This window comes from Electrona antarctica, assembly GCF_951216825.1.
Source record: "Electrona antarctica genome assembly, chromosome: 20".
Classification (NCBI taxonomy): domain Eukaryota; kingdom Metazoa; phylum Chordata; class Actinopteri; order Myctophiformes; family Myctophidae; genus Electrona; species Electrona antarctica.
The window spans coordinates 1,676,989-1,749,077 of NC_136801.1; the positions used below are offsets into that span (position 1 = coordinate 1,676,989).

Below are 72,089 nucleotides of genomic sequence, written 5' to 3' on the forward strand. Positions count from 1 at the left end.
CAGACCCCCTGACTGCCCAACACCCCCCCCCCCCCCGCCGCCGCCCCAACAACTAACCCTCTTCCTTCCCCAGCACACCCTACACATGTATAACCTGTCACAATGTTCCCCATGCCATGTCACCAACAAACACAGCCACCTGCATTTACCTGTCTTTTGCAATAAAACTGCTCCAACGAGACTCTTGGTTGTTGGTGTGATCCCTACTAGTGAAATGAAGTTGGAACAACGCAGGTTCAGGAGGGGAGACCACACCAAAAACAATCTCCCTCCGCCACGTCACTACCAATCCGACCAACGCCAACTCCTAATCGCACCTGCTTGATTCTCCTGATAACAACTCCTCCCTTATCTCCACCTCTCTAGTTAATCAAGCACGGTATTTAAACCCAGCCGGGCGCTCCAGCATTCATGCACAGTTTTTCACATCCCACCCCCACCCCTTCTCCCCCTCATGCACTAACCACCTTGTTCTCCTCAGGCACGCACCCGGCTAACCCTCTCATGTAATCCATTCTCACACAGGTCCTCCAGTGGGGCCTCGGTCGCTTCCGATCCAAGAGAGATCATGGGCCCCATAGCCAAAACCCTCAGGGCCCCCACCTCGCCCCCGTTGCCCCCCCTCCCTCTCCCCATCATCCGTCCACTCATCCCCTCCCTCCTCTCTCTCGTCCTCCCCCCGCGGCACCAGCCCGCGCCCCGCCTCGCTCGGATCCCCAGCCTCGTCCTGATCCCCCGCCTCGCCCCAGTCCCCCTACTGTCGATCCGCACCTGGCCCCCCCTCCCATCCGGCCCCCCGCACACCAACCCCGGGCCCCCCGCCGAGACACGCTCGGCCCCCCAGCCCGACAAGCCCCCCACGGCCCCAACAGCCCAACAGACCCCCTGACAGCCCAACACCCCCCCCCCCCGCCGCCGCCCCAACAACTAACCCTCTTCCTTCCCCAGCACACCCTACACATGTATAACCTGTCACAATGTTCCCCATGCCATGTCACCAACAAACACAGCCACCTGCATTTACCTGTCTTTTGCAATAAAACTGCTCCAACGAGACTCTTGGTTGTTGGTGTGATCCCTACTAGTGAATTGTAAAATAAATGTTAATTTTGGTTCCATTTGTACACTCTCAGAGTTACAGGCCCATAATGAGGGTCAATTTGGTTCCAAACTTTCACGCGGGAGACCCGAGTTCCAAATCCTGGGCGTGGCACATAGAGCTCATACTTGGCACTTAAAGGGATATTTAGTTCGCCCCCAAAATGATTTTATGTTCTATTGATTACTCACCTCATGGACACTTGAGTTCATGGAGATGTTCTTGTTCCATTTCCAAGCCAATATTTGATGACCAGCAGTGGTTCCCTATGGAGACGCATCGTCTCCTTTGTGTCTCCATAGGGAACCACTGCTGATGATCAAATAACCAACTGCTGGTCATCACCTTGAAGCTGATCATCCCCACTGCCCACAGTGTGATTGCAGTCTTGGTTCTCTATAGTTTACAAGCTTTGGGGTCAGAGCTATCGACACATATTGGATGGCTTTAACTTCATTAGCTGTATTAAAACTGTGAATGTCTTGTGTGCCAAACCGTGTCCAACAGGATGCTGTTTCACACTCCCGGCCACCAGCGAGATGAGTCCCCCCCCCCACGGCCCCCTGGTGGCCAACGTGAGTGACGACAGCAGCCTGAGTGGAAGATCCAACATGAGCAGCAACAGCACCTTCATGAACGACGTCATGAGTGGCAGCAGACCCAACGGGAATCACACAGGCGGCACAAGGTCCTTTTCGGACCGGTGGTTTTGGGGGGGGTATCACCCTTTTTTAATTTTCCCCTTTTTTGAATTCTCAAAACCCAAAAGGTTTTGAGAATTAAGCACTGAAACGGTAATCTGACTCCGCCAGATGGAAGAAGCTTGCTTCTCTCTTGTCTCACAGTGAACATTATGTGAACCCCAATCTGGTGGAGTCAGGTTACTGAAATGGGGCATTCAATTATGAAAAAAAATAAACGAAAACAAAATACATAAAACACACATTAAAAGATGAAGCTACAAGTGTTGTGCCCGACGGTGACGACCTCATGCCCAGTAGACCAGAAAGGAGAGGAAAGGTGACATTATGGCAGGCCAGAGCAGGAGTGGACCAAGGGGCCAGTGAGGCTATTCAACGTTGAAGCTCTCCTCCCTAGTGGTAGGAGGAGGGACTACAGGCGGACCCGTGGATTCATGACCGGGAAACCCCGTGCAGCTGGGCTTTAACATTGAGCGCTGGGTTGCACTTCCGCATTTGACCACCAAAATTTGGTGGTCAAATGCGGAAGTAGACGTTCTGAGACGGTACTTCCGGCAGTCTTCCGGGTGCTTCAAAACGCCACTGAGCAACTTCCACTGACATGAATAGCTGGGGGGGCGGAGCTTCGCGCCAGTTCAGTCTCTATTCTTTTATATACTCTATGGAGTGGACCCACAATCTGCACCCGAGTCAGAAAAGAGACACATGCCAAAGAGTGTCACTGACAACTTCTCAAAACGTGTATCCACTTAAAATGGCATTAATACAAATTTACTTTTGTCCAATTGTGTGGTAGAGTATATGTTTATACAATATAACCATTATTGGGGTGGTTGTAGTTTTATCTCCCTGCTCTTTATTGAGACATTTAGATCTTGATAGACCTTCAAAGGAAGGTCATCATGGCTCCTATATCCCATTTTGGGCGGGAACCCCTTTTGGTGTTAGCATTATGTTATGCTTTAGCTAGCTAGCTAGCTAGATAGCAGATCTACAAGCTCATAGCGCGCCACCGAGTGGCGCGCTACGAGCTTGTAGGTCTGCTATTTTTGAAAAATCGAAGAACGACTGACATAGAAACATAGCTTTTTCAGAAAACTGTCAGGATGTAGAAGACATTTTTAGAATCTGATCTCAGGTCATAATGGCATATGCCACTAAAATGTGGAACGCACTACCAACAGTCATTAAGACATCCCTTGACCAATCCATTGACTCCTTCAAAACCGCTCTCAAAGAGCACCTACGGACGGCTGCAATTCAAAACTGGCCCACGTATATAAAGTCTGAGTCCCTCACCCCTGCATACTGTACTGCATACATGTTTTTCCCTTTTTAAGTTCCTGTTTTTACTTTATTTGTTTATTACAATGTACATTAATGAACATTACATTAAAAATGCAGTGTAAATATACCAGATTTAGCAAAACAATAAAACATGCTAATTTCCATCTGCAGTCCCCAGACATCGAACATCAAACAGTACAAATACCTAGTAGGCTACATTTCAAACGTATTAAGACTATAGTAAGAATACAAAATAAGAAAAGATTAAACTATTATTAGGGTAGGTTTACTCTAATAAGCTCTCTGATACAGCATAAAAAGAGATACACCTAAAATAATTATAAATGGTTGCAGCTTTGATTTTCAAGCAACCATTTTTTCAAATTGTATTTAAAGGCGGAAAATGTAGCACATTCCCTTATATGCAGAGGAAGTCCATTTCATTTTATACAGCCCTGTACTGAGAGGACATTTTGGCCGAATGTTGTTTGCCGGTGCGGCACTTCGCAGTCTCCTCGAGTTGTTGCTCTGGTACTGATTCCCCTATCCGGCTTTCGTTTGATGAATTCACTTAGGGGAGGCGGGCACAGACCATGTAGGGTCTTGTCAACCTGTTTGAAAAAAGTAAAGTTATCAAAGCTAAAAAAAATTGAGCCTCCGGAGGATGTAACAATGATGATATGAGTGGGGCTTCCTGTAAAACACCTTGAGCGCACTCTTGTAGAGCTGCTCTATGGGTTTGAGAGTAGTCACACCTGTGCAAGACCAGTTTGTGAAACAGTATTCAATGTGAGATAGGATCATACAGTGAAGATACGATCTGGCCGCTCCAGCTGTCAGGAATGGTCTAATTTGTTTAACATTTTGAAGGTTGAATTTAATTGTATTAGTGACTTTCTTCACATGTTTTTTAAATGTTAGGGTTGAGTCTAAAATGACTCCGAGGTACTTGAACTCTGTGACAAGGTCAAGTTCCTCTCCACCCAGAAACACAGACCAAGGCGCAGTTGGAGGAAATACATCGACTCATGGCCTTGGAACGTCTCGGGATCCCCCAGGAGGAAGTCACTAATGTTGCTCTGGAGAGGGAAGTCTGGAGCACTCTGGTGGAGCTGTTGCCCCCGCGACCCGACTGCGGATAAGCGGTTGAAGATGGATGGGAACATTTACGTCTCATTACGTCATATTGTCTCTATTGTTAATGGCGTTTAATGTTTGTGTTTGCACAGTTTGTTTTACATCACCACCATTACATCACCTAATCAACATGAGTTAGACTTTAATATATTAGCGCCCCTCACTTCACACGGGTGTACGTCTCTACATTTTCTGATGAATTGACAATGGTGGACCCTGTTGTAAACAAGTGTAATGCTTAATCATATGACGTCGTCCACAGTAACAGTTTGATTCAATTTCTCCCCTGAGCGAGCAGGCAGGCTCCGTTGGCTCAATGGTAAAATGTGTCAGCACTTGCGTAGGAAACCGGGTTCAAATCTGAAGAGGAACGTTACATGGTGCTGCTTTAAACCCTGTCTACTTCATTGACCGGAGTCCCCCAGGGCTGTATATCAGAACCTCTCCTTTTTCCCCCTCTAAAATCTCTTCACAAAAATACACAATTTGTCAAATATGTCAGATATCCTTTGGTGACGCATGACCTTTGACATGATCTACTTGAGGAAAAGTATCGGTGTCAAAATATATTTTAAAGTACCAAAAGTAAAAGTACTCCTTAGTCGTTATGCGGAATATCCCATTTCAAGCTTTCAAGATGTATAACGATCTTTTGAAAATAACCGATCTACAAGCTCACAACGCGCCGTGACGCAACAATGATGATGTGAGCTTGTAGATCACGTTGAAGGGGAATACCACTCATTTGCAACATTGAACTATTATGTCATTAATATAACTTGTAAAAATCACACTTGTGTGAAGTGAGGGGCGCTCTTATCAACATACATCATCACATTCCTTCTGTGACAGTATTGCACTGAGGTCACTTTCAATTAATGTTATCTTTATTTTTGAGGGGCGCTATAGCCCCTCCTATATATGTCCAGCTGTGACTGTGAGGGTCTGCGTAAACACAAACATTGACGACAAAAGTGAGGACGCAAATTGAGATTTGACAGAATAATGACATGATGAAGTATGATGATAAGAGCGCCCCTCACTTCACACAGGTGTGATTTTTTCCCCCATCATCATCATTTATGGCCTGACCTCGAAATAAATAAAAAATCTTCTAAATCCTCCAGTGTTCTGAAATAAATCTTTTCACGATTTTTCAAAAATAGCAGACCTACAAGCTCGTAGCGCGCCACTCGGTGGCACGCTATGAGCTTGTAGATCTGCTATTTTTCAATAGCTAAATTATAACAAAAAGGGGTTCCCGCCCAAAATGGGTTATTTAACTCACGACCATGATCACATGGTATGGAGCACAGATTCATAAAATACATTACACAATATACATACAGACATATGGAAAAGGCTTTCACTATTTGAACAGTGGAAGAACATTTTTTCAGAAAAGCACCCAATTTATAGATTACTTTTTGTTTTTCAGATTTTAGTATTACATGCAATTGGTTTAAACAGAATGGTGGGTAAATAAAATAAATTGGCAGGTATTTTTGCCTGAAATTCACAATGCTAGTATTCTTACATTCCAACAAAACATGTTACTCAAATAGCCTATATGGCTTTTCACATAATGTAATTAATTACACCATAATTACACCACTTATTCTATTAAATTGTAACAGAGGCAGTAATACTATGATTTTGCTTCTAATCCAGCTGTTTTCTACTACTACTACTACTATGACAGCGTCATCATTTGCTAACAATTGTGGGAAGTGTAGTCCTATCGAACACCCCTCCGCCATTCACTCACGCGGCATTCTCCCCTCGCGGAAAACTACAAGTCCCACCAAACCCTTGTTGTAGTCCCTCCCAATGCGGAAGAAGGACGGAAAGAAGTAAGCGGCCGAGCCGGCAGCAGCAGCAGCACAGCAGCAACAACAACATAACAAACACCACATGATATTTTTTTCTGTTCTTCTCAGAAAAGGAAGGATTTATATTTAATAAAATATAAACGTATAGCTTTGGTATTTATCGTTATAAAATAAAGAGATGTCTCTCCACGTGGTGAAGAAGAGGAAGCAGACCTCGGCGGCGGAGCGGAGGAGCGTGCAGGACTCGCTGTACTTCGACAGCTACCAGGTATAGGACACATGTCCCTCTTTGCAGTGGGACAGATGTCCCTCTCTGCGTGGGACAGATGTCCCTCTTTGCGTGGGACACATGTCCCTCTTTGCGTGGGACACATGTCCCTCTCTGCGTGGGACAGATGCCCCTCTTTGCGTGGGACACATGTCCCTCTTTGCGTGGGACACATGTCCCTCTTTGCAGTGGGACAGATGTCCCTCTTTGCAGTGGGACACATGTCCCTCTTTGCAGTGGGACAGATGTCCCAGTCTTTGTAGTGGGACACATGTCCCTCTTTGCAGTGGGACAGATGTCCCTCTTTGCAGTGGGACACATGTCCCTCTCTGCGTGGGACAGATGTCCCTCTTTGCGTGGGACAGATGTCCCTCTTTGCGTGGGACACATGTCCCTCTTTGTGTGGGACACATGTCCCTCTTTGCGTGGGACAGATGTCCCTCTTTGCAGTGGGACACATGTCCCTCTTTGCAGTGGGACACATGTCCCTCTCTGCGTGGGACAGATGTCCCTCTTTGCGTGGGACACATGTCCCTCTTTGCGTGGGACACATGTCCCTCTTTGCGTGGGACACATGTCCCTCTTTGCGTGGGACACATGTCCCTCTTTGCGTGGGACACATGTCCCTCTTTGCGTGGGACACATGTCCCTCTTTGCGTGGGACACATGTCCCTCTTTGCGTGGGACACATGTCCCTCTTTGCGTGGGACACATGTCCCTCTTTGCGTGGGACACATGTCCCTCTTTGCGTGGGACACATGTCCCTCTTTGCGTGGGACAGATGTCCCTCTTTGTGTGGGACACATGTCCCTCTGCGTGGGACAGATGTCCCTCTGCGTGGGACACATGTCCCTCTTTGCGTGGGACACATGTCCCTCTTTGCGTGGGACACATGTCCCTCTTTGCGTGGGACACATGTCCCTCTTTGCGTGGGACACATGTCCCTCTTTGCAGTGGGACAGATTGCAGTGGGACAGATGTCCCAATCTTTGCAGTGGGACAGTCCCTCATTTCCAAGACTTTTCAGGCGTCCCTCATATTGAGACCCTGTCTGTCTGTCCCACTCACACATTGTGACTGCATGGCATGGCAAAATTGCATCAGTGTTCAAATGCCCTAATAGTTAGTCCCCTAATAGTTGGCCTTCTGTTGTAAAGCTCTCTCATTGTCTCTTCCTGCAAGATGTGTTTTTAAGCCTGTTAAAATAGCATGACAATAAAAAGAAAGCATGATTTTAAAAACAAAATGTGAGACACCAGAGGAGTTTATGAATGATAGGCCCAATAGGCCTATGGTCAAATATGGCATCAAGGCATTTCCCCCTGACTGTATATGTTTCCTTTCCCTTTTTACCTCCTTTATGATGAATTCCTGTTCTGTTCTTTGTCTATATAGAAGTGTCTATTTGTACGTCTCTAAATGTTTTGATGAATTGAACAAGGTGGACCCTCTTGTAAACAAGTGTAATGCTTAATTGGGTCGTCCACTCACAGTTAACAGTCTTTGTATTGAGTTTGTTAATAAATATTTCAATCAATCAATCAATCAAAAAAATAGTAACTCAAGTAGTAAGTTGCTAACCGGGTACTCGCTTGTGTGGGACAAGTTGGATGGGTTGGGGGGGGGGACCCCGTCCCCCGTCCCCCCCATCCCACTTGTCCCGGACAAGCGATACTTCTGTCCCTCAACTGAATGGTTTGGATCTGGTCACCCAACTCTACCAGGACGTGACCATCCACGAGGAGATGATCGCGGACCACGCGCGGACCAGCACCTACCGCACGGCCATCCTGCGGAACGAGGCGTCCATCCGGGGGAAGGTGGTCCTGGACGTAGGGGCCGGGACGGGGGTCCTCAGCGTGTTCTGCGTCCAGGCGGGGGCCAGGAAGGTGTACGCGGTGGAGGCGTGCTCCATAGCAGAGCAGGTATGTTACTGTATGTATGTATGTATGTATGTATGTATGTATGTATGTATGTATGTATGTATGTATGTGACTGACAGGCATCAGTGTTCAAACAGAGACCCTGTCCCACATTGTGACGGACAGGCATCAGTGTTCAAAATTCAAATTGAGACCCTGTCCCACATTGTGACTGGCAGGCATCAGTGTTCAAATTGAGACCCTGTCTGTCCCACATTGTGACTGGCAGGCATCAGTGTTCAAATTGAGACCCTGTCTGTCCCACATTGTGACTGGCAGGCATCAGTGTTCAAATTGAGACCCTGTCTGTCCCACATTGTGACTGGCAGGCATCAGTGTTCAAATTGAGACCCTGTCTGTCCCACATTGTGACTGGCAGGCATCAGTGTTCAAATTGAGACCCTGTCTGTCCCACATTGTGACTGGCAGGCATCAGTGTTCAAATTGAGACCCTGTCTGTCCCACATTGTGACTGGCAGGCATCAGTGTTCAAATTGAGACCCTGTCTGTCCCACATTGTGACTGGCAGGCATCAGTGTTCAAATTGAGACCCTGTCTGTCCCACATTGTGACTGTCAGCCATCAGTGTTCAAATTGAGACCCTGTCTGTCCCACATTGTGACTGGCAGGCATCAGTGTTCAAATTGAGACCCTGTCTGTCCCACATTGTGACTGTCAGCCATCAGTGTTCAAATTGAGACCCTGTCTGTCCCACATTGTGACTGGCAGGCATCAGTGTTCAAATTGAGACCCTGTCCCACATTGGCCCCTTTTCCACCGGTTGGTTCCCAATGGGAACCGGTTCAGTTCTTTTTGGTTCTTAGTCCATGAGCCAGAGCTCCAAAATTGGTAGGCAAACTACACCCTATATTAAATTGTTTATAGGATCAATACAAGTAAATTAATACATGATAACCCTTCCACAGTAGTAGCTTTTTCATATTTTCGATTATTTTGCATATTTTCCTACATAATGCCTCATTTGCATATTTAAAAATGTAAAATTTGTAATACAATAAATCATTGTCTTCGTGTAAGTACTCAATTGGGGAAGTTTCATGGTGATAACAATCTAATATAGGTATGGTTTTTCCCACTCAATTCATAATTAACGTTTCAATTTTGGAGCTCTGGCTCATGGACTAAAAAACAAAAGTAACTGAACCGGTTCCCACTGGGAACCAACCGGTGGAACTGAACCGGTTCCCACTGGGAACCAACCGGTGGAACTGAACCGGTTCCCACTGGGAACCAACCGGTGGAAAAGGGGCCATTGTGACTGACAGTCATCAGTGTTCAAATGCCTTAATAGTTAGTACTATTTAAATACTTTTGAGGAAAAATGCTGCTATTTGTCCCAAAATGACTTCAAAAGATTGCTGCTATTCCTTTCAAAAAGCCTTATACCCTACGTATATACAGTATATCACTGCGATGTGACATAGCTCTGTTTACACAATGCTGTACCCCCTCCAACTGTATATACTATTTTTCTTTGACACTTTGGCAATGTAAACAAATGTTTTCTCATGCCAGTAAAGCTCCTTTGAATTGGAATTTGAATAGTCCCCTAATTCAGGGGTTCTCAACGTTGTTGGCTGGGGACCCCCGGAAATGCTTTGGCCATGTCTTGCGACCCCCGCCCTGCCCCCCTCCCCCACCCCCAATAGAGCGTCGCAGTCCCGCCCCCTACCCTGGACCAGGAAATGATTATCCGTTCATTTTCCTCATAGACATTTCAGAAAGTATTTATTTAAAGACGTTTACGCCGCGGACAAAGCCAACTTGAGTCGTGACAAATCATGACAACAAACACAATTTTTTGGGCCGAACAAATAATTGAACGGCAGGTTACAACACTTTTTTTGTTGTTTTTCTTCTTTGTAATTATTTGTTTGGTCCAAAATATTGTTTGTGTTGTCATGAGTTGTCACGACTCGAGTTGGCTTTGTCCGCGGCGTAACCGTCTTTAAATAAATACTTTTTGAAATGTCTATGGGAAAAATGCATTGGGATTCATTTCCTGGTCCATGGTAGGGGGTGGGACTGCGACGCTCTATACAAACGGACTGCAAAAATAACCTTAATATTAGAGAAAATATATCATACATGAATACTGAAACCAGATCTAATCATTAAGGAAAGTTTATGCATGTACTACGTGTACTATGTAAACTCTTAATTTCCATTTCTCAGCCATTCAGTTGCAAAAATAAATAAATAATTTGGGGACCCCCCCAAAATAATTTTGCGACCCCTCAGGGGTCGCGACCCACGGGTTGAGAACCCCTGCCCTAATTTGTAAAGCTCTCTCTCTCATTGTCTCTTTTCCTGCAAGATGTGTTTTTAAGCCTGTTGAAATAACATGAGAAATATAGGCTGCAGTGAGCACCAAATCGGCTGTAGGAGCCAAAATATACATTTTGTTTGTTGATTTTATTTTTTGTTTCGTTTTTTTCCCACGCTTGGTTTTGACGTCCCACTTCCTACCTAATTGAGCAGTTGAGACGAATAACCACCTAAGTCCATAATTTATTCGGACCCCTCTCCGAAGAGGCCTAGCTGTCCTGACCCCTTCCATCATTTATACATTATGGATAATTAGTATGGACTTAAACTGTTATGGTGATTTATTGACAGAATGACAAGTCCAAAAATGCACTGAAAAGGTTGATAAAATAAACGTTAAGTATAAGTAAACAGTCAACAGAAAACATTGAGCCTAAAGCTCAGCCCCATTCTCTCACTGAATGCCCAGTACTGCCCAGACACACAGCTGACTTAACTAAAGGTAATTAGCAGAAACACACCAGGAGCTTATCAATATTGAGCAGTTGAGACGAATAACTCATTGAAGGCCATGTACTGATTTGACTTCTTTTTCACATAGTGCCTCCAGTCCAAAGACGTTTCTTTACTTATTTTTAAAGGGGCTTAAATTGATAACATTGTAATCATGATTTAAGACACATCTTACAACTATCGTTCAAAAACAAATAGAACAAATCTATGGTGGCCTGTGCTGAACTAGAACAAATCTATGGTGGCCTGTGCTGAACTAGAACAAATCTATGGTGGCCTGTGCTGAACTAGAACAAATCTATGGTGGCCTGTGCTGAACTAGAACAAATCTATGGTGGCCTGTGCTGAACTAGAACAAATCTATGGTGGCCTGTGCTGAACTAGAACAAATCTATGGTGGCCTGTGCTGAACTAGAACAAATCTATGGTGGCCTGTGCTGAACTAGAACAAATCTATGGTGGCCTGTGCTGAACTGTTGCTACTGGGATTAGTTTGGAAACGCGCCCAACAGCTCAGCCTCATAACGCTACTTTAATTTGGTTTGATGGTGAAGAAGTAGTCGCTACAACATCGGCCGTGTCCATGTCCATGTCCATGTCCATGTCCATGTCCATACAACATCGGCCATGTCCATGTCCATGTCCATGTCCATGTCCATACAACATCGGCCATGTCCATGTCCATGTCCATGTCCATGTCCATACAACATCGTCCATGTCCATGTCCATGTCCATACAACATCGGCCATGTCCATGTCCATGTCCATGTCCATACAACATCGGCCATGTCCATGTCCATGTCCATGTCCATACAACATCGGCCATGTCCATGTCCATGTCCATGTCCATGTCCATGTCCATGTCCATGTCCATGTCCATGTCCATGTCCATACAACATCGGCCATGTCCATGTCCATGTCCATACAACATCGGCCATGTCCATGTCCATGTCCATGTCCATGTCCATACAACATCGTCCATGTCCATGTCCATGTCCATGTCCATGTCCATGTCCATGTCCATGTCCGTGTCCGTGTCCATGTCCATGTCCATGTCCATGTCCGTGTCCATGTCCATGTCCATGTCCATGTCCATACAACATCGGCCATGTCCATGTCCGTGTCCATGTCCATGTCCATGTCCGTGTCCGTGTCCGTGTCCATGTCCGTGTCCGTGTCCATGTCCATGTCCATGTCCATGTCCATACAACATCGGCCATGTCCATGTCCATGTCCATGTCCGTGTCCGTGTCCGTGTCCGTGTCCGTGTCCGTGTCCGTGTCCGTGTCCATGTCCATGTCCGTGTCCGTGTCCATGTCCATGTCCATGTCCGTGTCCATGTCCGTGTCCATGTCCATGTCCATGTCCATGTCCATACAACATCGGCCATGTCCATGTCCATGTCCATGTCCATGTCCGTGTCCGTGTCCGTGTCCGTGTCCATGTCCATGTCCATGTCCATGTCCGTGTCCATGTCCATGTCCATACAACATCGGCCATGTCCATGTCCATGTCCATGTCCATACAACATCGGCCATGTCCATGTCCATGTCCATGTCCATGTCCATACAACATCGTCCATGTCCATGTCCATGTCCATACAACATCGGCCATGTCCATGTCCATGTCCATGTCCATGTCCATACAACATCGGCCATGTCCATGTCCATGTCCATGTCCATACAACATCGTCCATGTCCATGTCCATGTCCATGTCCATGTCCATGTCCATGTCCATGTCCATGTCCATGTCCATGTCCATACAACATCGGCCATGTCCATGTCCATACAACATCGGCCATGTCCATGTCCATGTCCATGTCCATGTCCATACAACATCGTCCATGTCCATGTCCATGTCCATGTCCATGTCCATGTCCATGTCCATGTCCGTGTCCGTGTCCGTGTCCATGTCCATGTCCATGTCCATGTCCATGTCCGTGTCCATGTCCATGTCCATGTCCATGTCCATACAACATCGGCCATGTCCATGTCCGTGTCCATGTCCATGTCCATGTCCGTGTCCGTGTCCATGTCCGTGTCCGTGTCCATGTCCATGTCCATGTCCATACAACATCGGCCATGTCCATGTCCATGTCCGTGTCCGTGTCCGTGTCCGTGTCCGTGTCCGTGTCCGTGTCCATGTCCATGTCCATGTCCGTGTCCGTGTCCATGTCCATGTCCATGTCCGTGTCCATGTCCGTGTCCATGTCCATGTCCATGTCCATACAACATCGGCCATGTCCATGTCCATGTCCATGTCCATGTCCATGTCCGTGTCCGTGTCCGTGTCCGTGTCCATGTCCATGTCCATGTCCATGTCCATGTCCGTGTCCATGTCCATGTCCATACAACATCGGCCATGTCCATGTCCGTGTCCATGTCCATGTCCATGTCCGTGTCCATGTCCGTGTCCATGTCCGTGTCCATGTCCGTGTCCGTGTCCGTGTCCGTGTCCGTGTCCGTGTCCGTGTCCGTGTCCGTGTCCATGTCCATGTCCGTGTCCGTGTCCGTGTCCGTGTCCATGTCCATACAACATCGGCCATGTCCATGTCCGTGTCCATGTCCATGTCCATGTCCGTGTCCGTGTCCATGTCCATGTCCATGTCCGTGTCCGTGTCCATGTCCGTGTCCATGTCCGTGTCCGTGTCCATGTCCGTGTCCGTGTCCGTGTCCATGTCCGTGTCCGTGTCCGTGTCCATGTCCATGTCCATGTCCATGTCCATACAACATCGGCCATGTCCATGTCCGTGTCCATGTCCATGTCCATGTCCATACAACATCGGCCATGTCCATGTCCGTGTCCATGTCCATGTCCGTGTCCGTGTCCATGTCCATGTCCGTGTCCGTGTCCGTGTCCGTGTCCATGTCCATGTCCATGTCCATGTCCGTGTCCGTGTCCATGTCCATGTCCATGTCCATGTCCGTGTCCATGTCCGTGTCCGTGTCCATGTCCGTGTCCATGTCCGTGTCCATGTCCGTGTCCATGTCCATGTCCGTGTCCATGTCCATGTCCGTGTCCGTGTCCGTGTCCGTGTCCGTGTCCGTGTCCATGTCCATGTCCGTGTCCATGTCCATGTCCGTGTCCATGTCCATGTCCGTGTCCATGTCCGTGTCCGTGTCCATGTCCGTGTCCATGTCCGTGTCCGTGTCCGTGTCCGTGTCCATGTCCATGTCCATGTCCATGTCCATACAACATCGGCCATGTCCATGTCCGTGTCCGTGTCCATGTCCATGTCCATGTCCATGTCCATGTCCATGTCCATGTCCGTGTCCGTGTCCGTGTCCATGTCCATGTCCATGCCACCGATGACCAAAACGGCTGCTATCTTTTATAGTATAAGATCAATGAATATATCTGTATATGTCTTTGTATTGTTCAGTTATTTTGTCATATCTGCCCTGTGCATTTTCGATGACAAGTTCCAACGTTCAACGCCAAGAACACAACGTAGTCGTTAATAAATACCATTACTCCTCAAGTCACAATCGATGGCCTGACAACCCTCTACTCTGAACAGGCGGTGAAGATCGTCCGTCAGAACGGGATGGAGGACCGCATCGAGGTGATCCGCGGCACGCTGGAGAGCATCGAGCTGCCGGAGATGGTGGACGTGATCGTGAGCGAGTGGATGGGCTACGCGCTGCTGCACGAGAGCATGCTGAACTCTGTGCTACACGGACGAGACAGGTGAGTGGATGGGCTACGCTATGCTACGCTATGCTACGCTATGCTAGGCTACACGCTGCTGCACGAGAGCATGCTGAACTCTGTGCTACACGGACGAGACAGGTGGGTGGATGGGCTATGCTAGGCTAGGCTAGGCTAGGCTACGCTATGCTAGGCTACGCTAGGCTAGGCTACGCTACGCTAGGCTACGCTACGCACTGCTGCACGGGAGCATGCTGAACTCTGTGCTGCACGGACGAGACAGGTGAGTTGATGGGCTACGCTATGCTAGGCTACGCTACGCTATGCTACGCTACGCTACGCACTGCTGCACGGGAGCATGCTGAACTCTGTGCTACACGGACGAGACAGGTGAGTGGATGAGCACGCGAGCAACACATTCACGGGACCGCACTCACGTAAATACGCTTGCGTTGTCGCACCGCGACTTCTCCGAGCAAAAACCTAGGTCTCATTGAAAATGAACTATAGACGCGTTTTATCGCTCCCCGTTTGCAAGGCCCTTAACAGTCCGACAGGCATTAGTCCGACACCCTACTACCTCTAACCGCACGCTGAAGCCACAGGGGAGTCTTAACCGGCCACGCATGTTGGGAGGCTAAGGTGAGTGTTAACCGGCCACATAGCTACTATGTCGGAGCCACGGGGGAGTCTTAACCGGCCAATTCATAGTCTAGTTTTCGGCGAAGAGGTGACCACCGTTTTTGGTTGGTAAAAACAGACACATGTGTTGTGTGAGCGGTGAGTGGCTTACCACCGCGGTGTGACGTAATGTTGTAGTTTTCGGTGGTCACCTCTTCACCGAAAACTGGACTATGAATAGGCCTTTAACCGGCCACGGGCTAGTCTTAACCAGCCACGCATGTCGGAGCCACGGGCTAGTCTTAACCAGCCACACATGTCGGACTGTTGGTATACGTCGCATTAACGTCTTCCCCCCACGACAGGTGGCTGAAGCCTGGCGGTCTCATCCTAAACTAAATGTGTGTCTACAGGTGGCTGAAGCCTGGCGGTCTCATCCTAAACTAAATGTGTGTCTACAGGTGGCTGAAGCCTGGAGGTCTCATCCTAAACTAAATGTGTGTCCCCAGGTGGCTGAAACCTGGAGGTATCATCCTAAACTAAATGTGTGTCCCCAGGTGGCTGAAGCCTGGCGGTCTCATCCTAAACTAAATGTGTGTCTACAGGTGGCTGAAGCCTGGCGGTCTCATCCTAAACTAAATGTGTGTCCACAGGTGGCTGAAGCCTGGCGGTCTCATCCTAAACTAAATGTGTGTCTACAGGTGGCTGAAGCCTGGCGGTCTCATCCTAAACTAGATGTGTGTCTACAGGTGGCTGAAGCCTGGCGGTCTCATCCTAAACTAAATGTGTGTCTACAGGTGGCTGAAGCCTGGCGGTCTCATCCTAAACTAAATGTGTGTCCACAGGTGGCTGAAACCTGGCGGTCTCATCCTAAACTAAATGTGTGTCCACAGGTGGCTGAAACCTGGCGGTCTCATCCTAAACTAGATGTGTGTCTACAGGTGGCTGAAACCTGGCGGTCTCATCCTAAACTAGATGTGTGTCTACAGGTGGCTGAAGCCTGGCGGTCTCATCCTAAACTAAATGTGTGTCCCCAGGTGGCTGAAGCCTGGCGGTCTCATCCTAAACTAAATGTGTGTCCCCAGGTGGCTGAAGCCTGGCGGTCTCATCCTAAACTAAATGTGTGTCCCCAGGTGGCTGAAGCCTGGTGGTCTCATCCTAAACTAAATGTGTGTCCCCAGGTGGCTGAAGCCTGGCGGTCTCATCCTAAATTAAATGTGTGTCTACAGGTGGCTGAAGCCTGGCGGTCTCATCCTAAACTAAATGTGTGTCCCCAGGTGGCTGAAGCCTGGCGGTCTCATCCTAAACTAGATGTGTGTCCCCAGGTGGCTGAAGCCTGGCGGTCTCATCCTAAACTAAATGTGTGTCCACAGGTGGCTGAAACCTGGCGGTCTCATCCTAAACTAAATGTGTGTCTACAGGTGGCTGAAGCCTGGCGGTCTCATCCTAAACTAGATGTGTGTCCCCAGGTGGCTGAAGCCTGGCGGTCTCATCCTAAACTAGATGTGTGTCCCCAGGTGGCTGAAGCCTGGCGGTCTCATCCTAAACTAAATGTGTGTCCCCAGGTGGCTGAAACCTGGCGGTCTCATCCTGCCCTCCAAGGCGGAGCTGTACATCGCTCCCATCAACGACCTGGTGGTCGAGGACCGCCTCAACTTCTGGTGCACCGTCAAGGTAATCGTTTAAAGCAAGTTGGTGGAAAAAGTACTGCATAATATGTTAACCCATTTTGGGGTTGGGAACCCCTTTTGGTGTTTTAAGCATTATGTTATGCTTTAGCTATTGAAAAATAGCAGATCTACAAGCTCATAGCGCGGCACCGAGTGCCGCGCTACGAGCTTGTAGGTCTGCTATTTTTGAAAAATCGTGAAAATGTGGCCCAAATGTTTTGAGTATATTCTTTCAGACCGTTCGTTTTTAGCTCAAATCTTTGCTTCTGGGGGGTCCCTGGAACAACATATTTTTAGATGGGGGTCTGCAGCCAAATACAGATAATTCTGGGGGTCCTTGAGCACCACTGACAAACATGGGTTTTTCAGAAAACTGTCAGGATTTAGAAGACATTTTTAGAATCTGGTCTCAGGTGTAAATGGGTTAAGTAAAGGTATCAATGCTGCAATGTAGGGATGTTGCGATATGGGATATCGCCCCGATATCAGCCAATCGGATATCGCCCCGATATCAGCCAATCGGAACGCTATCGGATATCGCACCCGATATCAGCCAATCGGAACGCTATCTGATATCGCCCCGATATCAGCCAATCGGAACGCTATCGGATATCGCCCCGATATCAGCCAATCGGAACGCTATCTGATATCGCCCCGATATCAGCCAATCGGAACGCTATCGGATCGGTATTGATGCTGCCAAATCTTTATCGGATAGGAAGTGAAAAGCCTTGATCGCAGCGTCCCTACTGCAATGTAGAAATACTCTGTTACCACAGTACAAGTCTGGGATTAAAAATGGACTTGAATAAAAGTAAAAAAGTGTCGGTATCAAAATGTACACAAAGTGTAATTGACACATGGGGTGAAAAATGGGTTACAAAATTGACGGATAAAAAATATATAGAAAAGAAATGTACATAAAGTCAGGGCCGCTTTTTGGGTAGTGCGAATGGTCTCAGGGCCCCGCACAGGGCCTCGCACATGCAGTGTTTTTTTTTTTTTTTAAGAAACAATAATCGCATCGCAGCCCGTTCCGTGGCAGTTGATTTTTCACCTATTTAAGCTGTGGTCGGTTTGGAGCCGCCCCCCTCCTACATGACAGTCCTACATGTCATGTAGGACTGTGTGTGGACAAAAAAGGTTTTATTTCAAATAATTAGTCACGCATGGACCGACTACCTCTCTCTCTCTCTCTCTCTCTCTCTCTCTCTTTCAGTCTCTCTGTCAGTCCAGTCAGTCAGTGTCATGATTTCACAATTTTCTAATTGAATTTTGAATTTTGATCGATCACAAACTGTCTGCAGGCAATCAAGCAAATGTGATACTTAATATTTATAACAAATAGGAAAGTGAAGGCATTAATTAATTCAATCGCACGCGCACATTGTTCCCCCAAAACAGACGCCTCTGCATAAAGTACCAACAGTAGAAAGAACTCGTTATGTCCCGTCTCACAAGTTTTCAAATGTAAAACAATCTTTTGAAAATAGCAGATCTACAAGCTCACGATGTATCTCATCTCAAATAGCAGATCTACAAGCTCACGATGTATCTCATCTCAAATAGCAGATCTACAAGCTCACGATGTATCTCATCTCAAATAGCAGATCTACAAGCTCACGATGTATCTCATCTCAAATAGCAGATCTACAAGCTCACGATGTATCTCATCTCAAATAGTAGATCTACAAGCTCACGATGTATCTCATCTCAAATAGCAGATCTACAAGCTCACGATGTATCTCATCTCAAATAGCAGATCTACAAGCTCACGATGTATCTCATCTCAAATAGCAGATCTACAAGCTCACGATGTATCTCATCTCAAATAGCAGATCTACAAGCTCACGATGTATCTCATCGCGAGACATTGTGTCCCATTTAGTTCCATTTGTACTCTCCGTTATGGGGTTGCTCAGTTATGGGTTTGCTCAGTTATGGGGTTGCTCAGTTATGGGGTTACTCAGTTATGGGGTTGCTCAGTTATGGGGTTGCTCAGTTATGGGGTTGCTCAGTTATGGGGTTGCTCAGTTATGGGGTTGCTCCGTTATGGGGTTGCTCAGTTATGGGGTTGCTCAGTTATGGGGTTGCTCAGTCATGGGGTTGCTCAGTCATGGGGTTGCTCAGTTATGGGGTTGCTCAGTCATGGGGTTGCTCAGTTATGGGGTTGCTCAGTTATGGGGTTGCTCAGTCATGGGGTTGCTCAGTCATGGGGTTGCTCAGTTATGGGGTTGCTCAGTCATGGGGTTGCTCAGTTATGGGGTTGCTCAGTTATGGGGTTGCTCAATCATGGGGTTGCTCCGTTATGGGGTTGCTCCGTTATGGGGTTGCTCAGTCATGGGGTTGCTCAGTTATGGGGTTGCTCAGTTATTGGGTTGCTCAGTTATGGGGTTGCTCAGTTATTGGGTTGCTCAGTTATGGGGTTGCTCCGTTATGGGGTTGCTCAGTTATGGGGTTGCTCAGTTATGGGGTTGCTCAGTTATGGGGTTGCTCAGTTATGGGGTTGCTCAGTTATTGGGTTGCTCAGTTATGGGGTTGCTCAGTGATGGGGTTGCTCAGTTATGGGGTTGCTCAGTGATGGGGTTGCTCAGTTATGGGGTTGCTCAGTGATGGGGTTGCTCCGTTATGGGGTTGCTCAGTTATGGGGTTGCTCAGTTATGGGGTTGCTCCGTTATGGGGTTGCTCAGTTATGGGGTTGCTCAGTTATGGGGTTGCTCAGTTATGGGGTTGCTCAGTTATGGGGTTGCTCCGTTATGGGGTTGCTCAGTTATGGGGTTGCTCAGTTATGGGGTTGCTCAGTTATGGGGTTGCTCAGTCATGGGGTTGCTCAGTCATGGGGTTGCTCAGTTATGGGGTTGCTCAGTTATGGGGTTGCTCAGTTATGGGGTTGCTCAGTTATGGGGTTGCTCAGTTATGGGGTTGCTCAGTTATGGGGTTACTCAGTCATGGGGTTGCTCAGTTATGGGGTTGCTCAGTTATGGGGTTGCTCAGTTATGGGGTTGCTCAGTCATGGGGTGTCATGGGGTTGCTCAGTCATGGGGTTGCTCAGTCATGGGGTGTCATGGGGTTGCTCAGTCATGGGGTTGCTCAGTCATGGGGTGTCATGGGGTTGCTCAGTCATGGGGTTGCTCAGTCATGGGGTGTCATGGGGTTGCTCAGTCATGGGGTGTCATGGGGTTGCTCAGTCATGGGGTGTCATGGGGTTGCTCAGTCATGGGGTTGCTCAGTCATGGGGTGTCATGGGGTTGCTCAGTCATGGGGTGTCATGGGGTTGCTCAGTCATGGGGTGTCATGGGGGGGGTTGCTCAGTCATGGGGTGTCATGGGGTTGCCCAGTCATGGGGTTGCTCAGTCATGGGGTTGCTCAGTCATGGGGTGTCATGGGGTTGCTCAGTCATGGGGTTGCTCAGTCATGGGGTGTCATGGGGGGGGTTGCTCAGTCATGGGGTTGCTCAGTCATGGGGTTGCTCAGTTATGGGGGTTGCTCAGTTATGGGGGTTGCTCAGTTATGGGGTTGCTCCGTTATGGGGTTGCTCCGTTATGGGGTTGCTCAGTTATGGGGTTGCTCAGTTATGGGGTTGCTCAGTTATGGGGTTGCTCAGTTATGGGGTTGCTCAAAAATGAAACTTTTGACTTTTCTGTTTCATGAATGGGTTGTCAGTCGGGATGTCCCGATACACATTATTCGTTCCCGATCCGATCCCGATACCACAATTTCTGTGTTAGCCGACACCGAACACCGATACCAGTGTTGTGATCTCGTCTTGTGTTTATAGCTATATATCTCGTGTTGTGTTTATAGATATCTAGCTATAAAATGGTAAATGGTGCATTTATATAGCGCCTTTATCCAAGGCGCTTTACATAGATTGTGCATTACATTCACCCATTCACACACACATTCATACACCGATTGCGGCGGAAGCCATGCAAGGCACCAACCTGCACATCGGGAGCAATTAGGGGTTCAGAGTCTTGCTCAAGGACACTTCGACAGTAACTCTGGGGGAGCCCGGGTTCGAACTGGCAACCTTGCGGTTTCCATCCAGGCACTCTACCCCTGAGCCACCGCCGCCCGCCCAGCTATATATCTGGTGTTGTGTTTATAGCTATCTAGCTATATATCTCGTGTTGTGTTTATAGCAGACTCCTCACTCATATGTGCACTTGCAGTTTGGGCAACTCCAAAGCAAACTCCACATGCCCCGACATTTTATTTACCTGCCATAGTGTCAACCGCATACCCCTGTGTCTGATCGCTGGTTAGACTGGCATATTCAAATAAGGGCCGATACCGATGCAGTATCATCGGGCAAGAGTTGGTCTTGGTATTGCAGCTCAGATGCCAGATAGCATTATAGCATCCAAGTTGCTTGCTGCTACTACAAGATCACACAACACCGAAAGCAACCCCCAAATATGAGCTACTATACTTTAGAGCAGTGGTTCCCAAACCTTTTCATGTCAAGGACCCCCAAATTGACTCTAAGTAGCCCGAGGACCCCCATTTGAAAAGATATGCCAGGGACCCCCATAAGAAGATTTTTACGACTCTAGCAGTGATTCTCAACCCGTTTAATTTCATGGACCCCCAGTGTGACATGCATTAGTCTACGGACCCCCCATTTAATGGCATTTCTATCTCTGGGACCCCCAATTCATATTGTAAAATCAATGTTAATTTAACTCTGAGAGTGTACAAATGGAACCTAACGGGTCTCAGAGTTTCAGACCCATAAGGATCCATTTGGTTCCTAATTATCATTTAGCTGGGGACCCCCTGGAACTCCCTCAGGGACCCCTGGGGGTCCCCCCGTACCCCACTTAAAAAAACAGTGACAGGCCCTACTGTGACAGGCTGCCTGCCCTGGCAGCAAAATGAATTGCAGCCGCATCATCATCCCGGGGGCGGGACTAAAACAAAATAATTCTATCTCCTCCTCAGGACCAGTACGGCGTGGACATGTAATTCTATCTCCTCCTCCTCAGGACCAGTACGGCGTGGACATGTAATTCTATCTCCTCCTCCTCAGGACCAGTACGGCGTGGACATGTAATTCTATCTCCTCCTCCTCAGGACCAGTACGGCGTGGACATGTAATTCTATCTCCTCCTCCTCAGGACCAGTACGGCGTGGACATGTAATTCTATCTCCTCCTCCTCAGGACCAGTACGGCGTGGACATGTAATTCTATCTCCTCCTCCTCAGGACCAGTACGGCGTGGACATGTCGTGATGTAATTCCGTCTCCTCCTCCTCAGGACCAGTACGGCGTGGACATGTCGTAATAATCCCGTCTCCTCCTCCTCAGGACCAGTACGGCGTGGACATGTCGTAATAATCCCGTCTCCTCCTCCTCAGGACCAGTACGGCGTGGACATGTCGTAATGTAATTCCGTCTCCTCCTCCTCAGGACCAGTACGGCGTGGACATGTCGTAATGTAATTCCGTCTCCTCCTCCTTCAGGACCAGTACGGCGTGGACATGTCGTAATGTAATCCCGTCTCCTCCTCCTCAGGACCAGTACGGCGTGGACATGTCGTAATGTAATTCCGTCTCCTCCTCCTCAGGACCAGTACGGCGTGGACATGTCGTAATGTAATCCCGTCTCCTCCTCCTCAGGACCAGTACGGCGTGGACATGTCGTAATGTAATCCCGTCTCCTCCTCCTCAGGACCAGTACGGCGTGGACATGTCGTAATGTAATTCCGTCTCCTCCTCCTCAGGACCAGTACGGCGTGGACATGTCGTAATGTAATTCCGTCTCCTCCTCCTCAGGACCAGTACGGCGTGGACATGTAATTCTATCTCCTCCTCCTCAGGACCAGTACGGCGTGGACATGTAATTCTATCTCCTCCTCCTCAGGACCAGTACGGCGTGGACATGTAATTCTATCTCCTCCTCCTCAGGACCAGTACGGCGTGGACATGTAATTCTATCTCCTCCTCCTCAGGACCAGTACGGCGTGGACATGTAATTCTATCTCCTCCTCCTCAGGACCAGTACGGCGTGGACATGTTATTCTATCTCCTCCTCCTCAGGACCAGTACGGCGTGGACATGTCGTGATGTAATTCCGTCTCCTCCTCCTCAGGACCAGTACGGCGTGGACATGTCGTAATAATCCCGTCTCCTCCTCCTCAGGACCAGTACGGCGTGGACATGTCGTAATAATCCCGTCTCCTCCTCCTCAGGACCAGTACGGCGTGGACATGTCGTAATGTAATTCCGTCTCCTCCTCCTCAGGACCAGTACGGCGTGGACATGTCGTAATGTAATTCCGTCTCCTCCTCCTTCAGGACCAGTACGGCGTGGACATGTCGTAATGTAATCCCGTCTCCTCCTCCTCAGGACCAGTACGGCGTGGACATGTCGTAATGTAATTCCGTCTCCTCCTCCTCAGGACCAGTACGGCGTGGACATGTCGTAATGTAATCCCGTCTCCTCCTCCTCAGGACCAGTACGGCGTGGACATGTCGTAATGTAATCCCGTCTCCTCCTCCTCAGGACCAGTACGGCGTGGACATGTCGTAATGTAATTCCGTCTCCTCCTCCTCAGGACCAGTACGGCGTGGACATGTCGTAATGTAATTCCGTCTCCTCCTCCTCAGGACCAGTACGGCGTGGACATGTCGTAATGTAATTCCGTCTCCTCCTCCTCAGGACCAGTACGGCGTGGACATGTCGTAATGTAATTCCGTCTCCTCCTCCTCAGGACCAGTACGGCGTGGACATGTCGTGCATGGCGGACTTCGCCCAGCGGTGCATCATGAACAACGAGGTGACGGTGACGCCCGTGACGGTGGAGGACGTGCTCTCGCACCCGTCGCGCTTCGCCGAGCTGGACCTGCGCACGGTCACGGCCGCCGAGCTGACGTGCGTGCGGGGCGCCTTCGAGTGCGAGTGCTTCGGCTCGGCCGCCGTCAACGCCCTGTGCGTCTGGTTCACCGTCACCTTCCCCATCGTGGGCGGCGGCGCCTCGTTGTCGTCGACCGCGCCTTTGGGGGGCGAGGACGGCGGCAGCAGCAACAACAACAAGCCCCTGGTGCTGTCCACGTCTCCCTTCCAGCCTGAGACGCACTGGAAGCAGGCCGTGCTCTACCTGGACGCGCCCGTGGAGGTGGTGCAGGACACCAAGGTAGAGTCCACCTCAACACTGCAATATCCACATACAAGATACATTAAAACAAATGGCGTTCTCAAATAAACATCATGACACATTGGGCATCTGAGCCAGTGTCGCATCTTTTTATTTTGGAGTGCCGCTTTTTCCACTTAGTTAGTTTTATGAGTTAAGTTATTTTCAAAGCTGAGCACCCACTGTCTCAACCAATCAAAGCTGAGGACCCACTGCCTTAACCAATCAAAGTTGGGCACCCACTGCCTTAACCAATCAAAGTTGGGCACCCACTGCTTCAACCAATCAAAGCTGAGCACCCACTGCCTCAACCAAGGGCAGTTTCCAGAGGAAGCGAAGCTCACCTGCTTTTCTTTCTTTACATAAAATAATACTAAACTGTGCACGTCACTCATAACATTCAAGAAGTTAACTCATTCCATGCCACGGGACGCCTTTGGACGCCTCCCCTTTATAAAAAAGGCAAAATAAGCTTAGGCATCAGCCTACACCTTTTCGGTGCCACCCCTGATTATGTAAACACAACTGTAAAAGGTATTTTAACATGCAACTGTAAAGCACCAAAATAAACAATTGATTCATTGATTGATTCCAGGTGGTGGGCGAGGTGACCATGCGCCCGTCGGAGGACAGCGCCAGACACATATGCATCCGCGTCGACTACGCCATCGGCGAGCACAAGCGTGAGTCCAAGAGCTTCTCCATCCCGGACGGCTACTCCTCCTCCTCCTCGTCATCCACGACCACCACGGCCACAGCGGAGCCACAACAGCAGCAGTAGCGTCCATAGATGGTCAATAGAGGAGGCTCCGGGCAGGGTTATCTGTAGCCTCGGTAGTCGGTAGGTACCCAGGACTTTGTTTTAGGTACCCAGGCTTTTGATTTAGGTACCCAGGCTTTGTTTTAGGTACCCAGGCTTTGTTTTAGGTACCCAGGCTTTGTTTTAGGTACCCAGGCTTTTGATTTAGGTACCCAGGACTTTGTTTTAGGTACCCAGGCTTTTGATTTAGGTACCCAGGCTTTGTTTTAGGTACCCAGGCTTTGTTTTAGGTACCCAGGCTTTGTTTTAGGTACCCAGGCTTTGTTTTAGGTACCCAGGCTTTGTTTTAGGTACCCAGGACTTTGTTTTAGGTACCCAGGCTTTGTTTTAGGTACCCAGGCTTTGTTTTAGGTACCCAGGACTTTGTTTTAGGTACCCAGGCTTTGTTTTAGGTACCCAGGCTTTGTTTTAGGTACCCAGGACTTTGTTTTAGGTACCCAGGACTTTGTTTTAGGTACCCAGGCTTTGTTTTAGGTACCCAGGCTTTGTTTTAGGTACCCAGGACTTTGTTTTAGGTACCCAGGACTTTGATTTAGGTACCCAGGCTTTGTTTTAGGTACCCAGGCTTTGTTTTAGGTACCCAGGCTTTGATTTAGGTACCCAGGCTTTGTTTTAGGTACCCAGGCTTTGTTTTAGGTACCCAGGACTTTGATTTAGGTACCCAGGCTTTGTTTTAGGTACCCAGGCTTTGTTTTAGGTACCCAGGCTTTGTTTTAGGTACCCAGGCTTTGTTTTAGGTACCCAGGCTTTGTTTTAGGTACCCAGGACTTTGATTTAGGTACCCAGGCTTTGTTTTAGGTACCCAGGCTTTGTTTTAGGTACCCAGGCTTTGTTTTAGGTACCCAGGCTTTGTTTTAGGTACCCATGCTTTGTTTTAGGTACCCAGGCTTTGTTTTAGGTACCCAGGACTTTGTTTTAGGTACCCAGGCTTTGTTTTAGGTACCCAGGCTTTGTTTTAGGTACCCAGGACTTTGATTTAGGTACCCAGGCTTTGTTTTAGGTACCCAGGCTTTGTTTTAGGTACCCAGGACTTTGTTTTAGGTACCCAGGCTTTTGATTTAGGTACCCAGGACTTTGTTTTAGGTACCCAGGCTTTGTTTTAGGTACCCAGGCTTTGTTTTAGGTACCCAGGACTTTGTTTTAGGTACCCAGGCTTTGTTTTAGGTACCCAGGACTTTGTTTTAGGTACCCAGGCTTTGTTTTAGGTACCCAGGCTTTGTTTTAGGTACCCAGGACTTTGTTTTAGGTACCCAGGCTTTGTTTTAGGTACCCAGGCTTTGTTTTAGGTACCCATGACTTTGTTTTAGGTACCCAGGACTTTGTTTTAGGTACCCAGGCTTTGTTTTAGGTACCCAGGACTTTGTTTTAGGTACCCAGGCTTTGTTTTAGGTACCCATGACTTTGTTTTAGGTACCCAGGCTTTGTTTTAGGTACCCATGACTTTGTTTTAGGTACCCAGGCTTTGTTTTAGGTACCCAGGACTTTGTTTTAGGTACCCAGGCTTTGTTTTAGGTACCCAGGCTTTTGATTTAGGTACCCAGGACTTTGTTTTAGGTACCCAGGCTTTTGTTTTAGGTACCCAGGACTTTGTTTTAGGTACCCAGGACTTTGTTTTAGGTACCCAGGCTTTGTTTTAGGTACCCAGGCTTTGTTTTAGGTACCCAGGACTTTGTTTTAGGTACCCAGGCTTTGTTTTAGTTACCCAGGCTTTGTTTTAGGTACCCAGGCTTTTGTTTTAGGTACCCAGGACTTTGTTTTAGGTACCCAGGACTTTGTTTTAGGTACCCAGGGGACTTTGTTTTAGGTACCCAGGACTTTGTTTTAGGTACCCAGGCTTTGTTTTAGGTACCCAGGACTTTGATTTAGGTACCCAGGACTTTGTTTTAGGTACCCAGGCTTTGTTTTAGGTACCCAGGGCTTTGTTTTAGGTACCCAGGACTTTGTTTTAGGTACCCAGGCTTTGTTTTAGGTACCCAGGCTTTGTTTTAGGTACCCAGGCTTTTGATTTAGGTACCCAGGCTTTGTTTTAGGTACCCAGGACTTTGTTTTAGGTACCCAGGCTTTGTTTTAGGTACCCAGGCTTTGTTTTAGGTACCCAGGCTTTGTTTTAGGTACCCAGGGCTTTGTTTTAGGTACCCAGGACTTTGTTTTAGGTACCCAGGCTTTTGATTTAGGTACCCAGGACTTTGTTTTTAGGTACCCAGGCTTTTGATTTAGGTACCCAGGACTTTGTTTTAGGTACCCAGGCTTTGTTTTAGGTACCCAGACTTTGTTTTAGGTACCCAGGCTTTGTTTTAGGTACCCAGGCTTTGTTTTAGGTACCCAGGCTTTGTTTTAGGTACCCAGGCTTTGTTTTAGGTACCCAGGCTTTTGATTTAGGTTACCCAGGCTTTTGTTTTAGGTACCCAGGCTTTGTTTTAGGTACCCAGGACTTTGTTTTAGGTACCCAGGCTTTGTTTTAGGTACCCAGGACTTTGTTTTAGGTACCCAGGACTTTGTTTTAGGTACCCAGGCTTTGTTTTAGGTACCCAGGCTTTGTTTTAGGTACCCAGGACTTTGATTTAGGTACCCAGGCTTTGTTTTAGGTACCCAGGCTTTGTTTTAGGTACCCAGGCTTTGTTTTAGGTACCCAGGACTTTGATTTAGGTACCCAGGCTTTGTTTTAGGTACCCAGGGCTTTGTTTTAGGTACCCAGGCTTTGTGTTAGGTACCCAGGCTTTGTTTTAGGTACCCAGGACTTTGTTTTAGGTACCCAGGACTTTGTTTTAGGTACCCAGGCTTTGTTTTAGGTACCCAGGCTTTGTTTTAGGTACCCAGGACTTTGTTTTAGGTACCCAGGACTTTGTTTTAGGTACCCAGGCTTTGTTTTAGGTACCCAGGACTTTGATTTAGGTACCCAGGACTTTGTTTTAGGTACCCAGGACTTTGATTTAGGTACCCAGGACTTTGATTTAGGTACCCAGGACTTTGTTTTAGGTACCCAGGCTTTGTTTTAGGTACCCAGGCTTTGTTTTAGGTACCCAGGCTTTGTTTTAGGTACCCAGGGCTTTGTTTTAGGTACCCAGGCTTTGTTTTAGGTACCCAGCCTTTGTTTTAGGTACCCAGGACTTTGTTTTAGGTACCCAGGACTTTGTTTTAGGTACCCAGGGCTTTGTTTTAGGTACCCAGGCTTTGTTGTAGGTACCCAGGCTTTGTTTTAGGTACCCAGGCTTTGTTTTAGGTACCCAGGCTTTTGATTTAGGTACCCAGGGCTTTGTTTTAGGTACCCAGGACTTTGATTTAGGTACCCAGGCTTTTGATTTAGGTACCCAGGACTTTGATTTAGGTACCCAGGCTTTTGATTTAGGTACCCAGGCTTTTGTTTTAGGTACCCAGGACTTTGTTTTAGGTACCCAGGACTTTGTTTTAGGTACCCAGGCTTTGTTTTAGGTACCCAGGCTTTGTTTTAGGTACCCAGGACTTTGTTTTAGGTACCCAGGCTTTGTTTTAGGTACCCAGGACTTTGTTTTAGGTACCCAGGCTTTGTTTTAGGTACCCAGGACTTTGTTTTAGGTACCCAGGACTTTGTTTTAGGTACCCATGCATTTGTTTTCGTTCGCTTTCGAGCTCCAAAATGGGAACAGCCTGGGGGGGGGGGGGGGGAATCCATTGGAAATTCTTGCATAGGAAGCGAAGCCGCACTTCCTGGTATTTCACTAACCGATAACAGACAGTGCAGGGGGGGAGGGGCGATGACGGTCCATAATTAGTGGTGACGTCAGTGTTTTCTCCGCTGTTTTCTACCGGGGGAGGGGAGGGGAGGGGAGGGCAGGGCAGGGGAGGAGGGGGGGGCGGTCAGGTGCTAATGGGATTCACCGCCTGTTTTTCGACCGGCACCAGCCCCCCCTCTAGACCAGAAATCATTCAGGCTGGGCCAGGCTACGTTTCTTTTTGGGACCGATCACCGATTGTTTTTATCTCACAATCGGCCGCCGATACCGATCTTGTGGGAAATTTTAATATTTCCAAAAAGTATTATATGTCAAAACCCATGTCAAAATTGTTCCTGTGTTTGTGTGTGTGTGGGGGTATCATACTATATTATCTGATTGACTTTTTATACCACTTAAATGGTGTAAAAGACGTCTCTCTCCAGGTCGGGGTAAATTGCAGATCACCGATCGAGTCCATTTGGAGTGAGATCGATGGATCGGAGCAGCTCTAGTCTCTGTCCGTTCCGGACTGGGGACTCAGTGGACCAACAACGGTAGCGTTGCCGTGCGGGAACGTGCGGTATCGTGCAATGCAGCAGTTCTCAGACTTTCTTTGTCTTTATTTTCAAGGACCCCCTGTCACACCCCTGAGTGAGGGTATGGGACCATGATGACTTAGGGGTGGGCGATATGGAAAAATTTATATATATTGCCATTCTTTTTTCAAGCAGTATCAAGATCCACCATCTTGTCACAGTTTACGTTTCATGTTTTTTTATGGTTATTTTTCAAGTTACTTAACTCGTGGGGCAGCGGCGGTTACCCTGACTTCGCCAGATTGCAGCAGTATTGAGTTCCAGTTCCCTCCTGCCTGCATCTGGGATCTCTCAAGCAGAAACGATGAACCCGGAAGCAGCGGGACAAACATTTGATATCTCCATAATAATTTCGAGTTGTAGTCTTGTTAGGTTGTGTTTACATTAGAGTTGTAGTCTTGTTAGGTTGTGTTTACATTAGAGTTGTAGTCTTGTTAGGTTGTGTTTACATTAGAGTTGTAGTCTTGTTAGGTTGTGTTTACATTAGAGTTGTAGTCTTGTTAGGTTGTGTTTACATTTGCACTGTGGCAGCGCTTCAATATGTCATAAGTCTCGCGTTGATCCCGCCTCTAGCGGCCTCATACAGCCGCATATCGCTCCTCTAGTGGCCTCATACAGCCGCATATCGCTCCTCTAGCGGCCTCATACAGCCGCATATCGCTCCTCTAGCGGCCTCATACAGCCTCATATCGCTCCTCTAGCGGCCTCATACAGCCGCATATCGCTCCTCTAGCGGCCTCCTACAGCCACATATCGCTCCGGCCAGAATTGGACCGGAGTACATCATCTCTGCCTGAGAGTTCCCAGACTCTCCCTGCTGGCAGAATGCAAATGTTGTCCAGCAGGGGGAGTGGTTTCACCAGTCTAAGCGGCGGTGGCTCAGGGGTAGAGTGGCCGGATGGGAACCACAAGGTAGGGCTTCCACTTTTTGACTAGTTGACTAGTTGCCTAGTTTACTAGTCGACTAGTTGTTTAACTACCTATTATGTAAAAAGTTATTTTTATTTTTTTAATGATATTTGTACATTTTAAAAACTGTACATTGGTGACTATAATCTAGCATTCTAGCTGATCTTGAGGCTTACAAAAAAAACGGGGGAAAAAATAAACTCCTTTTTGTTTTTCCTCTTATCAACTAGTCCACTAGTACCAACAAGGTCGACTAGTGGATTTACTAGTCGACTAGTTGAATAGTCGACTAGTTGCTTAAAGCCCTACCACAAGGTTGCCAGTTCGATCCCTGTGGGCTCCCCCAGAGTCAGTGTCGAAGTGTCCTTGAGCAAGACTCTGAACCCCTAATTGCTCCTGATTTGCAGGTTGGTGCCTTGCATGGTTTCCGCCGCCATCTGTGTGTGTGAATGGGTGAATGTAATGCACAATCTATGTAAAGCACCTTTGGATAAAGGCGCTATATAAATGCACCATTTACCATTTTATTCAATGCCAAGTACCGATTTAACTGATTCTTCATGAAATCCCATGACTGCCAAATACTGATTCTTAACCCAATTAGGTCTGACGTCAAAATAAAAAAAATGTCTTCTAAACTCTGACAGTTTTCTGAAATACCTATGTTTTCTGTATTAGTGGTGCTCAATATTTCATGTCAAGGACCCCCAAAAATGATATGTAATTGGCCTCCGACCCCCATCTGGAAATATGTTGTTCCAGGGACCCCCCCAGAAGCAAAGATTTGAGTTAAAAAAATATATATATTCCAAATTTGTGCTACATTTTCACGATTTAAAAAAAATAGCAGACCTACAAGCTTGTAGCGCGCCACTCGGTGACGCGTAACGGTCCATTTGGTTCCATGTGTTACACGCTCAGAGTTACAGACCCATAAGGGTCCATTTGGTTCCATGTGTTACACTCTCAGAGTTACAGACCTGTAAGGGTCCATTTGGTTCCATGTGTTACACTCTCAGAGTTACAGACCCATAAGGGTCCATTTGGTTCCATGTGTTACACTCTCAGAGTTACAGACCCGTAAGGGTCCATTTGGTTCCATGTGTTACACTCTCAGAGTTACAGACCCGTAAGGGTCCATTTGGTTCCATGTGTTACACTCTCAGAGTTACAGACCCGTAAGGGTCCATTTGGTTCCATGTGTTACACTCTCAGAGTTACAGACCCGTAAGGGTCCATTTGGTTCCATGTGTTACACTCGCAGGCTTCCATTGACAATGAATGGTAGACTGCATCTTTGCATCGTCATGTCGCTGGCTTCCATTGACAATGAATGGTAGACTGCATCTTTGCATCGTCATGTCGCAGGCTTCCATTGACAATGAATGGTAGACTGCATCTTTTCATCGTCATGTCGCTGGCTTCCATTGACAATGAATGGTAGACTGCATCTTTGCATCGTCATGTCGCTGGCTTCCATTGACAATGAATGGTAGACTGCATCTTTGCATCGTCATGTCGCAGGCTTCCATTGACAATGAATGGTAGACTGCATCTTTGCATCGTCATGTCGCTGGCTTCCATTGACAATGAATGGTAGACTGCATCTTTGCATCGTCATGTCGCTGGCTTCCATTGACAATGAATGGTAGACTGCATCTTTGCATCGTCATGTCGCTGGCTTCCATTGACAATGAATGGTAGACTGCATCTTTGCATCGTCATGTCGCTGGCTTCCATTGACAATGAATGGTAGACTGCATCTTTGCATCGTCATGTCGCTGGCTTCCATTGACAATGAATGGTAGACTGCATCGTTTGGGGCAGTTCAGTGGTTTTCAAGCCTTTTCATATCAAGGGCCATTTTACATGTATTTGACCTGTACGTGCCCGCCGCAGTCGGACACCGGCCTACTTGGGAACCTAATGATATACGTTGTCATAGCACCCGTGTGAAATATCTACTAATGGTCCATTTGGTTACCAACTCCATCATGTAGCTGTATGGGGACCACTTGGAACCTCCCTCAAGGACCACTGGTGTTCCCTGGACCACTGGTTAAGAACCTCCCTCAAGGACCACTGGTGTTCCCTGGACCACTGGTTAAGAACCACTGGTCTAGTTCATTGACTTGAATCTGTGTGTCCGTATGCGCTCTCTCTCTCTCTCTCTCTCGCTCTGTCTCTCTCTCTCTCTCTCTCTCTCTCGCTCTGTCTCGCTCTGTCTCTCTCTGTCTCTCTCTCCTCTCTCTGTCTCTCTCTCTCTCTCGGTATCTGTCTCTCTCCTCTCTCTGTCTCTCTCCTCTCTCTCTCTCTCTCTCTCTCCTCTCTCTGTCTCTCTCCTCTCTCTGTCTCTCTCTCCTCTCTCTCTGTCTCTCTCCTCGGTCTCTGTCTCTGTCTCTGTCTCTCTCTGTGCCTCTCTCTGTCTCTCTCTGTGTCTCTCTCTCTCTGTCTCTCTCTGTGTCTGTGTCTCTCTCTCTCTGTCTCTCTCCTCTGTCTCTGTCTCTCTCTGTGTCTCTGTCTCTCTCTGTGTCTCTCTCTCTCTGTCTCTGTCTCTCTCTGTGTCTCTGTCTCTCTCCTCTCTCTCTCTGTCTCTCTCTCTCTCTGTCTCTGTCTCTCTCCTCTGTCTCTCTCTCTCTCTCCTCTCTCTGTGTCTCTGTCTCTCTCCTCTCTCTCTCTGTCTCTCTCTGTGTCTCTCTCTGTCTCTCTCTCTCTGTCTCTCTCCTCTCTCTGTGTCTCTGTCTCTCTCCTCTGTCTCTCTCTCTCTGTCTCTCTCCTCTCTCTGTGTCTCTGTCTCTCTCCTCTCTCTCTGTCTCTCTCTGTGTCTCTCTCTGTCTCTGTCTCTCTCGTCTCTCTCGATGCTGAGTTTTACTAACACCACTTTGTCCTCGAAAGTCAATTTTTTTTGTGGTGGAAAATTCATAAATTATTAAAGCCCAGATGTCACTGTCACTTGTGATTTCACATTTCTGTTTGTTGTTACTTACTGTAAATGGGTTCACCATGATTTCTCTTACTGTAAGTGGGTTCACGATGATTGTTCTTACTGTAACTCGGTTCACGATGATTTTTCTTACTGTCGGTGGATTCACGATGATTGTTCTTATTGTAAGTGGGTTCACGATGATTGTTCTTACTGTAACTCGGTTCACGATGATTTTTCTTACTGTAAGTGGGTTCACTATAGTCTCTTCCACAATCTCCGAATGCTATATAGAGTCTGGTCCTATAGCCCCCATGAGCTGAGTAAGGAATGCTATATAGAGTCTGGTCCTATAGCCCCCATGAGCTGAGTAAGGAATGCTATATAGAGTCTGGTCCTATAGCCCCCATGAGCTGAGTAAGGAATGCTATATAGAGTCTGGTCGTATAGCCCCCATGAGCTGAGTAAGGAATGCTATATAGAGTATGGACCTATAGCCCCCATGAGCTGAGTAAGGAATGCTATATAGAGTCTGGTCCTATAGCCCCCATGAGCTGAGTAAGGAATGCTATATAGAGTCTGGTCCTATAGCCCCCATGAGCTGAGTAAGGAATGCTATATAGAGTCTGGTCCTATAGCCCCCATGAGCTGAGTAAGGAATGCTATATAGAGTCTGGTCCTATAGCCCCCATGAGCTGAGTAAGGAATGCTATATAGAGTCTGGTCCTATAGCCCCATAGAGTATATAAAGGATAGAGACCGAACTGGAGCACTAGCCCCACCCCCAAGCTATTCATTTCGATGAAGTTGCTCAGTGGCGTTTTGAAGCACCCGGAAGACTGCCGGAAGTACCTCCTCCGGACCTCAAATTTGAGGTCCGGGGTGACGTATGGGTGACGTAGGGAGTGATGGTCCTACGTGTCCGTGCACGGGTCCGCCTGCAGTCCTTCCTCTTACCACTAGGGCCCAGAGCTTCAACGTTGGAGCGCCTCCCTGGCCCCTTGTATAGCCCCCATGAGCTGAGTAACGGAAGCTGCCATTTCCGTTCACGAAAATATATTTTAAAATGTCTTTACATTTTATTTTTGTATTTTCTTTTCTGCTAGGTTCTAGGATATTTCTTAATGATTAACCAAAAAACAACTAAAATCGTCCGATACCATCACTAAATAGAACGCTAAATAACACGTTTAAAAACGCCTCTGTCGTCGTGGGAGGTCCTGAATAAGACGTTAAATAAGTCATTTAGTGAGTTAAAGCAACAAGTTCCTGGATTTCAGTAATACATTCAGACACCCTTCCTGAGTTGACGACAAGGGAATACAATAATGTCCTAATGACTACTGTATCACAATATAACCTTTCAGGGGGAAAATTGAAATCATATTTGCTGGCTGTGTTACAGTAGATTAAGGCTTGTATAATAAGGCCACTCGGCTGCAAGCAATTTATTCCCCTTATTTTTGATGACATGTGGCTTGATGTCTCTTCATGGTCGGAGCTGTAAACACAGAATCCCATTCAGAGTATCTAATTAATCTTTCTATTCTCTACTTTAAGCAGAACGTAATTAATCATTATATACTCTGTACTTGAGTGAGAATTACTGAAGGAAAACAAAAAAACCTGTCATTGTACAACCGGTGGTGGAAAAAGTACTCAATTGTTTTAAAGGTATATTCAGTGATTTCACTTAATTCAAATATTACTTATTTTTTTGTTTTGTTGTGATAATCCTCTCCCTACTATAGAGTGTGCTGACCATATGAGGAGTTCCTCCCTGTCCCCTGGGGGTCAAAAAACCGTAGGTTTCGTTTTTGGCTAGGTGACCTGCAGCCTTCATCCAATCAGGATAGAGATGGATGGGCCTTCCGCCAATCACGATCGACCGGGGGCGGGCCTTGGTGTGTGTGCTGTTGGCCTGTTGCCTGTCCCCCCCCTCTGTATTGTGTGCATGTGCACATCTTGTTACCGGGGCAGACCAGGGTTTATTTTCTCTCTAAATCACCCAAATCACTGAATGCTCCTTTAATGAAGTAAAAGTATCAATTCTGCAAAGTAGAAATAGCCTACCTGGGACGTGCAGAGGGTGTTAGAGAGGCAGGGGCTGACATCCCGTAAGAGGGCGCTTTTGGACAAACATAGCAAACAGCTGATCTACAAGCTGCACCGCGTTGTGAGCTTGTAGATCAGCTATTTTCGGGGGCCAACCCAGCACTCTTTAGCTAGTGGAGATGCAGTGATTTGTAAACAAATGTGTTCCTCTAAACTGCCTCCCCCTGGCCAGCCGGGGCGCCTGATGGAGTGGAAAGGAACTGGTTGGAATAACGTGTTCCTTCCACGCGCTATACGTCCAACCAGGGAAACTCCCCCCCTGTCAGGTGTAAAGGAGAAACTTGGACACTCAGGCATGAAGGAAGCATGAGTTCAAGTCCGTTGCTCTCCCCAGGTTGGCGGAGGGTGTGTAGAGCCCAGGATCACATTAGATAATTGACACAGGGGTGAAAAATGGGTTACAAAATCTGGGATAAAAATTATTAAAATAAAATAATTAATATAAATGTGTTCAACGCAAAATACTGTGTTCAAGTTCAGGAGACTTCGGGGGGGAAAAAGCTATTCTCCTGAGGGGGGGGGGGGACGACACAGTAATGTGAATCCGACCTTAAACTTGCAGGGGTTCAATGTCTGGTTCTAGGGAGGACAAAATGGCCAAACCCATATTCTGGATGTTGTTGTTCAAAGAAAATATGATATTTTGTTCCTCTGCTGTTTATCTGCTCTGCTCTCTGAAACACGGCTGATGGTTTTCTCTCTCTCTGCTCTGATTGCCTTCTTTGTTCACCAGCCTTGGAAAGGAAATGGCATAATGGTTGAAAATAGATATAAATATTTTAACCACATGAACCCTAGACTAGAGCAGGGGTTCTCAACCCGTTGGTCGCGACCCCCTGGGGGGTCGCCAACATTTTTTGGGGGGTCCCCAAATTATTAAAAAAAAATTAAATAAATGTTTTTTTTGCAACTAAATGGCTGGAAAAGAGAAATGAAGAGTTTACATAGTACACATGCATACACTTTCCTTAATGATTATATCTGGTTTCAGTATTTATTCATGATGTATTTTCACTATTATTATATGGTTATTGTAGCGGGCAATTTGTATTGGGGGTGGGGAGGGGGGGCGGGGCGGGGGTCACGAGACACGGCCAAAGCATTTCTGGGGGTCCCCGGATCAAAACGTTGAGAACCCTTGGACTAGAGTATAACCCTTATTCTAAGTCCTAATAGAAATGAGTAGCCGTGCAGCACACGATACATCTACGTCTATTTCACATTTAGCAGCAGTGGCAGCACATTTTAGTTTTAGTCACATTTTAGTCACCTGTTTTAGTCGATTAAATCTACAGTTGATTTAGTCGAACAAAATGTATTTTGCAGGCCTTGATGCCGTCGTAATGACTGTTTTTACACTTGCTGAAAATAGCGGATCTACAAGCTCACAACGCATTGTGAGCTTGTAGATCGGCTTTTTTCAGCATGCAACTAATTGTAAAATGACTTATAGTGGATCTCTTGTCCACTAGTCCCTTCCTAACATTTTAGTCTAGTTTTTATTTGACGAAATTGTCAGTATATTTAGTTTTAGTCATCATAGCTTAGTTTTCATTTCGTTTCCATTTAGTTTTCGGCAGTGGAAAAAGGTAGTCGACGAAGGTAGTCAACTGTATAGAAATCCTTTGAAAATATACAAGCTCACACTGAGTCACATTGTGTACAGTAACGTAAGTACTTTTGCTTAACTATACTGTACTTAAGTACAATTTTGAGGTACTTTACTTGAGTATTTCCAACTTCAAATACTTGTACTCCACTACATCTCGGATCCAAATGTTGTATCCACTATATTTATTTGAAAACATTGGTTTTTAGTTACTTCGTAGATTTTGATTATTATTAGAAAACGTACATTAACCACTTCAGAAATATACATTCCAGCCATTTGAAAATGGCAGATCTACAAGCTCACAATGTGTGGCGATGTGAGCTTGTAGATCGCATTGTGAGCTTGTAGATCGGCTATTTTCAAAAGACTGCTAAAAATGTGAAAGCTTAACATGGGACATTCTGCACATCGAGTATACTTTGATACGTTTGGATCTTTAAGTGCAGGGCGGGCGGCGGTGGCTCAGCGGTAGAGTGGCTGGATGGTAACCGCAAGGTTGCTAGTTCGAACCCTGTGGGCTCCCCCAGAGTTAGTGTCGAAGTGTCCTTGAGCAAGACACTGAACCCCCAATTGCTCCTGATGTGCTGGTTGGTGCCTTGCATGGTTTCTACTGCCATCGGTGTATGAATGTGTGTGTGTGAATGGGTGAATGTAATGCACAATCTATGTAAAGCGCCTTGGATAAAGGCGCTATATAAATTTACCATTTACCATTTATGTTGATACCACTGCTAAGGGTAGAATTTTGAACTTTTACTTGTAACAGAGTATTTCTACACTGCAGTATTGTTACTTTTACATAATTCTTATTGGATCGGGTCCATATATATATACGGACCCTTTTAGTACAGAATGAGATCATATCGACATCGGTTATATCGGCCATAACAGCAATTCATTATATCGTATATCGATATGGGCCAAAATGTCTCATCGGTACTTTCCTAAACGAGACGCGTCATTCTTCACCTAGTGAGCTGCTTCAACTTGTAGCTTTGGGGACCTTTTTTCCGGGTTTCCCTTCATAATGGGAGTGGATGGAAGTTGACGCGACTGTCTGCCTAATGTCGATCTTTTCAGTCGCTGGGTTTGTGTGAGAACATTTGGCTTCTTTAAACAAGAACATAGCAGGCTGTATGGAGGCAGATAACATTCTAGACTAGTATTGCAAAAGATTCCCTGAAGAACACACTTGTAACGAGTCAGGGGGAAGCAAACGACATCCATTTCTCTCCTCATTGACGCTGACATTCCCAGTGACATCTCAACCTGCTGCCAGCCAGCCAGGGTACTTTGGCTTGAATTGGGTCTCCTTCTATAAAACGGTGGCAGCGAAAATAAAACGGCTCACAGATTGAACGAGGTGTCCAGAGAATGGAAATGTCAAACGCGGTCTGTTTCTCCCGTCCAGGCATCCAGCCGCTCGCTCTCTGCCGGGAGCGAAGAATCGAACTCCCTCCAGGCATGCATGCCTGACCGCTCTCTCTCTCTCTCTCTCTCTCTCTCTCTCTCTCTCTCTCTCTCTCTCTCTCTCTCTCTCTCTCTCTCTCTCTCTCTCTCTCTCTCTCTCTCTCTCTCGCTGCTAAATGCAAAGCTAATTGTGTCCCCGTCGCTGCCTCTGAATCATTTGGAAAGCATTAGGAACAGTGCTGAAACTTTTTAACCCATTTTCACCTAAGAAAAGATTCTACAAAATGTCTTCTAAATCCTAAAAAAACCTAAATGTTTCGTCGTTCTCAAACATGTTCATGTCAAGGACCCCCCAAAAAAGATGTAATTGGCCGCCGACCCCCACCTGAAAATATGTTTTTCCAGGGACCTCCCCCAGAAGCAAAGATTTGAGTTGAAAACATTCACTGTGAAAGAAAATATTAAAAGATTTCCGGCACATTTTCACGATCTACAAGCTCGTAGCGCGGCACTCGGTGCCGCGCTACGAGCTTGTAGATCTGCTTTTTTTCAACAGCTAAATGCTTAAAAAAAACCAAAAGGGGTTCTCCCGTCCAGAATGGGTTAATGGGATTATTTGGCCCCGGGCGGCATCGTCGCACGGCAATTCAGGTGGCAATCAATAGACTTTGTGTGCTTAATCTAAGTTATATCAAGACTCGTTCAGAGTGAGGGGAGGCTCGGACGGCGCGAGACAAGCCTTTTTAAGTGCATTGAAGTAACGGTGGTATTGTGAAGTAACGGTGGTATTGTGTATTGAAGTAACGGTGGTATTGTGCGGAGACTGTCGGCGTAAAGTCTGTGTCAGCTTTGCATGGCTGTCGATGCCTGCGTGTCGGCCTCTGTGAAGCGAGCCTAGTGCGCTGGGCTGCTGCTGCTAAAGAGGATATCTCTGCTGTCGGGACGAAACCTCATTACTCCAAAATGTTCATTTTTCAGGAAATGAAAAATGTACATTTTTCAGGAAATTAAGAACACCTTATATTTTTTAAAACAAAGCAATACAGCCTCATCAAAGTTGGTGTTGTAACTTTATATATTGTCAATTACTTGCATGAGAAGGAGAGAGGTGGTGGAGTTAGTTGTTTTAGCAGAGATTTTGAGGGTCCAATGGAGTTTTGGACAAAGGTTTTGTCCAAAGCACTTTTTACTACTTTCCATTGGTTCAATATTTTCACACACAGACGTAAAGGGTGTTCAATAGCACTGATTTATGAAACAACACACAGACGTAAAGGGTGTTCAATAGCACTGATTTATGAAACAACACACAGACGTAAAGGGTGTTCAATAGCACTGATTTATGAAACAACACACAGACGTAAAGGGTGTTCAATAGCACTGATTTATGAAACAACACACAGACGTAAAGGGTGTTCAATAGCACTGATTTATGAAACAACACACAGACGTAAAGGGTGTTCAATAGCACTGATTTATGAAACCACACACAGCCGTAAAGGGTGTTCAATAGCACTGATTTATGAAACAACACACAGACATAAAGGGTGTTCAATAGCACTGATTTATGAAACAACACACAGACGTAAAGGGTCTTCAATAGCACTGATTTATGAAACAACACACAGACGTAAAGGGTGTTCAATAGCACTGATTTATGAAACAACACACAGCCGTAAAGGGTGTTCAATAGCACTGATTTATGAAACAACACACAGACGTAAAGGGTGTTCAATAGCACTGATTTATGAAACAACACACAGATGTAAAGGGTGTTCAATAGCACTGATTTATGAAACAACACACAGACGTAAAGGGTGTTCAATAGCACTGATTTATGAAACAACACACATACGTAAAGGGTGTTCAATAGCACTGATTTATGAAACAACACATAGACGTAAAGGGTGTTCAATAGCACTGATTTATGAAACAACACACAGACGTAAAGGGTGTTCAATAGCACTGATTTATGAAACAACACACATACGTAAAGGGTGTTCAATAGCACTGATTTATGAAACAACACACAGACGTAAAGGGTGTTCAATAGCACTGATTTATGAAACAACACACATACGTAAAGGGTGTTCAATAGCACTGATTTATGAAACAACACACAGCCGTAAAGGGTGTTCAATAGCACTGATTTATGAAACAACACACAGACGTAAAGGGTGTTCAATAGCACTGATTTATGAAACGACACACAGACGTAAATGGTGTTCAATAGCACTGATTTATGAAACAACACACAGACGTAAAGGGTGTTCAATAGCACTGATTTATGAAACAACACACAGACGTAAAGGGTCTTCAATAGCACTGATTTATGAAACAACACACAGACGTAAAGGGTGTTCAATAGCACTGATTTATGAAACAACACACAGCCGTAAAGGGTGTTCAATAGCACTGATTTATGAAACAACACACAGACGTAAAGGGTGTTCAATAGCACTGATTTATGAAACAACACACAGACGTAAAGGGTGTTCAATAGCACTGATTTATGAAACAACACACAGACGTAAAGGGTGTTCAATAGCACTGATTTATGAAACAACACACAGACGTAAAGGGTGTTCAATAGCACTGATTTATGAAACAACACACAGACGTAAAGGGTGTTCAATAGCACTGATTTATGAAACAACACACAGACGTAAAGGGTGTTCAATAGCACTGATTTATGAAACCACACACAGCCGTAAAGGGTGTTCAATAGCACTGATTTATGAAACAACACACAGACATAAAGGGTGTTCAATAGCACTGATTTATGAAACAACACACAGACGTAAAGGGTCTTCAATAGCACTGATTTATGAAACAACACACAGACGTAAAGGGTGTTCAATAGCACTGATTTATGAAACAACACACAGCCGTAAAGGGTGTTCAATAGCACTGATTTATGAAACAACACACAGACGTAAAGGGTGTTCAATAGCACTGATTTATGAAACAACACACAGATGTAAAGGGTGTTCAATAGCACTGATTTATGAAACAACACACAGCCGTAAAGGGTGTTCAATAGCACTGATTTATGAAACAACACACAGACGTAAAGGGTGTTAAATAGCACTGATTTATGAAACAACACACAGACGTAAAGGGTGTTCAATAGCACTGATTTATGAAACAACACACAGACGTAAAGGGTGTTAAATAGCACTGATTTATGAAACAACACACAGACGTAAAGGGTGTTCAATAGCACTGATTTATGAAACAACACACAGACGTAAAGGGTGTTCAATAGCACTGATTTATGAAACAACACACAGACGTAAAGGGTGTTCAATAGCACTGATTTATGAAACAACACACATACGTAAAGGGTGTTCAATAGCACTGATTTATGAAACAACACATAGACGTAAAGGGTGTTCAATAGCACTGATTTATGAAACAACACACAGACGTAAAGGGTGTTCAATAGCACTGATTTATGAAACAACACACATACGTAAAGGGTGTTCAATAGCACTGATTTATGAAACAACACACAGACGTAAAGGGTGTTCAATAGCACTGATTTATGAAACAACACACATACGTAAAGGGTGTTCAATAGCACTGATTTATGAAACAACACACAGACGTAAAGGGTGTTCAATAGCACTGATTCATGAAACAACACACAGACGTAAAGGGTGTTCAATAGCACTGATTTATGAAACAACACACAGCTGTAAAGGGTGTTCAATAGCACTGATTCATGAAACAACACACAGACGTAAAGGGTGTTCAATAGCACTGATTTATGAAACAACACACAGACGTAAAGGGTGTTCAATAGCACTGATTTATGAAACAACACACAGACGTAAAGGGTGTTCAATAGCACTGATTCATGAAACAACACACAGACGTAAAGGGTGTTCAATAGCACTGATTTATGAAACAACACACAGACGTAAAGGGTGTTCAATAGCACTGATTTATGCCAAAAAAAAAAAAAAAAACCTCAAAAATGGAGTTATGAGGTTTCCTCCCAACAGCAACGATATGGTGGCAGGCAGGCTATAGCTGTGTCCTGCATGAGAGACCGATGCCAGGCCATGTCCTAACGCCTCCCTCTCTCTCAGGACACAGCCTGCCTGCCACCACTATCCTCTTTAGCAGCAGCACAGCGCTGATGCCAGGCCGTGTCCTAACGCGCTGGGCTGCTGCTAAAGAGGATAGTGGTGGCAGGCAGGCTGTGTCCTGCATGAGAGACCGATGCCAGGCCATGTCCTAACGCGCTGGGCTGCTGCTAAAGAGGATAGTGGTGGCAGGCAGGCTGTGTCCTGCATGAGAGACCGATGCCAGGCCATGTCCTAACGCGCTGGGCTGCTGCTAAAGAGGATAGTGGTGGCAGGCAGGCTGTGTCCTGCATGAGAAACCGATGCCAGGCCATGTCCTAACGCGCTGGGCTGCTGCTAAAGAGGATAGTGGTGGCAGGCAGGCTGTGTCCTGCATGAGAAACCGATGCCAGGCCATGTCCTAACGCGCTGGGCTGCTGCTAAACAGTGTTGTTTTCGTCGACTAATACTATGACAAAAGTGTTTTTTTCACTGATAACTGAATGGAAACTACATGAAAACTAAGCTATGATGACTAACACTGAGACTAAATATACTGACAATTTCGTCAACAAATAAAAACTAGACAAACTGTTAGGAAGGGACTAGTGGACAAGAGATCCAGTATAAGTAATTCAACACTTGGTTGCATGCTGAAAATAGCAGATCTACAAGCTCACAACACGCACAACTAGACTAACACTAAAACATTCCAGGTGACTAAAATGTGACTAAAACTAAGTGAAAACTAGACTAATGACTAAAACTGAAATCAAAATGTGCTGCCAAAAACAACACTGGTTCCAGGTGGTCCCCATATGCAGCTAAATGATAACCTGACTCCGCCAGATGGGGCAGCAGAGAGTACACTGGGTTCTGCTGCCCCATCTGGCGGAGTCAGGTTAGCTAAATGATGGAGAGCCATGGTAACCAAATGGACCCTCAGATCTTTGAACTCCCTTATAGTTACAGCTAAATGATGGAGAGCCATGGTAACCAAATGGACCCTCGGATCTTTGAACTCCCTTATAGTTACAGCTAAATGATGGAGAGCCATGGTAACCAAATGGACCCTCGGATCTTTTAACTCCCTTATAGTTACAGCTAAATGATGGAGAGCCATGGTAACCAAATGGACCCTCAGATCTTTTAACTCCCGTAGTTACGGACGGTCCATTTGATTTCATTTTACGCTCTCAAGAGTACAATTATTAAGCATACACTACTTCAGGGGTTCTCAACGTTTTTGGCCGGGGACCCCCGGAAATGCTTTGGCAATGTCTCGGGACCCCCGCCCCGCCCCCTCCCGACCCCCAATATAAATTGACTGCTACAATAACTTTAAACCATTTTGGGCGGGAACCCCTTTTGGTGTTTTAAGCATTGTTATAATTTAGCTATTGAAAAATAGCAGATCTACAAGCTCATAGCGCGCCACCGAGTGGCGCGCTACGAGCTTGTAGGTCTGCTATTTTTGAAAAATCGTGAAAATAAAATGTATTTATTTTTTTTAAATAATTTGGGGACCCCCTAAAATAATTTGGCGACCCCCCGAGGGGTCGCGACCCACGGGTTGAGAACCCCTGCATTACTTCATTTACAAGAAGTCTACACACAGAGAACATAGAAGTCTACACACAGAGAACATAGAAGTCTACACACAGAGAACATAGAAGTCTACACACAGAGAACATAGAAGTCTACACACAGAGAACATAGAAGTCTACACACAGAGAACATAGAAGTCTACACACAGAGAACATAGAAGTCTACACACAGAGAACATAGAAGTCTACACACAGAGAACATAGAAGTCTACACACAGAGAACATAGAAGTCTACACACAGAGAACATAGAAGTCTCCACACAGAGAACATAGAAGTCTACACACAGAGAACATAGAAGTCTACACACAGAGAACATAGAAGTCTACACACAGAGAACATAGAAGTCTACACACAGAGAACATAGAAGTCTCCACACAGAGAACATAGAAGTCTACACACAGAGAACATAGAAGTCTACACACAGAGAACATAGAAGTCTACACAGAGAACATAGAAGTCTACACACAGAGAACATAGAAGTCTACACACAGAGAACATAGAAGTCTACACACAGAGAACATAGAAGTCTACACACAGAGAACATATAAGTCTACACACAGAGAACATATAAGTCTACACACAGAGAACATAGAAGTCTACACACAGAGAACATAGAAGTCTACACACAGAGAACATAGAAGTCTACACACAGAGAACATAGAAGCAGAGAACATAGAAGTCTACACACAGAGAACATAGAAGTCTACACACAGAGAACATAGAAGCAGAGAACATAGAAGTCTACACACAGAGAACATAGAAGTCTACACACAGAGAACATAGAAGTCTACACACAGAGAACATAGAAGCAGAGAACATAGAAGTCTACACACAGAGAACATAGAAGTCTACACACAGAGAACATAGAAGTCTACACACAGAGAACATATAAGTCTACACACAGAGAACATAGAAGTCTACACACAGAGAACATAGAAGTCTACACACAGAGAACATAGAAGTCTACACACAGAGAACATATAAGTCTACACACAGAGAACATAGAAGTCTACACACAGAGAACATAGAAGTCTACACACAGAGAACATAGAAGTCTACACACAGAGAACATATAAGTCTACACACAGAGAACATATAAGTCTACACACAGAGAACATAGAAGTCTACACACAGAGAACATAGAAGTCTACACACAGAGAACATAGAAGTCTCCACACAGAGAACATAGAAGTCTACACACAGAGAACATAGAAGTCTACACACAGAGAACATAGAAGTCTACACACAGAGAACATAGAAGTCTACACACAGAGAACATAGAAGTCTACACACAGAGAACATAGAAGTCTACACACAGAGAACATAGAAGTCTACACACAGAGAACATAGAAGTCTACACACAGAGAACATAGAAGTCTACACACAGAGAACATAGAAGTCTACACACAGAGAACATAGAAGTCTACACACAGAGAACATAGAAGTCTACACAGAGAACATAGAAGTCTACACACAGAGAACATAGAAGTCTACACACAGAGAACATAGAAGTCTACACACAGAGAACATATAAGTCTACACACAGAGAACATATAAGTCTACACACAGAGAACATATAAGTCTACACACAGAGAACATAGAAGTCTACACACAGAGAACATAGAAGTCTACACACAGAGAACATAGAAGCAGAGAACATAGAAGTCTACACACAGAGAACATAGAAGTCTACACACAGAGAACATAGAAGCAGAGAACATAGAAGTCTACACACAGAGAACATAGAAGTCTACACACAGAGAACATAGAAGTCTACACACAGAGAACATAGAAGCAGAGAACATAGAAGTCTACACACAGAGAACATAGAAGTCTACACACAGAGAACATAGAAGCAGAGAACATAGAAGTCTACACACAGAGAACATAGAAGTCTACACACAGAGAACATAGAAGTCTACACACAGAGAACATAGAAGCAGAGAACATAGAAGTCTACACACAGAGAACATAGAAGCAGAGAACATAGAAGTCTACACACAGAGAACATAGAAGTCTACACACAGAGAACATAGAAGTCTACACACAGAGAACATAGAAGTCTACACACAGAGAACATAGAAGTCTACACACAGAGAACATAGAAGTCTACACAGAGAACATAGAAGTCTACACACAGAGAACATAGAAGTCTACACACAGAGAACATATAAGTCTACACACAGAGAACATAGAAGTCTACACACAGAGAACATAGAAGTCTACACACAGAGAACATAGAAGTCTACACACAGAGAACATAGAAGTCTACACACAGAGAACATAGAAGTCTACACACAGAGAACATAGAAGTCTACACACAGAGAACATAGAAGTCTACACACAGAGAACATATAAGTCTACACACAGAGAACATAGAAGTCTACACACAGAGAACATAGAAGTCTACACACAGAGAACATAGAAGTCTCCACACAGAGAACATAGAAGCATTGTTATGTTTGATCGTGTGCCTGTTATCTCTCCAACATCAATACAGCATGGATTTGCAAACGACAAAATCTTATCCAATAACAAAATATTCTTTAGTTCTGAATAAATAGTGGACCTGGGTGTGAAACGGGTTCATGCAGGTATCGTCACTGTTGGGTAGAAACCATGTATCTCCATATTTATTCCTTTTTTTTGCATCCTTTTATAGTCATATTTCGCAAGTATAAGAAATGAAAAAATCGGCACACCAATTCAGGCTCCCAAGTATCTTTATTTTAATCAGGTAACGTTTCGGGCTGCAGCCCTTCCTCAGACCTTCAAGGAATGAGTAGACAATACATGGGCGACTGTGGCTCAGGAGGTAGAGCAGGTCGTCCAATGATCCATGGGTCGGCGGTTCGAATCCCGGCTCCTCCTGTCTACATGTCGAAGTGTCCTTGGGCAAGACACTGAACCCCAAATTGCTCCCGATGTGCTGGTTGGTACCTTGCATGGCTTCCGCTGCAATCGGTGTATGAATGTGTGTGTGAATGGGTAAATGTAATGCACAATCTATGTAAAGCGCCTTGGATAAAGGCGCTATATAAATGCACCATTTACCATTTACCATTTTACCATTTATACATGTATATATATAGCAGTGTGACATACCACACCTGTGGCCCATCAACCATCAGTCCCAATCACTGTCAGCGATCAGGTGACATTGACACAAGTGATATGTACAATACAAGTCTCAAAGTATATCCATTGTATAAGATATAATAAACACCCACATGTACAAAATACAATACATTCATATTTGTCCTAAATATTTACAGACATTGTATTCTATATTTCGTAAAGTATAGCAATTCCACAGAGGAGGAGCTAATTACACATGAGTATATCTGTTTAACTGCAAAACACACACTATGTTCATTGACCGGCGGCGTTCCCCAGGGATCTATATTGGGATCCCTGCTTTTTCCTCTCCTCCTCCTTTTTGAGCTTGTGACTAAAACGATAAACATTGGATCCATTCGAACGCAGGTTTTATTTGTATTGTTCTTGAAAAGGTGATGACGTTGCATGGATTGGGTTTCCATCCAACTGCGAAATTATTTTATACACCACACAGAGTGAATGATCAGATGTTCCCTGTCTCTAATCTGGACCTAATTAGCCTAAATCAATCGCGTACAGAATACCCCCCCCCCCCCCCCCCCCCCGTGACAAATGAACATTAACCCATTTTTGGCGGGAACCCCTTTTGGTGTTTTAAAGCTATTGAAAAATAGCAGATCTACAAGCTCATAGCGCGGCACCGAGTGGCGCGCTACGAGCTTGTAGGTCTGCTATTTTTGAAAAAATATATATTCACATCTGAATATATATTCTTTCAGAGTTTCAGTTTTTAAACTCAAATCTTTGCTTCTGGGCCTGGAACAACATATCTTCAGATGGGGGTCGGCGGCATATTACATATAATTTTTGGGGTCCTTGACATGAAATATTGAGAACCACTGATACAGAAACAAGAGGTTTTTCAGAAAAAAATACATTTTAAAAAAGACATTTTTTAAATTTTCGACGTCAGGCCTACATGGGTTAACGTCCCGGATTCGTCTTCCGTGGTTGTCTGAGTACGGTGAATATAGTTGCCTCGTTCGACATGTTAAGTGTGACTGTTATGTGCTGAAGTCAGGAGGGCAGGGGGTCCCAGAGGGGAGGTTCCCAGGGCCAGTTAAACTGGCCCTGGGAACCTCCCCCCCCCCCCCCCCCCCCCCGGGACCCCCGCCCTATCATTGATTAATCAATACCGCTAATGCACACGGTGATTGAAATCATATCCACCTCGTGTGGCAATTTTTACAGGGTTGTCGTTTACAAAACGAGTGATTAGTTGTATTGATATTTTTTTCATTTGTCTTAAGTTGTAATGCTGAACTACTCTCGTCAGCAGTCCTAACACTTTGAGGGCTTTAAATTGTTTAATCAAACAATCGACTCTGCTTATTACGCTAAACCCGCTATTTGTTTTATGTGTTTAATTCGCCGTATTTTAATAATGAAAAAGAAACTCCGGCTTTGTCGCGGACCTGGTGACGAGGCCGTCACGTTATGACGACGAAACCGGAAACCAAGTCAACCTCTGGGCTGCTAGTAACCTGACTCCGCTGCTGATTGGCCAGGCCCTTTTGTGGCAGTGTACTCTCTGCTGCCCCATCTGGCGGAGTCAGGTTAGGCTTGAAAGCTGGAAATGCTTCAGCGTATGCTCTAAAGGTAATAAAACAATATCGGCAGCGTAGAATATTGGATTAAATAGCGGGTAGCGCGTATTTAGCAGTAGAACTGTTTTAAGAGTATAAAGGCATATACAGTTTTACTCACCGCAGTGGTTGGGAAAACTACAACATGACGTCACTGAGCCGCGATGATAAAACTACAACATGACGTCACTGAGCGGCGATGATAAAACTACAACATGACGTCACTGAGCGGCGATGATAAAACTACAACATGACGTCACTGAGCCGCGGTGGTAAGAGACTCACCGCTCACCCAAACACATCTCTCTGTTTTTACTAAAACTACAACATGACGTCACTGAGCCGCGGTGGTAAGAGACTCACCGCTCACCCAAACACATCTCTCTGTTTTTACTAAAACTACAACATGACGTCACTGAGCCGCGGTGGTAAGAGACTCACCGCTCACCCAAACACATCTCTCTGTTTTTACTAAAACTACAACATGACGTCACTGAGCCGCGGTGGTAAGAGACTCACCGCTCACCCAAACACATCTCTCTGTTTTTACTAAAACTACAACATGACGTCACTGAGCCGCGGTGGTAAGAGACTCACCGCTCACCCAAACACATCTCTCTGTTTTTACTAAAACTACAACATGACGTCACTGAGCCGCTTGGTAAGAGACTCACCGCTCACCCAAACACATCTCTCTGTTTTTACTAAAACTACAACATGATGTCACTGAAGCCGCGGTGGTAAGAGACTCACCGCTCACCCAAACACATCTCTCTGTTTTTACTAAAACTACAACATGACGTCACTGAGGCGCGGTGGTAAGAGACTCACCGCTCACCCAAACACACCTCTCTGTTTTTACTAAAACTACAACATGACGTCACTGAGCCGCGGTGGTAAGAGACTCACCGCTCACCCCAAACACATCTCTCTGTTTTTACTAAAACTACAACATGACGTCACTGAGCCGCGGTGGTAAGAGACTCACCGCTCACCCAAACACATCTCTCTGTTTTTACTAAAACTACAACATGATGTCACTGAAGCCGCGGTGGTAAGAGACTCACCGCTCACCCAAACACATCTCTCTGTTTTTACTAAAACTACAACATGATGTCACTGAAGCCGCGGTGGTAAGAGACTCACCGCCCGAATGTACAATATCGCACTGCATTTGTGTCGCGTAACGTATAGCGGCTGTGAATCTGCAATCTGAATGAAAGCAACTCAGTGCGCTCCCCTCACTTCACGCAAGTGTGATTTCCCCCCCCCAACATGACACAAAACATGAAAAAAGGAGAAACACCAATAATAATAATAATAATGTTGCTTCTGTCATCACCACAGTTCAATTTAGGCCATTCTAAAAGTTCTCGGCTATAATCTTTGTCTGATATCTGATAGCACCTCGGAGAGGCTTCTGGTTTGCGATGCTGTTTGTCAGACAGACTTTGGAACATAATATTGCACATGTTCACCCTCAGATTCAGGGGCTCATGTTAACACTCCACCCTGGACACCCACAATGGTTATTAACCCACCTGATTTGTGTCGCCTCACAGCACTTCAACCACTTTAACTATTATTTTAAACTTTACCTGTTGAAAAATAGCAGATTTACAAGCTCATAGCGCGGCACCGAGTGCCGCGCTATGAGCTTGTAGATCTGCTATTTTAAAAAAAATCGTGAAAATGTGGCGCACATCTTTGAATTAAGCAATATTACACGAGAGGGTGTGGGTTAACGTGATTATTGCCACGACAGTGATGCGGTAAGGAACGAGACAAAGTCGAGTTCCGCAAGCATCACTGAAGTGGCATGGGAAAACAGAGCAGCTGAATTCTTTGTTTTGATTAGGTGGTGAATGGTGCTGGTTTAACCCACGGCTAGAAGGCTGTTTCAACCAATCAGATTGCTTCCTCGAAACGACCTGTGGTATAATTAAGCAATATTACACGAGAGGGTGTGGGTTAACGGTGATGCTTGCGGAACTCGACTTTGTCTCGTTCCTCACCGCATCCCTGTCGTGGCAATAATCATGTTAACCCACACCCTTGAGTGTAATATTGCAATTATACAACAGTTACCCTTAAAACTAAGAAAATCGCTGAAAGAATATATTTTTTTAATGACAGATGTAGTCACTACGACCACAAATGTCCCAAGAAACTAGCTAGCCTAGCCACCGAGTTTGCTAGCGCTCTGGGAGAACAGAGCAGCTGAATTCTTTGTTTTGATTAGGTGGTGAATGGTGCTGGTTTAACCCACGGCTAGAAGGCTGTTTCAACCAATCAGATTGCTTCCTCGGAACAACCTGTTGTATAATATATATTCTTTCAGAGTCAACGTGTTTTTTTGTTTGTTTTTCTTTTGCTATAGAAACAGACTGTATCATATATGAGTGACTGCCTGTCGCAAACAATACAGAGAAACCTCCCTGACAATAACGCAGAGACAGCTTGTTTATTTTTGGACCACAGTGCTTATATGAGACTATTTAAAGATGAGCCCCATGTTGTTCTCTATAGAGAAATTACTTTCCGTGAACCAGGGGAGTCGAGGGGACGAGCGAGTGACGTCAGGACTTCAGGGGAGTCGAGGGGATGAGCGAGTGACGTCAGGACTTCAGGGGAGTCGAGGGGATGAGCGAGTGACGTCAGGACTTCAGGGGAGTCGAGGGGATGAGCGAGTGACGTCAGGACTTCAGGGGAGTCGAGAGGATGAGCGAGTGACGTCAGGACTTCAGGGGAGTCGAGAGGATGAGCGAGTGACGTCAGGACTTCAGGGGAGTCGAGGGGAGGAGCGAGTGACGTCAGGACTTCAGGGGAGTCGAGGGGATGAGCAGGTGACGTCAGGACTTCAGGGGAGTCGAGGGGATGAGCGAGTGATGTCAGGACTTCAGGGGAGTCGAGGGGATGAGCGAGTGACGTCAGGACTTCACGGGAGTCGAGGGGATGAGCGAGTGACGTCAGGACTTCAGGGGAGTCGAGGGGATGAGCGAGTGACGTCAGGACTTCAGGGGAGTCGAGAGGATGAGCGAGTGACGTCAGGACTTCAGGGGAGTCGAGGGGATGAGCGAGTGATGTCAGGACTTCAGTGGAGTCGAGGGGATGAGCGAGTGACGTCAGGACTTCAGGGGAGTCGAGGGGATGAGCAGGTGACGTCAGGACTTCAGGGGAGTCGAGGGGATGAGCGAGTGATGTCAGGACTTCAGGGGAGTCGAGGGGATGAGCGAGTGACGTCAGGACTTCACGGGAGTCGTGGGGATGAGCGAGTGACGTCAGGACTTCAGGGGAGTCGAGGGGATGAGCGAGTGACGTCAGGACTTCAGGGGAGTCGAGGGGATGAGCGAGTGACGTCAGGACTTCAGGGAGTCGAGGGGATGAGCGAGTGACGTCAGGACTTCAGGGGAGTCGAGGGGATGAGCGAGTGACGTCAGGACTTCAGGGGAGTCGAGGGGATGAGCGAGTGATGTCAGGACTTCAGGGGAGTCGAGGGGATGAGCAAGTGACATCAGGACTTCAGGGGAGTCGAGGGGATGAGCGAGTGACTTCAGGGGAGTCGAGGGGATGAGCGAGTGACGTCAGGACTTCAGGGGAGTCGAGGGGATGAGCGAGTGACGTCAGGACGTCGGCGCTCTATAGCGAGAGAACGTGAACACCTAACTGTACCCGTCACTTTCGTTTTTTAGCCACTTTCCGGAGGTGAAGAAGAAGAAGACGCCACTCTGTGGGGAAATCAAGCGGACGCGAGGAGAGGATCCTCTGCAGGGCGGGGCTCGTCTTCCATCGCCACGGGAACCGAACGCAACGGGACCGGGACTCTCTCTCTCTCGCAGCGTGCAGGGCGTCTAATCATGGCCTCCCATTCATCCTTGTATATGCTAATGATGATGATACTGTGAATAAGCCAATAGGATTTAATTCCCACAGCCGGCCGGTTTACAGTAACCAATATTTCGCTCCAGCGTCTCCTGAGACGGACAAATTGGAAAACATGCTGTATTGACCGAAGCTAATTTGGTAGGGAAGCCCCCCCGAGAGGAGGGGGGGGGGAGGGGGGAGGGGCTGTGGGGGGGGGGGGGGGGGGCTGTGGGGGGGTGACCATTTGTCATCATTATTGTTAGTATCATGGACCCTTCCTTATACTCCCTGATCCCAGAATAACTGCTTCCGACGACTAATCGCAGCAGTGTTGTGTTTACACGCTGCTACGCTTATCTGTGTATAGGTGCTGTGATCTCTCTATGTCTCTCTCTCTCTCTCTCTCTCTCTCTCGTTTTCATTCTGTCTCTCTGTCTCTCTCTCTCTCTCTCTCTCTCTCTCTCTCTCTCTTTTTCATTCTGTCTCTCTCATTCTCTCCTGTCTCTCGGTCTCTCTCTCTCTTTCATTCTGTCTCTCTCTCTCTCTCTCTCTCTAATATCTTAATCTCCTTTCTTGAACACTGATCCATGGGCATGTAATGATTCACTGAACTATTCAAATCACAATACTAGGTTCACGATACAATTTTACACAATGTTTCTAAACGCAAAATGATATTCCAGAAAAATGACAGTATTTTTACTTTATTTCTCTTACACAAATCCAGTATTTTCGTTCTTGTAATTGTCTTCTCTTATCCTCTTTTCAATACAGTAGTGAATGAGAGAAAATTTTTCTTTTCATCAATTGTCACCAGTTTGAATGGATTTACGATACGATATGTTGTTACATGCCTACTGTCTGAGTCACTGAAACATATCATTGTTATATTGTTACATACTGTCTGAGTCACTGAAACATATCCTTGTTATATTGTTACATACTGTCTGAGCCACTGAAACATATCATTGTTATATTGTTACATACTGTCTGAGCCACTGAAACATATCATTGTTATATTGTTACATACTGTCTGAGCCACTGAAACATATCATTGTTATATTGTTACATACTGCCTGAGACACTGAAACATATCCTTGTTATATTGTTACATACTGTCTGAGCCACTGAAACATATCCTTGTTATATTGTTACATACTGTCTGAGCCACTGAAACATATCATTGTTATATTGTTACATACTGTCTGAGCCACTGAAACATATTGTTATATTGTTACATACTGTCTGAGCCACTGAAACATATCCTTGTTATATTATTACATACTGTCTGAGCCACTGAAACATATCATTGTTATATTGTTACATGTTGTCTGAGACACTGAAACATATCCTTGTTATATCGTTACATACTGTCTGAGCCACTGAAACATATCCTTGTTATATTATTACATACTGTCTGAGCCACTGAAACATATCCTTGTTATATTATTACATACTGTCTGAGCCACTGAAACATATCCTTGTTATATTGTTACATGCCTACTGTCTGAGTCACTGAAACATATCATTGTTATATTGTTACATGCCTACTGTCTGAGTCACTGAAACATATCATTGTTATATTGTTACATACTGTCTGAGCCACTGAAACATATCATTGTTATATTGTTACATACTGTCTGAGCCACTGAAACATATCATTGTTATATTGTTACATACTGTCTGAGCCACTGAAACATATCCTTGTTATATTGTTACATACTGTCTGAGCCACTGAAACATATCATTGTTATATTGTTACATGTTGTCTGAGCCACTGAAACATATCATTGTTATATTGTTACATACTGTCTGAGCCACTGAAACATATCATTGTTATATTGTTACATACTGCCTGAGCCACTGAAACATATTGTTATATTGTTACATACTGTCTGAGCCACTGAAACATATCATTGTTATATTGTTACATGTTGTCTGAGCCACTGAAACATATCATTGTTATATTGTTACATACTGTCTGAGCCACTGAAACATATTGTTATATTGTTACATACTGTCTGAGCCACTGAAACATATCATTGTTATATTGTTACATGTTGTCTGAGCCACTGAAACATATCATTGTTATATTGTTACATACTGTCTGAGCCACTGAAACATATTGTTATATTGTTACATACTGTCTGAGCCACTGAAACATATCCTTGTTATATTATTACATACTGTCTGAGCCACTGAAACATATCCTTGTTATATTGTTACATGCTGTCTGAGCCACTGAAACATATCCTCGCGGCTCCATTGTCTCTCTGGGTGAACTGAACACAAACGGAGTAAATCTTCAGCTGAAGTGTCTCTGCGTGTCTCTATAAGAAATGCACCGAGGCACGAACCCCACACACACACACACACACACACACACACACACACACACCACACCGAGGCACGACTCCATGGACCCAAACGCAACCAACGGGGACAGAGCTCGACGCAGATCGTGTTACTTTGAGAAGAACGTATAAATCCCCAAACGCTCACAGAGGCACGTAAATCCGAACCGGACTGCCAGCCAACCTCCCCCCCCTCGATCCGCAATCAAACCGAGGCATGCAGAGAGACATCTCTTCTGACACTGTCTGTGTCTGTGTCTGTGTCCGTCACTGTGTCTGTGTGTGTGTGTGTCTGTCTGTCTGTCTGTCTGGGCCTGTGAGCAGCACGTGGCACTACAAATCCACCAAACTGTGAAGGCGCACGGCGGTCCCTTATTCCTCTTCGGGTTAATCCCTTTTCAATATCGTGCACTTTGGGGATTATGTTATGCCCCCCCGATGTAATTCCTCTCGTGTTGTTTTAGAAGTCTCAATCTGGAGGAGTGGAGGTGTAGTGGGTTCACAGAGAGCTGAACCTGATGTCCTGGAGGAGTGGAGGTGTAGTGGGTTCACAGAGAGCTGAACCTGATGTCCTGGAGGAGTGGAGGTGTAGTGGGTTCACAGAGAGCTGAACCTGATGTCCTGGAGGAGTGGAGGTGTAGTGGGTTCACAGAGAGCTGAACCTGATGTCCTGGAGGAGTGGAGGTGTAGTGGGTTCACAGAGAGCTGAACCTGATGTCCTGGAGGTGTAGTGGGTTCACAGAGAGCTGAACCTGATGTCCTGGAGGAGTGGAGGTGTAGTGGGTTCACAGAGAGCTGAACCTGATGTCCTGGAGGAGTGGAGGTGTAGTGGGTTCACAGAGAGCTGAACCTGATGTCCTGGAGGAGTGGAGGTGTAGTGGGTTCACAGAGAGCTGAACCTGATGTCCTGGAGGAGTGGAGGTGTAGTGGGTTCACAGAGAGCTGGACCTGATGTCCTGGAGGAGTGGAGGTGTAGTGGGTTCACAGAGAGCTGAACCTGATGTCCTGGAGGTGTAGTGGGTTCACAGAGAGCTGAACCTGATGTCCTGGAGGAGTGGAGGTGTAGTGGGTTCACAGAGAGCTGAACCTGATGTCCTGGAGGAGTGGAGGTGTAGGGGGTTCACAGAGAGCTGAACCTGATGTCCTGGAGGAGTGGAGGTGTAGTGAGTTCACAGAGAGCTGAACCTGATGTCCTGGAGGAGTGGAGGTGTAGTGGGTTCACAGAGAGCTGAACCTGATGTCCTGGAGGAGTGGAGGTGTAGTGGGTTCAGAGAGCTGAACCTGATGTCCTGGAGGAGTGGAGGTGTAGTGGGTTCACAGAGAGCTGAACCTGATGTCCTGGAGGAGTGGAGGTGTAGTGGGTTCACAGAGAGCTGAACCTGATGTCCTGGAGGAGTGGAGGTGTAGTGGGTTCACAGAGAGCTGAACCTGATGTCCTGGAGGAGTGGAGGTGTAGTGGGTTCACAGAGAGCTGAACCTGATGTCCTGGAGGAGTGGAGGTGTAGTGGGTTCACAGAGAGCTGGACCTGATGTCCTGGAGGAGTGGAGGTGTAGTGGGTTCACAGAGAGCTGAACCTGATGTCCTGGAGGAGTGGAGATGTAGTGGGTTCACAGAGAGCTGAACCTGATGTCCTGGAGGAGTGGAGTTGTAGTGGGTTCACAGAGAGCTGGACCTGATGTCCTGGAGGAGTGGATGTGTAGTGGGTTCACAGAGAGCTGAACCTGATGTCCTGGAGGAGTGGAGGTGTAGTGGGTTCACAGAGAGCTGAACCTGATGTCCTGGAGGAGTGGAGGTGTAGTGGGTTCACAGAGAGCTGAACCTGATGTCCTGGAGGAGTGGAGGTGTAGTGGGTTCACAGAGAGCTGGACCTGATGTCCTGGAGGAGTGGAGGTGTAGTGGGTTCACAGAGAGCTGAACCTGATGTCCTGGAGGAGTGGAGGTGTAGTGGGTTCACAGAGCTGAACCTGATGTCCTGGAGGAGTGGAGGTGTAGTGGGTTCACAGAGAGCTGAACCTGATGTCCTGGAGGAGTGGAGGTGTAGTGGGTTCACAGAGAGCTGAACCTGATGTCCTGGAGGAGTGGAGGTGTAGTGGGTTCACAGAGAGCTGAGCCTGATGTCCTGGAGGAGTGGAGGTGTAGTGGGTTCACAGAGAGCTGAACCAGATGTCCTGGAGGAGTGGAGGTGTAGTGGGTTCACAGAGAGCTGAACCTGATGTCCTGGAGGAGTGGAGGTGTAGTGGGTTCACAGAGAGCTGAACCTGATGTCCTGGAGGAGTGGAGGTGTAGTGGGTTCACAGAGAGCTGAACCTGATGTCCTGGAGGAGTGGAGGTGTAGTGGGTTCACAGAGAGCTGGACCTGATGTCCTGGAGGAGTGGATGTGTAGTGGGTTCACAGAGAGCTGGACCTGATGTCCTGGAGGAGTGGAGGTGTAGTGGGTTCACAGAGAGCTGAACCTGATGTCCTGGAGGAGTGGAGGTGTAGTGGGTTCACAGAGAGCTGAACCTGATGTCCTGGAGGAGTGGAGGTGTAGTGGGTTCACAGAGAGCTGAACCTGATGTCCTGGAGGAGTGGAGGTGTAGTGGGTTCACAGAGAGCTGAACCAGATGTCCTGGAGGAGTGGAGGTGTAGTGGGTTCACAGAGAGCTGGACCTGATGTCCTGGAGGAGTGGAGGTGTAGTGGGTTCACAGAGAGCTGAACCTGATGTCCTGAAGGAGTGGAGGTGTAGTGGGTTCACAGAGAGCTGAACCTGATGTCCTGGAGGAGTGGAGGTGTAGTGGGTTCACAGAGAGCTGAACCTGATGTCCTGAAGGAGTGGAGGTGTAGTGGGTTCACAGAGAGCTGAACCTGATGTCCTGGAGGAGTGGAGGTGTAGTGGGTTCACAGAGAGCTGGACCTGATGTCCTGGAGGAGTGGATGTGTAGTGGGTTCACAGAGAGCTGGACCTGATGTCCTGCAGGAGTGGAGGTGTAGTGGGTTCACAGAGAGCTGAACCTGATGTCCTGGAGGAGTGGAGGTGTAGTGGGTTCACAGAGAGCTGAACCTGATGTCCTGGAGGAGTGGAGGTGTAGTGGGTTCACAGAGAGCTGAACCTGATGTCCTGGAGGAGTGGAGGTGTAGTGGGTTCACAGAGAGCTGAACCTGATGTCCTGGAGGAGTTGAGGTGTAGTGGGTTCACAGAGAGCTGAACCTGATGTCCTGGAGGAGTGGAGGTGTAGTGGGTTCACAGAGAGCTGAACCTGATGTCCGCATGATTGAATACGCAGAGAAGCAGGCGAGGCGTTCAGACAACGGATACAGGCTTAAAACCTTCAGGACGGGGGGATGCCCTTTTATGGTGTTTTAAAGCATTATGTTATACTTTAGCTGTTGAAAAATAGAAGATCTACAAGCTGATAGCTATGAGCTATGAGCTTTTAGATCTGCATTTTTTTTTAAATGTGGTGCAAATCTTTGAATATATATATATATATATATATATATATTTCAGAACGAATGTTTTTAACTCAAATCTTTGCTTCTGGGGGGGGTCCCTGGAACTACATTATTTTCAGATGGGGGTCGGCGGCCAATTACATATAATGTTGGGGGTCCTTGACATGAAAATGTTTGAGAAAACCGTCAGGATTTAGAAGACATTTTGTAGAATGGACCTCAGGTCTAAATGGGTTAAGGCACCCTGATAAACATGTGTTCTCACCTCAACCCTGATGGAACAGGTGCGTTCAGATAGATTCCTCCTGGCCTATTCCCACTGCTGGAAAGTAACTAAGTACATTTACTTAAGTACTGCACTTGAGTAGAAAGTTTAAGTATTTTTTGAGGGGCGCTTTAGCCCCCTCCTATATTCAGCTGTAGTGTAGATTTTTGTCCTAACACAAACATTACATTCCCGAATGTAGTGTGTGATTTCTTATTTACTGGAGTATTTCCTATTTCCAATATTTGAGGGGTGCTAGCCCCTCCTTACAGGTTTAATGTTTGTCTTTAGTTCAATGTTTGCTTTAAAAAACGCCATTGACAATGAAGGGAAAAAGGTCATCTTGTCCCCTAACACACACATTAAATGCCATTAACAATAAAGAAAATGTAATGTTTGTTTTGACACCGTTTGTTTTACATCACCATTACATCACCTAATCATAGCAACATGAGTTAGACCAGGGGTGGGCAACTGCGGCACGGGGGCCACATGCGGCCCCCACCTTCACTTAATGCGGCCCGCAGGTTAAATATCAGAATATTGATAATAGTATTGATTTCAGCTGTTTACAATTAAAAAATAACGGTAGGTAATAACGGGTAGCGCACCTGCAGTCAGAGCGCGGTGGTCACATGAGGAGTAGATGTTACACCTGCAGTCAGAGCGCGGTGGTCACATGAAGAGTAGATGTTACACCTGCAGTCAGAGCGCGGTGGTCACATGAGGAGTAGATGTTACACCTGCAGTCAGAGCGCGGTGGTCACATGAAGAGTAGATGTTACACCTACAGTCAGAGCCCGGTGGTCACATGAAGAGTAGATGTTACACCTGCAGTCAGAGCGCGGTGGTCACATGAAGAGTAGATGTTACACCTGCAGTCAGAGCGCGGTGGTCACATGAGGAGTAGATGTTACACCTGCAGTCAGAGCGCGGTGGTCACATGAAGAGTAGATGTTACACCTGCAGTCAGAGCGCGGTGGTCACATGAGGAGTAGATGTTACACCTACAGTCAGAGCCCGGTGGTCACATGAGGAGTAGATGTTACACCTGCAGTCAGAGCCCGGTGGTCACATGAAGAGTAGATGTTACACCTACAGTCAGAGCCCGGTGGTCACATGAAGAGTAGATGTTACACCTACAGTCAGAGCCCGGTGGTCACATGAGGAGTAGATGTTACACCTACAGTCAGAGCCCGGTGGTCACATGAAGAGTAGATGTTACACCTGCAGTCAGAGCCCGGTGGTCACATGAAGAGTAGATGTTACACCTACAGTCAGAGCCCGGTGGTCACATGAGGAGTAGATGTTACACCTGCAGTCAGAGCCCGGTGGTCACATGAAGAGTAGATGTTACACCTACAGTCAGAGCCCGGTGGTCACATGAAGAGTAGATGTTACACCTGCAGTCAGAGCCCGGTGGTCACATGAAGAGTAGATGTTACACCTACAGTCAGAGCCCGGTGGTCACATGAGGAGTAGATGTTACACCTGCAGTCAGAGCCCGGTGGTCACATGAAGAGTAGATGTTACACCTACAGTCAGAGCGCGGTGGTCACATGAGGAGTAGATGTTACACCTGCAGTCAGAGCGCGGTGGTCACATGAAGAGTAGATGTTACACCTGCAGTCAGAGCCCGGTGGTCACATGAAGAGTAGATGTTACACCTGCAGTCAGAGCGCGGTGGTCACATGAGGAGTAGATGTTACACCTGCAGTCAGAGCGCGGTGGTCACATGAAGAGTAGATGTTACACCTGCAGTCAGAGCCCGGTGGTCACATGAAGAGTAGATGTTACACCTACAGTCAGAGCCCGGTGGTCACATGAAGAGTAGATGTTACACCTACAGTCAGAGCCCGGTGGTCACATGAAGAGTAGATGTTACACCTGCAGTCAGAGCCCGGTGGTCACATGAAGAGTAGATGTTACACCTACAGTCAGAGCCCGGTGGTCACATGAAGAGTAGATGTTACACCTGCAGTCAGAGCGCGGTGGTCACATGAAGAGTAGATGTTACACCTACAGTCAGAGCCCGGTGGTCACATGAAGAGTAGATGTTACACCTACAGTCAGAGCGCGGTGGTCACATGAAGAGTAGATGTTACACCTACAGTCAGAGCCCGGTGGTCACATGAAGAGTAGATGTTACACCTGCAGTCAGAGCGCGGTGGTCACATGAGGAGTAGATGTTACACCTGCAGTCAGAGCCCGGTGGTCACATGAAGAGTAGATGTTACACCTGCAGTCAGAGCGCGGTGGTCACATGAGGAGTAGATGTTACACCTGCAGTCAGAGCGCGGTGGTCACATGAAGAGTAGATGTTACACCTGCAGTCAGAGCGCGGTGGTCACATGAAGAGTAGATGTTACACCTGCAGTCAGAGCGCGGTGGTCACATGAAGAGTAGATGTTACACCTGCAGTCAGAGCCCGGTGGTCACATGAAGAGTAGATGTTACACCTGCAGTCAGAGCGCGGTGGTCACATGAAGAGTAGATGTTACACCTGCAGTCAGAGCGCGGTGGTCACATGAAGAGTAGCTGTTACACCTACAGTCAGAGCGCGGTGGTCACATGAGGAGTAGATGTTACAACCCGCTTTAATTACTTCATGACTAGTATTAAATGACTAATGACTATTAAAATGTCTTTTTGTGTCCAATGTAGGTATGTTAACAGTTCATAAAGTTAACATAACTATAACTAAATGCATTTGAAATTCAATAAAAAAGGTTACTTTTCAGGATTCCAATTAAAAAATAGCAAAATATTATTCAGGTGTTCAAATATAGCAAAAAAACAATAGCTGATCTACAAGATCGGTTATTTTTGCTACAGTTCAGTAATATGCAATGTGGCTCCTCTGGAGTGAGTGGAAATATATTGGCCATCTCCCTCGTCAAAGTTGCCCATCCCTGAGTTAGACTTCAGCGCCCCTCACTTCACATTTTTTAACTTCTATTCCACTACATCAGAGGCAAACGGGGCCTCTCCGGATGATGCAACATTATCCTGCATTGAGCGGAGCTGAAGAATCCAATAGACAGTGTGTCTTCATGGAGTCTGGGAGACAGGGTGTGTGTGTGTGTGTGTGTGTGTGTGTGTGTGTGTGTGTGTGTGTGTGTGTGTGTGTGTGTGTGTGTGTGTGTGTGTGTGTGTGTGTGTGTGTGTGTGTGTGTGTGTGTGTGTGTGTGTGTGTGTGTGTGTGTGTGTGTGTGTGTGTGTGTGTGTGTGTGTGTTCGTACACAGTCCCCTCTTTTAGAACGACTTGTTTTTTACACACTGAAACTGCATTGTCAATAACAAGGAGCAGTGCTAAGCAATTAGCATAAACACCTCGACCCGTTAACGCGGCCAATGATTAATCATTTTACCGATAATAGTACAGCTATTTCATCCATCCATCCATCCATCTTCAACCGCTTATCCGTAGTCGGGTCGCGGGGGCAACAGCTCCACCAGAGTGCTCCAGACTTCCCTCTCTAGAGCAACATTAGTGACTTCCTCCTGGGGGACGTTCCAAGGCCAGTGAGTCGATGTGTTTCCTCCAACTGCGCCTTGGTCTGCCCCGGAGTCTCCTCCCAGTGGGACGTGGTCCTTGGTCTGCCCCGGGGTCTCCTCCCAGTGGGACGTGGTCCTTGGTCTGCCCCGGGGTCTCCTCCCAGTGGGACGTGGTCCTTGGTCTGCCCCGGGGTCTCCTCCCAGTGGGACGTGGTCCTTGGTCTGCCCCGGGGTCTCCTCCCAGTGGGACGTGGTCCTTGGTCTGCCCCGGGGTCTCCTCCCAGTGGGACGTGGTCCTTGGTCTGCCCCGGGGTCTCCTCCCAGTGGGACGTGGTCCTTGGTCTGCCTCGGGGTCTCCTCCCAGTGGGACGTGGTCCTTGGTCTGCCCCGGGGTCTCCTCCCAGTGGGACGTGGTCCTTGGTCTGCCCCGGGGTCTCCTCCCAGTAGGACGTGGTCCTTGGTCTGCCCCGGGGTCTCCTCCCAGTGGGACGTGGTCCTTGGTCTGCCCCGGGGTCTCCTCCCAGTGGGACGTGGTCCTTGGTCTGCCCCGGGGTCTCCTCCCAGTGGGACGTGGTCCTTGGTCTGCCCCGGGGTCTCCTCCCAGTGGGACGTGGTCCTTGGTCTGCCCCGGGGTCTCCTCCCAGTGGGACGTGGTCCTTGGTCTGCCCCGGGGTCTCCTCCCAGTGGGACGTGGTCCTTGGTCTGCCTCGGGGTCTCCTCCCAGTGGGACGTGGTCCTTGGTCTGCCCCCGGGGGTCTCCTCCCAGTGAGACGTGGTCCTTGGTCTGCCCCGGGGTCTCCTCCCAGTGGGACGTGGTCCTTGGTCTGCCCCGGGGTCTCCTCCCAGTGGGACGTGGTCCTTGGTCTGCCCCGGGGTCTCCTCCCAGTGGGACGTGGTCCTTGGTCTGCCCCGGGGTCTCCTCCCAGTGGGACGTGGTCCTTGGTCTGCCCCGGGGTCTCCTCCCAGTGGGACGTGCTATTTCAACAAAGCTATTTCAACAAAGTGCATAACGTCCTCCTCCTATAGAGCGTCGCAGTCCCGCCTCCTACCAGGGACCAGTCCCGCCTCCTACCATGGACCAGTCCCGCCCCCTACCCTGGACCAGGAAATTATTCTCTGTTCATTTTCCTCATAGACATTTCAGAAAGTATTTATTTAAAGACGTTTACGCCGCGGACAAAGCCAACTCGAGTCGTGACAAATCATGACAACAAACACAATTCTTGGGGCCGAAAAAAAATAATTAGAAAGAAGAACACTTTTTTTGTTGTTTTTCTTCTTTGTAATTATTTGTTTGGTCCAAAATATTGTTTGTGTTGTCATGAGTTGTCACGACTCGAGTTGGCTTTGTCCGCGGCGTAACCGTCTTTAAATAAATACTTGTTGAAATGTCTATGGGAAAAATGCATTGGGATTCATTTCCTGGTCCCTGGTAGGAGGCGGGACTGCGACGCTCTATACCCCGGTATGGACCGTGTGGACCAGTGTTGATTTTGGCAGAATTTTATTTTTTGTCATATTCTTCTGAATAGTTTTCATTTAGTTTTATAGTCACATTTTAGTCACCTGGAATGCCTTAGTGTTAGTCTGGTTTTAGGCGACTAAATGGAATGCGATTTTAGTCGACTAAATCTACATTTGTTTTTTGTCGAAGCAAAAAGCCGTCGTAATAACTGATTTTACACTTGCTGAAAATAGCCAATCTACAAGCCCACAACGCGTCGGGGCGCGGCGCGTTGTGGGCTTGTAGATCGGCTATTTTCAGCATGCAACCAAGTGTAAAACGACTTATACTGGATATCTTGTCCACTAGTCCCTTCCTAACATTTTAGTCTAGTTTTTATTTGTTGACGAAATTGTCAATATATTTAGTCTTAGTCATCATAGTTTAGTTTTCATGTAGTTTCCATTTAGTTTTGGGCAGTGAAAAAAGGTAGTCCACGAACATTTTCCGCCTTAGTTCCTCACACTGTGCTCTGAGGCCTTGAAGAAAAGAGAACAATGGAATCAATCCTCTCCAGACATGCTTTAGAAATAGTGAAGGGATTCGGTATTGTTGTCTTATTATGCTTGCATTGTGTAGTAGGTTTAGAAACCATGGTTTCTTTTCATATCAATGGCCCATTATTTTATTCTGCATTTGAGCCACCGTTGGATGAGATTCAGCCTCTCATGCAGACCCAAAACGTATAGAATATTTTGTTATATTTGGAATAAGATTTTGTCCACATTTCCATGCTGTATTGATGTTGGTACCATTAAGAGAGATAAATGTCTCTTAATGATCAAAATAACAATACATCCACATTCTCTAATTGTGTAGACTTCTTGTAAATTAACTTAGTAATGATATTTAACAGAAATGTAACTCCTGAGAGTGTAAAAAAAATAACCAAATGGTCCCGTAAGAGTCTATTTTGGTTTCATGTTACGCTCTCAAAATGTAATGATCTGTATAGGGGTCCATTTGGTTACCAACTCTACATCATTCAGCTGAGGACCACCTGCATGTTACCCCCTGAAGGACCACTGGTTTAGAAAGGTGGAATTAGACGCGTCTCTTCTGTGAGCTCCAGGCTTCTGTAGCATGCAGGGTGAATTAGAAACCCATGTTCCTGTCAGGGGAGCTGCCCTCAGGCAGAGAGAGAGAGAGAGAGAGAGAGATGTTATAATATGACATGATGTAGGGATTGTAGGCCTATACTAACATATTAGTAGAATACTTTCGGAACATAAAGTTCCCATAGTGAGTCCCTGGTCGAGACGACAACAGAAATAAATCAGACTGTGTTGGGAGAGAGAGAGACCTGCAGCACACTTAGCTGCACACGATGTGACTAGTTCCACCGAGGGACATGCGACTAAGCTGACAATGTTTACACACACACACACACGCACACGCGCTTGCACACATGCGCGCTCACACACACACACACGCACGCATGGTGTTTTGCTCTGTGTTGTCACAAACGGGGACACAACATATTCAACAAACTATTCTCTCATGCTCTTGGCAAGGGAGAGAGAGAGATATCTGTCCATGGTTCTGAACTACAGAGAGAGGTAGAGACTGAGCTACACTTCCTAACCGTCTGCCCGCTGTACCAAGACATCAGTGACATGTACTTTCCACGGATTACAATCACCCAAAGAGTGTTTGAAAACATGACTAATGACCAAAAAACTCCCATATCTGTTGGGTGAAGTACAACAATGTACAAACACAGCAGCAGGATGTCAAATGTGATACAAGCACCGTAAGGAATACAAACCATCGTGTGTACACTGTTTATCAAAAGTATAAAGCCTCCTATGTGGATGTATATTGTATAACTATCTCTGACAGAAAATGCACAATCTTTTTATAGTTTCACAAGATAGTTTTACCTAAAGTGTTAATGTAACACAGCTCTGTTTAGAGAGAGAGAGAGAGAGAGAGAGAGAGAGAGGTCCATGTTCCATGAAGTAGAATGGAAAGAGAGATGAAGTAGGGGAGCTATCCACATGGTGCTGAAGTGGGGGATGTAAAGATGAAATGAGACGGGGGGAGCAAGCCATGGTGCTGATGTTGAGACGGGGGGAGATAGCCATGGTGCTGATGTAAAGATGAAATGAGACGGGGAGAGCTAGCCATGGTTCTGATGTAGGGAGGAGGGGGAGCTAGCCATGGTGCTGATGTAAAGATGAAATGAGACGGGGAGAGCTAGCCATGGTTCTGATGTAGAGAGGAGGGGGAGCTAGCCATGGTGCTGATGTAAAGATGAAATGAGACGGGGAGAGCTAGCCATGGTTCTGATGTAGAGAGGAGGGGGAGCTAGCCATGGTGCTGAAGTTGAAGTGGGGGAGCTATCCATGGTGGGACGGAGAGATGAAGTGTGGGGGAGCTATCCATGGTGCTGAAGTATAGATGAAAGGACATGGGGGAGCTGAGCTGTCTATGGTGCTGAAGTGGAAGTGGGGGAGCTGTCCATGGTGCTGTAGATGTGCTTTATATTATTATTGACATAGAACACATACTGTAATAATAGTCAACTCAACTTTGCTTCAGTTTTTATTCATTTAATTTCACAAATTAAACATTTTGTTAATTATTTTGGAAACAGTAAAAAAAAAAAACATCTTGTCCCACCGTGTTACAAAGATAATATTATAGATATAGCATATGTGATTATTTTTTTTATTTGTTAAAGGACCACTTCACCACTTTTCAACCTATCTTCATATAATTGGTCCTCACTAATGTTCATGATAAAATAGCATAATTTCTTTATACTCGGTCTGTGTCTCATAGGAGGGCTGTGGGACGTGTAGGAAGAAATTGTGGTTGTGGTATTTTATCATGAAAATTAGTGAGGACCAACTATATGAAGATGAAAAGTGGTGAAGTGGTCCTTTAACGTTTGATGAATTCCAATGACAGCTGAGACGCAATGGCTTTTTTTTCTCAAATAGGTTTCATTATCCACACACACACACACACACACACACACACACACACACACACACACCACATTGTGTCAGTGTGCCGTCCTGGCTAAAAAAGATCACACCTGTGTGAAGTGAGGGGCGCTCTTATCATCCTACTAGCCACTACATCATCTCATTCTGGCCAATCACAATTTGACAATTCGCGTCCTCACTTTTGTCTTCAATGTTTGTGTTTACACACTTTTGTCATAAATGTTTTTTTTACACACTTTTGTCATAAATGTTTGTGTTTTGCACAAACACTCAAAGCTGCAGGCATATAGGAAGGGCCGGCTTAGCGCCCCTCAAAAATAACTATTACATCACTGCCTCTGTGGACAAACTGCATTAAAAAAAAGCTTTGATTTAGCTAATATGAATCGCTGTGCATATTCTGTATATGTGGCACGTGTGGGACATAAATTAATTTAAACCATATGCACAAGGGCGAGGAGGACGACCCCAGAAAACGTGCGGGATAATATCCTCCTATAATAATATTCAAATTAAGAGTCTTATATGTGTAGCATAAATCAGTTGTGTATAAGGACGGGCTGTATGTGTATTATTATATCCGCGGATTTTAATTCATGACACACTCTAGTCGTCTCACAACATATTGTTCTATAATCCAGAGGACATATTTCTGCCTCGGCTCGGTCAATATGTGTCCCATGATCACGTCTGTATTAATGAATATAGAGGTCAATATGTGTCCCATATGTCTATATTAATAAGGAGAGGTATATGTGGAATGTGCCAGTGTTGTTTTCGTCGACTAAAACTAAGAGGAAAAATGTCCTGACTAAAACTAAATAAAAACTAATCTATGATGACTAAAATTAAGACTAAATATACTGACAATTTCGTCAACAAATAAAAACTAGACTAAAATGTTAGGGAGGGACTAGTGGACAAGAGATCAAGTTTTATGCTTGGTTGCATGCTGAAAATAGCAGATCTACAATCTCAAAACGCTACATTCAGTAGATCACAGGATCTACTGAATGTGGGGGGTACTATAGGGGGATGCCTACTGTGTTGTATGGCTCAACAGGTCAGTTTGTCACCCCCTTCACATTCAGTGATCTTTTGTGGACAGATGTAATTTCCTGGGGTCTAGTAGGACTATAGTAAATAATAAATAAAGAAATCGCTATAAAAGGTTGTATAAAATACATATTTAGCCCCATGCTCGAATGCCCCCGCCCCCCCTGTCAAAAACAGCTAAAATCCCGAAAGAAAGAAAAGCAGAAAATGAAAAAAAATTAACACTCATCTTTTACTTTCTCTAATAACCTAAAACATGAACCTTGGTTGAAAAAAACTAAAGTTGTCCTTTAAGCTGCGTTCAGACTTGAATATTCGCCTCGGTTCGCCCCGTTTGTGCTGCGCCAGGTCGCGTCGCGCCCGTTTGCGCAATTCTCGTCTTTGCATTGACTTTGTATGTATTAAATCGCGCCGCTCTAACCCAAGTCTGAACGCACCTTCAGACGAGGGAGACGGTTTGATGAATTCCCATAAATCTTCCATATAGTAGGTATATCTGTACCGTCTGTGGTTTTAAAATCTTCATATTTCTAGGGGGACATTAGCCCCAAAAAATAGCAGATCTGCAGCTCACAGCGCGTTGCATGTTGGCTGTTTTTTGGGGCGAAGAGATTTGGTGTATAGACCAAAAAAATAATAAAAAAAGCAGGGGTATAGCCTGCTCTAATATGGGCATCATGGCACAGACAGTCCAACTTCAAAGCATAATTATGGCGAGTTATTCCTGCGCTTTTTATTATTATTAATTTAGTTTTCCCTGTGCAAAAATAATATGAATATTATAAGCCCCACAGAGTGTGTGCGCAGCACTCTAGAAAGTCAATCGTGCAGAGTTACATCAGCACGCACACACACACACACACACACACACACACACTTTAATTGTCTGGCATAAGAAAATAAAAATAATAGAAAAACCCTTCCACGAGAAAAAACAATTCGACGTGCGTGTGCGAACACATGTATACGCGCAATTATTAAATCCTAGCTCTATGGACCCTGCGGAGTGCGTGCGTGCGTGCACATGCACCGTTCCATGTCTTGAGGCAGACACACGCACGCGCGCACGCACACACACATCGGGATGATGCGATGATGATTATGATTATTATTAAACGCGCGTTTTGATGCTGTATAGGCTAGACCTGGCTGTCTGCACGCATGCACGCACGTATGTGCACGTGTGCGCGTGCATGGCGCGGTGCATAGGCTGGAATAGATGCAAGAAAACAGCCCGCTTCTCTTCTCTCTGCCACGCACGCACCGCACGCACGGAGCCCCGCGCGAATTTGCTATATCCATTCTCCTTTCGGAGTTTCTTCTGACTGAAAAACACACACACACACACACACACACACACACACGTCCCGAGAGAAGAGATAGATAGAGAGTCTAAAGACATATGTGTGTGTGTGTGTGTGTGTGTGTGTGTGTGTGTGTGTGTGTGTGTGTGTGTGTGTGTGTGTGTGTGTGTGTGTGTGTGTGTGTGTGTGTGTGTGTGTGTGTGTGTGTGTGTGTGTGTGTGTGTGTGTGTGTGTGTGTGTGTGTGTGTGTGTGTGTGTGTGTGTGTGTGTGTGTGTGTGTGTGTGTGTGTGTGAGTATGAGGGAGGATTGGAGAGAATGCTCGGCGATCCATAGATCCATCCATTCCCCGCCGGAGCCGGAGCGCCGTTCTTATCATGCCCGCCATCTCAACCTCATCCTGGGCAGTCCGCGGTGCGTGTGCCCGCTGTTCCGTGCGTCTTGTTATCCGCGGCGCTGCTGTCAGTTCTGTGCGTGTCGTGGAATGAGAGAGAGAGAGAGAGAGAGAGAGAGAGAGAGAGAGAGAGAGAGAGAGAGAGAGAGAGAGTTAAGGAGGATTCGTGACGCGGAGAAAGAGCGGTGTAAGGATCGAGGGATGATATTGTCACTGTCAGCAGCGGCCGGGTCTAATTGGTGTGATTCATGTCCACTTTGAGTGGCAGAGAGAGAGAGAGAGAGAGAGAGAGAGAGAGAGAGAGAGAGAGATTGGAGGGAGAGAGAGATTGGAGGGAGGGGGAGAGAGAGATTGCACGGAGAGAGAGAGAGAGAGAGAGAGAGAGAGAGAGAGAGAGAGAACACGGGGCGCACAGAGTACCGTATCATTCCGTATCACAAGTCAAATATCCTCCTCGGTGTCTCATGTGGACTCAATTACAAACGGATTGTTTATTTTTAATTTTTAATGAAAGCAACACACAAAATAAGGACCACGCTTTGCAGCTCGGGCCAAACTTAATTTCTCTGTGGACCTCTTTCTTTTTTCTTGCGGACATTAATTGTTTCTGTTATTAAAAAAAGAATGATGCTGCCGTGCGTGGCGTGGCAGGCTGTGAGTGAATTCTGATGGACCGACAGGTGCTGATGGCCTGATGAAGATGAAGATGATGATGACGGGCGCTTATTTGGCACATCGCGGGAGGAACGAATCGTCACCTGTCCGAAGAAACCCTCACATTCACCCAAAATGCTGCTGACCCAGCTCTCCGGACGGTGATCCATCAATCAATCAATCTATCTATCTATCAGTCAGTCAGTCAGTCATCTGCGGCTTGCTTTTTTTCGGGGGGGAAGTGGGGATCGAGAGATCACTTCTGATCGGGTCCTACCCCCCCACCTCCATCCACAGCCTAGCTGTCACCTCCGTCCAAGCCAAAGACACGGGGTGGTGATGCTGGTGATGCGCGGCGCAACGCAGCGATTCTTCTGGCTCTCAGATTGACGTGCGTGGTGTGGTCTATCTATCTATCGAAGGATCCTCGGAGGAGAGGAGGAGATGCCGTTCAATGATCGCCGCGGGCGCGGAGGAGCTGGACACGAGTCAGCTTTCTTTTAACTGGCGTGCGTGGCGTGCACAGCACAGGTCATCAACTTTTAACTCTCCTGTCCTCAATCTCTCTCTCACACACAGCCCCGAACGGACGGAACGGAGTACGGACGGTCCAACACGCACACACACACACACACATCTATACGCCACCGGGCGAGGAGCGCGTCTTAAAGAGCTTCCTCCGTGCGTGTTACGTGTTCGTTCTTTCTTTCTCCCGTTATTTCTTCGTGAACTTGTTGAACGGTGATATAAAACGAGGCTAAGGAGGGGCTGTCTGAGCCGAATGGGATCAAGGAATGTAAGTTTAACAGCCTTTCATTTGTTTGTGAAGTTTATTGTACTACATTGCGGTGCATGATGGTTTTCAACCCTTTTCATATAAATCTCCATTATTTATTTATTCGGCATTTGACCCACGGAACCACCGTTTGATTAGATTTAGCCTCTCAGACCCACACAACGAAAGAATATATTGTGTTGTGGTTGGATAAGATTCTCGTCCACATTTCCATGCTGTATTGATGTTGGTACCATTAGGAGAGATAACAGGCAAACGTTGATCAAAACGTTGATCAAAAAAATATTCTACGTTCTCTAATTGTGTAGATTTCTTATAAATTGACATAGTATAGGCCTGAATCAGATTAACAAAAATATAAAAACTAAAATTAACTCTTGAGAGTGTAAATGAAACCAAAAAAACAAATTGACCCGTAAACGCTCTCAAATGCAAAATTAAGGGTCCATTTGGTTACCAACTCCCCGTCATTGAGCTGTATGGGGACCACCTGGAACCCCCATCGAGGACCACTGGGGGTCCCCGGACCACTGGTTGAGAAGAGAAGCGCGTGGGCCTTTCCTTATGAAGCTAAACATGAACGGTCACTTCATTCAATCTTGTTTTCCCTAATTAGGCAATTAAAAAAACTATTTGGCAATAATATCTCTCCCTTAGAGTAATATCTCTCCCTTAGAGTAATATCTCTCCCTTTCAAAACGAGGGAAACTGTTTTTTTGGGGACTTTTTGAACCTGCAGAGATTAATTTGGAAGTGATGGTTTTGGTAAAAAAAAAAAAAAAAAAGAAAGAAAAAAAGGAGATGTCAAAGACCTTAATTCATCAAAACTTTTCGACTATTCCCTCATTTGTTTTAGTAGCGCCCCCTTGTGGAGTTCATTACAGCCTGGTCGTTATAGCTGGCTGTCACCTTAACAGGTGTCTATTTAACAGTGGTTCTCAACCAGTGGTCCGCGGACCACCAGTGGTCCTTGAGGGGGGGTCCAGGTGGTCCCCAGCTATACATGATGGAGAGTAGCTATAACCAAATGGACCCTTATTAGATCTTGAACTATATTGAGAGTGTAACATGTTATACACTCTCAATAGTTACATTATTGTTAAACATCTGCATTACTTAATTTACAAGAAGTCTACCCAATTAGAGAATGTAGAATAATTGTTATTTTGATTTTGATACTTATTATCTCCCATGCAAGCCTCTATATCACATACAGCATGCATGGGATTGTGGACATATTCTTTACTTTTTGGTCTGAGAGGCTAAATGTCATCAAACGGTGGTTCCGTGGCTCAAATGGGTCTGAGAGGCTAAATGTCATCAAACGGTGGTTCCGTGGCTCAAATGGGTCTGAGAGGCTAAATGTCATCAGACGGTGGTTCCGTGGCTCAAATGGGTCTGAGAGGCTAAATGTCA

The 72,089-nt window shown here is 46.3% G+C and overlaps 1 protein-coding gene across 4 annotated transcripts; it reads left to right on the forward strand.

Annotated features, from left to right (window-relative positions):
• The first annotated feature begins 6,062 nt into the window (after positions 1 to 6,062).
• On the forward strand, positions 6,063 to 52,431 carry prmt6 (protein arginine methyltransferase 6). Of its 4 annotated transcripts, XM_079490238.1 has the most exons (8): positions 6,063 to 6,324; positions 8,049 to 8,249; positions 14,569 to 14,738; positions 16,886 to 16,994; positions 23,708 to 24,130; positions 24,726 to 24,971; positions 29,072 to 29,610; positions 29,743 to 30,750. In XM_079490238.1, the coding sequence occupies exons 1-6, from the start codon at positions 6,235 to 6,237 to the stop codon at positions 24,909 to 24,911; spliced, it is 1,179 nt and encodes a 392-aa protein (XP_079346364.1). In that variant the 5' UTR covers positions 6,063 to 6,234; the 3' UTR covers positions 24,912 to 24,971; positions 29,072 to 29,610; positions 29,743 to 30,750. The 4 variants fall into 4 exon arrangements, with proteins under 4 accessions (XP_079346364.1, XP_079346366.1, XP_079346363.1 ...); XM_079490240.1 differs by lacking the exons at positions 29,072 to 29,610; positions 29,743 to 30,750 and adding an exon at positions 52,287 to 52,431; XM_079490237.1 differs by having other exon boundaries at positions 29,072 to 30,750.
• The last annotated feature ends 19,658 nt before the right edge of the window (positions 52,432 to 72,089 follow it).

Bases quoted from the DNA above. Each gene is read 5' to 3' on its own strand.
- prmt6 (XM_079490240.1), top strand. From the start codon at position 6,235: ATGTCTCTCCACGTGGTGAAGAAGAGGAAGCAGACCTCGGCGGCGGAG. The intron at 8,250-14,568 runs GTATGTTACTGT...TACTCTGAACAG, and splicing joins CGTGCTCCATAGCAGAGCAG to GCGGTGAAGATCGTCCGTCA. The intron at 14,739-16,885 runs GTGAGTGGATGG...GTGTGTCCCCAG, and splicing joins GTGCTACACGGACGAGACAG to GTGGCTGAAACCTGGCGGTC.